The following is a 72089-nucleotide window of genomic DNA, read 5'->3' as shown; positions in this document are numbered from 1 at the left end:
CCTGAGGATTCTTGTCCATTCTACATAGCATCCAAACATGTCAATGCTGTGGGACTACAGGCGCCGCCACCACGCCCGGCTAATTTTTTGTATTTTTAGTAGAGACGGGGTTTCACTGTGTTAGCCAGGATGGTCTCGATCTCCTGACCTCGTGATCCGCCCGTCTCGGCCTCCCAAAGTGCTGGGATTACAGGCTTGAGCCACCGCGCCCGGCCTGTTAATCTTTTTTTTGAATTTCCCAAGTGAAAAACATACCAAAGAAACAAAATTCAATTTAGAACTAGCTGCAGAGGGCCATGGACGTGACTGGCTATGTTAAAACTCCAGCCCACCTCCACTGCATGCACGGGCCACCCAGCTGCCCCTCGTAGCACCCAGTTGTCCCAGTGACGGTGTTTCCATGGCTATCACTACCACTTCTCTGCCCCTGCAGCCTGTTAGACAAACACCCTTTGCTGTTTCTAAGAGTGCTTGCAGATCCACATAATTATCTTTTGTAGCTCCAATTCCCAACGATTTGGCCACTAGCTAAAACAGCCATTTACCTGTTTTCATAAATCTTTTTTTCAGTTTTATTATTTATAATGGTTTTTTGTATTGTTAGAGCCGCCACCTCTTCCTCCACAAGGCACATCCTTTTCCCATTAGCTTTTCTCTAAATCTCTCTTAAATCTCAGCTAACAAGATCTCCTATATATGACTAGCCATTCCTTTTCTTTGAATGTTCTTTAAGACAGACAAATCCCTATGATGACACACAGTTGGCTAAAAGTACATCATCAGGTGATCATACCACAGGTAGCAACTGTTAAGAAATACCACAGGTTAAAAGAAAAACCTGCTTTTCAGACCCAGTAAACTAAGAACTATCTTACAGTAGCACATAATTAGCAGATTTTAAGCCTCAGGTCATTGCTAGAGGACGTATTCCAAATCAGAGACCTTGGGGATCTCATCAGATCTGCAGGATATCTCAGTTGCTCCATTCTGCCTGGTGTATCCCTAAGAAAAAAAATGAAATCGAGTTTAGTTTTAGAACTAAAAGAGATTTGTATATTCACAATGCTTTCCCTGTGTCTAATAGCTTTAAGAAGTAAGTTTTTTTCAAACACTATTGTGGGTGTTCAACAAAGCTAAATATGTTTGTTGTTGTTTTTTTAAAAAGAAAATCAGATTTACTTTTAAAAAGTTACAACATGAAGTCTGTGGATTATCAGAGCACTTTTTAAAAATCAAAGCATTTCTTCTTTTTCTATATTTTAAGTATAAAAAAGTGAATGACTTTTAATTTGTGCCTTCAGCTACTCCTGTTGCATTAATTTAAACTGTATTAAAAAGTCATTTCTACTTTCCAGGTATTAGAAATTGTCATGCTCCTAATAAACAATTTTATATCATAGAAAATGTAATTTCCAAATTGCAATAAATAGCTTCTTTTCTCAGGTCCAGAGTTAAATACTGTTTATAAATTTGCATAAGCAGGACTTTTTTAGTCCTGTTGGATTGTTCCTTGACATAAATAACACTAGAGGATGAGCAATGAATTTTTCTGATTTATGCAACATTGTCCTAATATTTGTGGAGGATAAAAATACTTATATGAACCAGACACAGTGGCTTACACCCTAACCCCAGCACTTTGGGAGGCCTAGGCAGGCAGATCACTTGAGCCCAGGAGTGGAGACCAGCCAGGACAACATGGCGAAACCCCATGTCTACTAAAAACAAAAATTTGCCAGGCATGGTGGTGCGTGCCTGTAATTCCAGCTACTTGGGTGTCCGAGGCACGAGAATTGCTTGAACCCAGGAGGTGGAGGTTGCAGTGATCCGAGGTTGCACCACTCCAACTTGTATGACAGGGTGGGACTCTGTCTCAAAAAAAAAAAAAAAAAATTAGCAGGGAGTGGTGGCACATGCCTGTAGTCCCAGCTACTACTTGGGAGGTTGAGACCGAGGATTGCTTGAGCCCAGGAGGTCGAGGCTGCAGTGAGCCGTGATCTCACCACTGCACTCCAGCCTGGGCAACAGAGTGAGACCTTGTCTCCATGAGAAAAAAAAAAAAAAAAAGGTAAACATAGAATTACCATATAACCCAGAAATTCCATTCATAGGCGTATATGCAAAATAGTTGAAAACAGGTACTCAAATAAATACTTATACATGAATATTCATAGCAGAACAATTCACAATAGCCAAGAGGTAGAAACAAACTGAGTGTCCATATTATTTTATTTTTCTTGAGACAGTGTCTTGCTCTATCACAAACCTGGAGTGCAGTGTTGCAATCTCAGTTCACTTCAAACTCCACCTCTCAGGTTCAAGCGGTTCTCCTGCCTGAGCCTCCCAAGGAGCTGGGATTACAGACGTACACCACCATGCCCGGTTAATTTTTGTATTCTTAGTGGAGATGGGATTTCGCCATGTCGGCCAGACTGGTCTTGAACTCCTGACTTCATGTGATCCACCTGCCTCGGCCTCCCAAAGTGCTGGTATTACAGGTGTGAGTCACTGCACCTGGCCCAATGAAATATCATTTAGCCATAAAAAAGAATGAAGTGCTGATACCTACTACAACATGGATGAATCTTGAAAACATGTTTACTGAAGGAAGCCAGCCAACAAAGGCCACACATATTGTATGATTCTACTTATACGAAGTGTTCAGAAAAGGCAAATCTATAGAGACAGAAAGATTAGTGGTTGTAAGGGGCTGGGGGAAGGAGGAGGATGACTGCTAATGGTTTGGGGTTTGTTTTGGGGGTGATGAAAGTGTTTTACCACCTTGTACTACCCACAAATGTCCTTGCCTCTGTGCCCTAGAATTCTCTGAATCAATTCCAGCTTTCTGCTTCTGATTTGGACAAGTTCAAGTGAAAGTTCAGAAATCTTACAGGCAATCCCTATCTTTTATTGAGCCAGTTCAACCTATAATTGTCCTACGACTTAGAAATTTGAAGTCAAGTGTAGTTCTTTCTGAACCCAATGCTTGAATTATTAAACTGTATTCTCTTCGGTGTAAGCCATGGTCCTCTTTGAAGCTCAAAGGCTATGTACAAAAACAAACAAACTAAATACAGAAAGAATCCAGACTCAGTGGTTAGCAGTATAACCCCAGGTCCCTTCCCTCCTAGACACTAAACAGAGTCATGACGCAGATTACTATTCCTCAGAACACAATGGCTTAAGATGTTGAGACTTTGCTTTTTGTTTTGGTAGGTCTCAAAAGCTTCTTAATGCTCTGGGACCTTAACCCTAAGAAAAGCTAAGAAACTATTGCTACCTCTGCGGATGATCATCTTCATGATACTCATACTCTAATTGATCATGACACTATGTCCCAGATTTGTCCTTAGAATCCTTTTCATCATGCTATGTGCAGCCACTAATTATCAGTTGGATTTGCTACAAGAGAAGCCCATTCAGCACGGTTTGTTCAAATGAGGGAGGGGGCTAGGAGGCTGGGAGGAGGCAGGGGTAAGGGAAGGGACTCATTAACAAGAGGGGACCAGGCACAGAGGAGGAGGGAGTCCTACAGGCATAAAGAATGCTAAATTTGAAAAGAGCAAAGAGTTTTCGACACCATAAGAAAGAAAAGAAAAGAGTTTACCAAATCTGATGGTCTTTTTCTTTTCATAAATATACCAATACTATATGTGGCATACTTAAGAATATGTGCTCTTATAAGAAAAGAACACAATAGACTTGAAGTCTGGAGATGGAATGTTACTCCTGTTTTACTTCAACTAACCGCTCTGGTTGACTCGGTACTTTGCTTTGACGTTTTCTTTTATGTATTTGTTTTACTGTATATTTAAATATATACATGTGTATATGTGTGTGTGTATCTGTTCCTGCTAACAAAAGCAATTTATTCTTATTTTGAAATTTCAACTATTAGTAAGACATATAATGGAAAAAATAAATTAAAAATCCCCCATAATATCTCTCCTAGAGAAAAACCACTCAGTGATTTGGTGTCCATTCCTTCATTTTTTTTCTATTAACATTTAGTTTAGCCTTTTTAACAACTGCATAGTATTCTACTATCAGAATGCATCGTATTTAACCACTACTGATGGACTTTTGAGTTGGGGACAGTATTGTCTTATAAATAGTGCTTTAGAAAACATCCTAATACATATGTTTTTGTGCATTTGTACAAGTATTTCTGCAGAGAAAATTTCTATAAGTGAAATTGCAGGATTGGAGAGTATGCACACTTAAAGTTTTATTTTTTTAATTTATTATTATTATTTTTTTGAGACACGGTCTCCCTCTTTTGCCCAGGCTGGAGTGCAGTGGCACAATCTCAGCTCACTGCAACCTTTGCTTCCTGGGTTCAAGCAATTCTCCTGTCTCCGCCTCCGAGTAGCTGGAATTACAGGTGCCGCCACCACGCCTAGCTAATTTTTGTATTTTTAGTAGAGATGGGGTTTCACGATGTTGGCCAGACTGGTCTCAAACTCCTGACCTCAAGTGATCCACCCACCTTGGCCTCCCAAAGTGCGGGGATTACAGACATGAGCCACCGCGCCCGGCCTTAAAGTTTTAATAGATCTCCAAATACGTCGTATCAAGGTAGACTCTCAATAGCAGTATATTAGACTGCATATTTCTGGTTTGTTTTTTAAGGAACGTAAAAACAGTGAAAGTGTTTAAAGATTAGGTTCGTATATTCTTAGGCCACAGTACTTAGTAGGCAAAAAATAATCATGTGTCCAAGGGGAGTAATATCACAGCCATGGGTTGTCAGGACATCACAACCAGAAACACATCTCACAATGTACCTTCTTGTACATTTCATTGATTTCTGAGATTCCTCACCATTATTGGAATGGAAGAATAGGATCGTATTTATATGGTTTCACATTAAAAAGTGAGATAAAAGGAGGAAAGTAAAAATTATTTATGTTGTAATTTTTATTCCTTGCTTCATCTTCAGTTCTAATGCTCAATCTCAAGATCAGGACAGCACATTATTGGTAATAATGTAATATAAAAAATTGGGTACCTAAAAGTGACAACCTATTTTCTTCACCAAATATCAGTGTTTAAGAAAAACAACTAAATAACAAATTTGGGTAGAAAAACCCACGCCTCTTTAAAAATTACTTATTGTTTAGTTTAAACACTTACAACACTGCCTAGCTTTATGTGACTTTTGTATAAAATAGTGAGCAAGTGTGGTCTAGTGGACAATATACTAACTAATAGCTAATACTAATAACTAGTACTATTTTTGAGTACTAACACAGGCACTATGTTAAGTGTTTTACAAGAATTATCTCATTTAATCTTCATTATAACCATATGACATAAGAACTATTATTATCCCATTTACAGATACAGCATACAGTTTTTTCCTGATAAACATTTTAAGCACAGTTACAAATACAGACGCTTAAGACAGTGATTTATAATGCTGGAAAGTGCCTTAAAGCTCATCTTCCTCTTATAAATCATTTTTCCCTTGGAAGGTGATGCTGATTGATTACATCTTTACTTTTCCTACCTTGGGTATTGTGATGATTAAACATTACACAAAAATAGGACATGCAATTCGTTCTGGATTTACTTGACAATAAAGGGGAGAATGATGGATCCTCTCAGCTGGAATTGAGCAGGGCTCTGACCCAGCCTCAGAAGATGGAATCCTGCCCATAGGGTGGCCCTGTTTCACTTCCTTGCTAATGCCCAGGTGGGCACAACATGGCTCTACTCTTCAAAAGTTTTCTTAACACAGGAGAGGTCTCAAGCCAGCCCTAAACAAGCAATAGGATAGATCTTTGATGCTCGTCGATAAACCATCATGAGAACAATTTACCTCATTAATGAATTAGTGTTGGGAAATTTATGAGTTGTACCATAATGTGAAAGTGAGGGAGAAGAAAGCCTCAATGTACAGTAAACACAGAATTACATTTGGCAGACAGGGATCCATGTAGGAAAAGAAGCCTGTAAATCTTAGTAGGTACATGCTGGTCACAGCATGGGCAATAACTTTTGAGGTCTGTAGAAGGAAAAAATGGTATCACTAAGATAAAGGAAAAGAAGAGAGAAAATAATGTGAATGCACAAAGAGGGATTAACATTCATTCCACTTCAATACAAAAGCATATTGTGCTTGTATTGAAATATCAATTTTGAACAATACTTCATCTGCACCCCAGTCTATTTGTAATAAATATGTCCTCCTTGGAGCATAATGAAGGAGTCTCAGAAAGTTAGCAGTTAGAGGGAAGATGATAATCAATCAGCCTTGATGCAATTTGATCAAAAGTAAATGAAAGAGAGAGAGAGTAGGCGAGTGTTCTGAGCAGCAAACACTTAAGGAAAGAGCATTAGTTTTTACTGGTGTAACCTTTGGTATTTAATGAATTTACAAATGAGAATCTCATCTCTGCCTGCCATTCTTCCTTTATTTAAATATTGGTTGTTTATTAAACTCAATTCCTGAACAAAGTATTCAGGATCTAGTCATACTTTTATGTAAGAAAAGATTCTCCAAGAAAGACATATTTTAGAAATTGATTTCTGAACTTTAGCTTTCACACTATCATCCCTTTCAGGGCCAGAAAGCAATTAACTTTCTGTCAAACTGGGAAGTTAATCTGGAATGTTTTCAGGATGCTCAAGTTCTTTATACCTAAAGCAGATTCGCAGCTGTTCAGAGAACAACCTTTGAAGTTATCATGCTTTGCTAGCATCTCAAATGTTTTACTTTGATCTGCAGGTAGCATTTTTCCTTTAAAAAACCCTTTCTTGTGATTGTCATATTTCTTGTCACCAAGCATTTAAATTCTGCAATGTCTATATTCCTGTGAACCAAGGTTGACATATATGGGCAAATATTTTGCCAGTTGTGTTGTCTTTGGTAATATGGAAGTAGGAGAAACAATATCACTGAAGCTGTGTGTTTTCTTCTAAATTCTCATTAAAATTCATTTTGATTATATAGTAATTTTGTAATGAGTTTCATTCCTATCATTGCTACAGCATAGGTTTTTAGGAAGTTTTATATAAAAGTATTTGATAACTAATATATGTTTAACATTTAATGAAATATTTACTAATTATCTTGCATATTAAATGGTATTTATAAAATGTGATGGGGAAGGAAAAAAGGAAAAGTGAAAAGGAAACAAGCAAGGAAGGGAGAAAAGGAAGAAACTCTAACAAGAGAAGATGGAAATAAAAGAGAAAACAACTAAAATCAGGAAAGAAAATAAAAAGAAAGAAATCAAAGAAAAGGAGGAAGACAAGAAAAAAAGGTAAAATCAAAATGATTTTTTCTATAAATTTCATTATAGTTATTGCTATTAAAATATATTTCTATGTGTATAAATGTATATATACACATATATACATATACTTCTTTAAATAAATGTATTTATTTCCTGAGTACACATAATACTAAGAAAAAGTAGTCCCAAATGGTTTTCTTTCCTATTATTACATTTTAAGGGAAAGAAGATGTTAAAAGGAATATTTCCTAACTTTCTTGAATGCAAGGATAATGCAGCATGGTTATTATTTACAGTTTTTAAAAAGCATTGCTTCTATAAATTTTCCTACCCTGATATTTGTTGTTAAGGCATTCATATATTTGTTTATTTTAAAAGATAATTGAATAGCTTATGGGATACTTTACCTTCTACCAACGTAAGGTGCTAAAAATGTTGAATAAATGAATAAACTGTAAATTAGTGTCTATAAAAGTCATTTTGATCTTAAAGTCAAATTACTCTCTGAAAAAACTGGTATCTACTCTTCCAGAGGGAAATGAATACATGCAAGGTTAGAATTTATAACATTGCATTTCAAAAGCGTATTATAATCTAGCATCTCTAATCTTGATACAAACATTTTTAGCTTAGTTTTTATGTTTTGAACTCAGCTTTGATACCAGGACCACCTTGTGATTAGAAATCCTGTTTTGTCAGTTAGAACGTAGAAAGCTTCAGCTTATCTGGTCAATAGCTCTTTGCTCTAGTGTATATCTTGAGCATATGCATCAGCTACATTGTTTACAGGTAGATGTATGGTGTTTGACACAGCACATGGGGTACCTTTAAAACAATTATAGCACCAGGATTTGGATCTGAATTTAAGTTGCCTTGTCAAAGTTTCCTCCTTGTAACACGATAGCCTTTTAAATATTAGGCAGCTACCTGCAACACTGGGCATTCAGGCTAACCCATCAGGCTTAAGGCATCTTGCTCTTCTCGTTCTCTCTCTGTGTGTTGGTACATCATGTTAGGTTTATGCACCAGGCATAGATAGGGAGCAAGCCAATTGGCTACAGGGTATTGAAAGTCAATTGCTGAGAATGATAAAGACAAAAGCTTTCTCTGCAAAGAAGTGCTAAGAAGATTCTAAATGTATTCAAGGATCTCGAGAGAAACAGTCCCAGATAGCAATACTATTTATTCAGTCTTAGACTATGGCCGATACTATACACCTATCCAGCTCCTCTGCTCCTCAGAGCAGAAAACAGAAGATTTTGAAATGAGCAACACCCCGCTCCTGAATACAATGGTACCTTTCATCTATTTCTGGTGACTTTTATTTTCTTTTGTTGCTGGATCCCCTACATAATTGTAAGCATATCGCAGGCAAGCACAATGGTAAACAGTGGGTGGACGCTTCCTCCGCAGATGCAGACAATATCTGCCTGGCCGGCACTGCTTAATTCAGCCATTAACCCACTTTTATACGCTCTTTTGAAGTAAAGGTGCAGAAAAGCTCTTAAGAACTTAAAGGAGAAGACTCTTTTCAAATTTCGTTTTCTGGTTCAAGATGTTTTGGCGAGTCTATCTGAAAATGCTAAGGAAAAAAGCAAAAAGAAAGGCCTTCCAAAGAGTCATAAACAACTCCCGGGCCTCTTTTAGAGCAAGCAACATGCATAACCTTTGGCAACGTGCAACAATGCAACTTATAAAGCAACCCAGTCAGATAAAGAAATATAGGAGTATATTTCGAACAATTCTTCTGATAGGAAAGAGAGATCCATCTGGATTGTGGGAATTTGCAAATCGGAAGCAAGCAGCCCTTTCATGCCCCAGTGGTAGAGGGTCTGAGGATGAAGATGAGTGCACACGTCATAACCCACAGACTAGAAGTTCAAGGTTTGCTGCCTGACCTCTTGGAAGCAGCTACAATAGTTTCCTCTCTGGTGCTCCTGCCTTCACTAGTTACCCCATCCAATCCATCATCCACACAGCACAGAGTAATATCCTTAAGGCACAGTGATTAAACTATGCACCCCGATTGAAAGTTTCAGTGGTTGCCCGTTCCCCAGAGAGCAAATGGACACAAAGCTGTCTTCCACAGCCCCCTCACTTGCAATATGCTCTTGCTCACAATACTAGACAAAGTACTTGATATTTTCTGGACATGCCCTGTACTTCTTGATAAGTCTTCATCTTATTCTTTTCTCCTAGAATACCTATGCTCCACCAACTGCTCCCTATTCTCTTTTATTGAAATCTTGGCTGGGCACAGTGGCTCCCAGTGCTTTGGGAGGCTGAAATGGGAGAATTGCTTGAGCCTAGGAATTTGAGGCTACAGTCAGCTATGATTATGCCACTTCACTCCAACCTGAGCAACACAGCAAGACCCTGTCTCAAAAAGAAAAAAATAAAAAATCTTACCCATTGTTACGGGTTGAATTATGTTCTCCCAGAGATTTGTTGAAGTCTTAACCCCCAGTACCTGTGAATGTACTTATTTGGAAATCCGGTCTTCACAGATGCTTAAGATGAGGTCACTAGGGAGGGTTCTAATTCAATATGACTGGTGTTCTGATAAAAAGGGGGGAAATTTGGACACAGACACCAACACTCACAGAGGGAAGATGATGTAAAGCCAGCCATCAATGATGGAAGCAGACATTGGACTGATGCAGCAGCAAGTGAAGAAGCAATGAAGATTGACAGCCACCACCAGAAGCTAGGGAGTGGCAAGGAAGGATTCTGCCTCAGAAAGTATGGCCCTGCCAACACGTTGATTTTGGATTTATAGCCTCCAGAACTGTGAGACAATGTTACCAAACTGAACAGGGTCCACTTTCCTGGCACAGTAAAGCCAAACATCCACACTGAGGTTTTGTAGTGGGAGAAAGACAGGAATTTATTCAAGGCACCAAGAAGGAGAATCAGGCAGCTCATGCTTATGACCTGACCTCCTCAATGGCTTACAGGCAAGGGTTTTTAAAGGCAGGAATACATTTCAGGAAAGCAAAAGTTATAGGCAAACTTGTAAATCAACACATTGAGGTTATACATTGGTTTGGCCTAACAAGGTGGGACATCTTGAAGCAGGGGTGCTTACAGGTAATAGGTGGATTCAAAGACTGGTTATGGAAGCAAAGTTTTGTCTAAAAACTTGGGGTCAACAGAAAGGAATGTTTAGGTCTGGTCTGTGGGCATGACTTCCTCCAGGCCCCTCAGGAAGGAATTTAGAACAAAGAACAGTGGTCAGAGTTCAGTCCTCAGTTCCCCCTTATCTGAGATCTACAGGCCGACAGATCCACTTCATGGGGATCTGAGTTTCTGAAAAACAACTCAGGGACATATGTGAAGATGTTATCCTTAGTTTCCATAAGGAACAAAGCATCTCGGGACTACAACTTCTTTAGCTATTGTTTAAAGCTATTGTCAACTTCTCACTTATCAAGTTGTTCATTTACTTCTCAGGGCTAGCTAGATGCCTGCAATTTGCCTTGAAGGTACCCACAATTTTCCTTTATTTCCATGCTTAGAAAGGGGGTACCTGGCAGGCCTCTAAGAGGCATCCCTGCTCCATCTCAACAATAAGTTTCTGCTATTTTAAGTCACCCAATTTGTGGCATATAGGTTGTTACAACAGCCCTAGAAAACTAATACTCTATCCCTCAAGGACATACTGCACCTACTCTGTTAAGCCTTCCCTGTTCAATCTGTTTAAAGTAATCCCTTGTACCTCTTATGCTCCCCTACAGCTCTTAGAATATTTTAAGAGCATGTCTTTTTGTTTACATTTTTCCCATTAAATTGTGAGCTCTCAGATAGACCCTTTATCCAGTTAATCTTTTTGTCCCTCCAGAGCCAGAATGTACAGCTCTGCATTTAGAAAGCTTCCCATACATGCTTATTAAGTTAGGGGGAAGGGAATCTGTGTTTTTAAAGATACTAATGACAAATAACTTATAAGAAATGAATTTTAGATAACGTCTTGTTATCCTCTGTTAACTCATTAACCATTTCTGGAAGAATGCTTAGGAAAAAACACAACATAAAAATGGGAATGGATGGTAACAGTCAGTTTCCAATTTCCAATTTTCCAGTTACAATTTTTCACCTATAGGTAAATTAAAAATCCCAGTTTGATAATATGCCATACTGACATGGATTTAATAAAACTAGCATTCCCATACATTAGTACAGTGAGGATGTAAATTAGTACAATGTCTTTGGTGGGTGATTTGAAACACATCTACCAAAATTTTTAATGCACATACCTTTGGCCTAAAAATTATGCTTTTAGGAATTTATCTAATAGTAATATTCACATGTGTTCAAAGATATATGTACAACTCTATTAAAGGCTGTGCTGCTTAAAATAGCTAAATAATTTTTGTTTTTGTTTTTGTTTTTTTTGAGACAGAGTCTTGCTCTATCTCCCAGGCTGTAATGCAGTGGCGCAATCTCGGCTCACTACAACCTTCCCCTCCTGGGTTCAAGTGATTCTCCTGTCTCTGCCTCCTGAGTAGCTGGGACAACAGGTGCCCACCACCATGCCTGGCTAATTTTTGTATTTTTTAAGTAGAGATGGGGTTTCACCATGGTGGCCAGGGTGGCATCAAACTCCTGACCTCAAGTTATCCGCCCACCTTGGCCTCCCAAAGTGCTGGGATTACAGGCGTGAGCCACTGCACCCAGCCTAAAATAGCTAAATAATTTTGGAAAACATGTGTGTCAATGAACAGGGGACTAATTGAATTATGGTTCATCTATAAAATGGAATATTATGCAGTCAATAGAAAGAATGGAGTGAAACTACATGGATTCATAGGAAAAGAGCTCCAATATATATTATCAAGTGAAAGTAAATAAAAAATACAATGGAATATATAGGATACTTCTATTTGGGTGAAGAATGTATAACATAATATATAGCATACATATGCTTATACATATACGATTATTTTGAAATGATATGTAAGAAACCAATAACTGTAGTTATCCTTGGGAGGAAGATTGATAATTTTGGTTGGAAGGAAGATTACTTTTAATTCTATACACTTTGGTACTATTGGAAATTTTACCAGATACATGTATAATTATTTACAATTTTTAAAGTTAATACAAATTTATTAGCTGGGTGTGGTGACACATGCCTGGAGTCCTAGCTGCTCAGGAGGCTGAGATGGGAGGATCACTTGAACACAGGAGTTCAAGGCTACAGTGAACTATCATAGCATCACTGTACTCCAGCCTGGGTGACAGAATGAGACCCTGTCCCTAAATAAAAAATTTTTTTTAAAGTTAATAAAAATTTTTCTTGGAGAAAAGCTACAGTTACGTATATACATACGGATTCCTGGGCAAGATGGCTGAATAAGAACAGCTCCCATCTGCAGCTTCCAGCAAGACCAACACAGAAGGTGGGTGATTTCTGCATTTCCAACTGAGGTACCCAGTTCATCTCACTGGGACTGGTTAGACAGCGGGTGCAGCCCACGGAGGGTGGGCCGAAGCAGGGTGGGTCATTACCTTACCCAGGAAGCTGAAGGGGTCAGGGAACTCCCTCTCCTAGCCAAGGGAAGCTGTGAGGGACTGTCCAGTGAGGAACGGTGCTATCTGGCCCAGATACCACACTTTTCCCATGGTCTTCACAATGCACAGACCAGGAGATTCCCACAGGTGCCTATGGTTCAACATAAGGATTTGTGGAGCTCAACATAAGGATTTGTGGAAACTATTAATAGCTCTTAATAAGATCAAAATTTGGGAAAGAATAAAAAAGTATCTAGAAGGACACTCTAAAAACTTGTCTTTGGATATTGCAAAATTAAAAGAACAAATATTTAAAGCATCCCAGGCACACCTGACCTTAATGCCAGGAACTGTAGTGCTTGAAGGAGCTGCAGACAGATTAGCAGCTAGTAATCCATTAAAATGGACAAAAACATGTGGAAGCGCTGTGATTTCAATAACAATTGTGCTTTTAATCTGTGTTGTTTGTCTTTGTATAGTCTGCAGATGTGGATCCTGACTCCTGCAAGAAGTAGCTCACTATGACAAAGCTGCCTTTGCTTTTATCACTTTACAAATCAAAGAAGGGGGACATGTTGGGAACAGGCCTCCCAAAATCTGGCCACAAACTAGCCCCAAAACTGGCCATAAACAAAATCTCTGCAGCATTGTGACATGTTCATGATGGCCATGATGCCCATGCTGGAAGGTTGTGGGTTTACCAGAATGAGAGCAAGGAACACCTGGCCCACCCAGGGCAGAAAACCACTTAAAGGCATTCTTAAACCACAAACAATAGCATGAGTGATCTGTGCCTTAAGGACATGCTCCTGCTGCAGATAACTAGCCAAACACATCCCTTTATTTCGGCCCATCCCTTTGTTTTCCATAAGGAATACTTTTAGTTAATCTGTAATCTATAGAAACAATCTTATCACTGGCTTGCTGTTAATAAATACGTGGGTAAATCTCTGTTCCACGCTCGCAGCTCTGAAAGCTGTGAGACCCCTGATTTCCCACTCCACACCTCTATATTTCTGTGTGTGTGTCTTTAATACCTCTAGTGCTGCTGGGTTAGGGTCTCCCTGACTGAACTGGTCTCGGCCAAAACCAGTGCAAAAAGGCTGAAAATTCCAAAAACCAGAATGACTCTTCTCTTCCAAAGGATCACAACTCCTTGACAGCAAGGGAACAAAACTGGATGGAGAGTGAGTTTGACAAATCAATAGAAGTAGGCTTCAGAAGGTAGGTAATAACAAAGTCCTCTGAGCCAAAGGAGCATGTTCTAACCCAGTGCAAGGAAGCTAAGAACCTTGATAAAAAGTTACAGGAACTGCTAACTAGAATAATCAGTTTAGAGAAGAACATAAATGACTCAGTGGAGCTGAAAACCACAGCACAAAAACATCGTGAAGCCTACACAAGTATCAACAGCTGAATTGATCAAGCAGAAAAAGGATAGCAGAGATTGAAGATCAACTTAATGAAATAAAACAAGAATACAAGATTAGAGAAAAAAGAATGAAAAGGAATGAACAAAGCCTCCAAGAAACATGGGACTATATGAAAAGACCAAACCTACGTTTGATTTGTGTACATGAAAGTGACAGGGAGAATGGAACCAAGTTGGAAAACACAGTTCAGGGTATTATCCAGGAGAACTTCCCAACCTAGCAAGACAGGTCAACATTCCAATTCAGGAAATACAGAGAACACCACAAAGATACCCCTTGAGAAGAGCAACTGCAAGACACATAATCATCAGATTCAACAAGAAGCTAACTATCCTAAATATATATGCACCCAATACAGGAGCACCCAAATTCATAAAGCAAGTTCTTAAGAGACCTACAAAGATACTTAGACTCCCAAACAATAATAGTGGGAGACTTTAACGCCCCACTGTCAATATTAGACAGATCAAGGTGACAAAAAATTAACAAGGCTATCTAGGACTTGAACTAAGCTCTGGACCAAGTGGACCTAACATACATCTATAGAACTCTCCACCCCAAATCAACAGAATATACATACTTCTCAGCACCATGTTGCACTTATTCTAAAATTGACCACATAATTGGAAGTAAAACACTCCTCAGCAAATGCAAAAGAATGGAAATATTAACAGTCTTTCAGACTCCAGTGCAATCAAATTAGAACTCAGGATTCAGAAACTCACTCAAAACCACATAACTACAAGGAAACTGCAACCTACTACTGAATGACTCCTGGGTAAATAATGAAATTAAGGCAGAAATAAATAACTTTTTTGAGCAATAAGAACAAAGACACAACATACCAGAATCTCTGAGACACAGCTAAAGCAGTGTTTAGAGGAAAATTTATAGTACTAAATACAGGAGAAAGCAGGAAAGATCTCTAACTGATACCTTAACATCACAAATAAAATAATTAGAGAAGCAAGAGAAAACAACTTCAAAAGGTAGCAGAAGAGAAGAAATAACTAAGGTCAGAACTGAATTGAAGGAGATAGACCAAAAAACCCTTCAAAAAATTAATGAATCCAGAAGGTGGTTTTTTAAAAAAGATTAATAAAATAGACCACTAGCCAGACTAATAAAGAAGAAAAGAGAGTAGAATCAAATAGACACAATAAGAAATGATGAACAGGATATCACCACTGATCCCACAGAAATACAAACTACCCTCAGAGAATAGTACAAACACCTCTACGCAAATAAACTAGAAAATCTAGAAGAAATAGATAACTTCCTGGACACATACACCCTCCCAAGACTAAACCAGGAAGAAGTCGAATCCCTGAATAGACCAATAACAAGTTCTGAAATTGAGGCAGTAATTAATAGCCTACCAACCAAAAAAAGCTCAGGACCAGATGGATTCACAGCCAAATTCTACCAGAAGTATGCAGAGGAGCTGGTATCATTCCTTCTGAAATTATTCCCAACAATAGAAAAAGAGGGATTCCTCCCTAACTCATTTTATGAGGCAAGCATCATCCTGATACCAAAACCAGGCAGAGACACAACAAAAAAAGAAAATTTCAGGTCAAAATCCCTGATGAACATCAGTGTGAAAATCCTCAATAAAATACTGGCAAACCAAATCCAGTGGCACATTAAAAAGCTTGTTCACTATGATCAAGTCAGCTTCATCCCTGGAATGCAAGCCTGGTTCAAAATACACAAATCAATAAATGTAACCCATCACATAAACAGAACCAATAACAAAAACCACATGATTATCTCAATAGATGCAGAAAAGGCTTTTGATAAAATTCAACACCCATTCATGCTAAAAACACTCAATAAGCTTGGTATTGATGGAAGGTATCTCAAAATTATAAGAGCTATTTATGACAAAACCACAGCCAATATCATACTGAATAGGCAAAAGCTGGAAGCATTCCCTTTGAAAAGCAGCACAAGGATACCCTCTCTCACCACTCCTATTCAACATAGTATTGGAAGTTCTGGCTAGGGCAGTCGGGCAAGAGAAAGCAGTAAGTATTCAAACAGGAAGAGAGGAAGTCAAATTATCTCTGTTTGCAGATGACATGACTGTCTATTTAGAAAACCCCATCATCTCAGACCAAAGATTCCTTAAACTGATAAGCAACTTCAGCAAAGTCTGAGGATACAAAATCAATGTGCAAAAACCACAAGCATTCGTATACTCTAATAATAGACAGAGAGCTAAGTCATGAGTGAACTCCCATTCACAATTGCTACGAAGAGAATAAAATACTTAGGAATACAACTTACAAGAGATGTGAAGGACCTCTTCAAGGAGAACTGCAAACCACTGCTGAAGGAAATAAGAGAGGACACAAACAAATGGAAAAACATTCCATGCTTATGGATAGGAAGAATCAATATCGTGAAAATGGCCATACGGCCCAAAGTAACTTATAGATTCAATGCTATTCCCATTAAGCTACCATTGACTTTCAGCACAGAATTAGAAAAAACTACTTCAAATTTCATATGGAACCAAAAAAAGCCCATACAGCCAAGATAATCCTAAGCAAAAAGAACAAAGCTGGAGGTATCACGCTACCTGACTTTAAACTATACTACAAGGCTACAGTAACCAAAACATGATACTGGTACCAAAACAAATATATAGACCAATGGAACAGAACAGAGGCCTCAGAAATAACACCACACATCTACAGCTATCTGATCTTTGACAAATCTGACAAAAACAAGTAACGGGGAAAGGATTCCCTATTTAATAAATGGTGTTGGGAAAACTGACTAGCCATATGCAGAAAACTGAAATTGGATCTCTTCCTTACATGTTATACAAAAATTAAATCAAGATGGATTAAAGATTTATACATAAGGCCGGGCGCGGTGGCTCAAGCCTGTAATCCCAGCACTTTGGGAGGCCGAGATGGGCGGATCACGAGGTCAGGAGATCGAGACCATCCTGGCTAACACGGTGAAACCCTGTCTCTAGTAAGAAATACAAAAAATAGCCGGGCGAGGTGGCAGCGCCTGTAGTCCCAGCTACTCGGGAGGCTGAGGCCGGAGAATGGCGTGAACCCGGGAGACGGAGCTTGCAGTGAGCTGAGATCCGGCCACTGCACTCCAGCCTGGGTGACAGCGCGAGACTCCGTCTCAAAACAAACAAACAAACAAACAAACAAACAAAAAGATTTATACATAAGACCAAAACCATAAAAACCCATGAAGAAAACCTAGGCAATACCATTCAGGACATAGGCGTTGGCAATGAGGTCATGATTAAAACACCAAAAGCAATTGCAATAAAAGCCGAAATTGACAAATGGGATCTAATTAAACTAAAGAGCTTCTGCACAGCAAAAGCTGTGCAGAAAAACTATCATCAGAGTGAAGAGGCAACCTACAGAATGGGAGAAAATTTTTGCAATCTATACATCTGACAAAGGGCTAATATCCAGGATCTACAAAGAATTTAAACAAATTTATAAGAAAAAACAAACAACCCTATCAAAAAGTGGGCAAAGGATATGAACAGACACTTTTCAAAAGAAGACATTTATGTGGCCAACAAACATATGAAAAAAAGCTCATCATCACTGGTCATTAGAGAAATGCAAATCAAAACTACAATGAGATAACATTTCATGCCAATTAGAATGGTGATCATTAAAAAGTCAGGAAACAACAGATGCTGGCAAGGATGTGGAGAAATAGGAACTCTTTTACAATGTTTGTGGGAGTGTAAGTTACTTCAACCATTGTGGAAGACAGTGTGGCAATTCCTCAAAGATCTAGAACCAGAAACAGCATTTGACCCAGCAATCCCATTACTGGGTACATACCCAAAGAATTATAAATCATTCTACTATAAAGACATAGGCACACATATGTTTATTGGAGCACTATTCACAATAGCAAAGACTTGGAACCAACCCACATGCCTATCAATGATAGACTGGATAAAGAAAATGTGGCACATACACACTGTGGAATACTATGCAGCCATAAAAAAGATGTGTTCATGTCCTTTGCAGGGACATGGATGAAGCTAGAAACCATCATTCTTAGCAAACTAACACAGGAACAGAAAACCGCATGTTCTCATCCCCCCTGCAAATGTGCTTTGAACCACCTCCACCCCTGGGTTTGGGGACTCTCGGAGAGGAAAACTATCTGTGCACAAGTTAAATCTTCAGATTCCTGGATTCTTAAGGCAGGTAGGTGCCTGTGGCATTCACCGTGTTAATTTAATTTAATGTTAAACACTGAAATTTGAATGAAAATGAGTTGTTAAAAGGCAAAAGTATTTCATAAGTAGGAGCTGAACAATGAGAACATATGGGCACAGACAGGGAAACATCACACACCAGGGCCTGTTGGGGGATTGGGGGCTAGGGGAGGGGTACCATTAGGAGAAATACTTAATGTAGATGATGGGTTGATGGGTGCAGCAAACCACCATGACACATATAGACCTATGTAATAAACCTGCATGTTTTGCACATGTATCCCAGAACTTAAAATATAATGAAAAAAATATATATATGTGCATGAAATACAGCTTAGTGATATCTATGAGACTTATTTTGCTAGCTATAATAAATAATTCATCTAACATGATGTAATTAATTTTATTTTATACCTGGTAACATTTGTAATTTGCAAATGGATTTAAGCACCTGTTTTAGTATCAGACAGTTTTGAAATAGTTTACAATTGTATTACAAAAGCAATATATGATCACTGAAGAAAAATTAGAAAACAAAGACAAAAACAAATAAACATCCTTAATTTCTAACACCTAGAGATAATCACATCACAATTCAAAGAATATCTCTCCAGAGCCTTTTCCATACTAAAATATGTGCACATAAAAATGACATATGTACTTGAAAATTTTTTACTGATAATATATCATTAACAGATTGCCATGTTTATAAACAGAATTAGACTTTTAGAGCTAGAAGAAACCTTCAAATTAATTTAGAACAGGATAACCAAAAAATGGCCCTACATATCACCACTCCTCCCTTGAATGCCCTTGATATTACTGAGTCATCAGAACGTTTGCTTGTAAAGTTCAGACATAGCCTCAAAATCCTCCTCAACACAATCCTACAGAAAAACCACAACCAAAAGATTAATGTCATCAAATAAGTTGAAACTAATTGATCTTGACTAACTTAAACTAACAATGAGGAGTCAAATATTTCTGGACCATGGTCATACAATTAACAATATAAACTTTTGGCCCACAACGGCCCTTTGATATTTTAGGAATAACTTGGACATAGATCTCTAAACCCCGGTCCCAGTCTAGCTGGTTGAGCAAATGGTGACTTTCCAGAGCCTTTTCTGTAATGAGGATAATAAACATCCCCCCTGCAAATGTGCTTTGAAGTAACTTTTAAAAAGCTAAAATACTGTATTTTATATGTTTTTAAATATTATTTTATGGACTATACCTCAAAATATTAATGTTAAACACTGAAATTGGAATGAAAATGAGCTTTTAAAAGGCAAAAGTATGAAATAATAATAAAGTATAGCTAAATTTCTATATATTCTTTGTGCTTCTCCACATTTATACAATGTGGCCATTCTGTCTCCACTGTAACACACTTCCAAGGAACACAAGTATTTTTCTACTTGATATTTTGAATTTTTATTTTTTTTAAGACAGGGTCCCACTCTGTCTTCCAGGCGGGAAGTGCATTGGCGCGATCTCGGCTCACTGCAACCTCCCCATCCCAGGTTCAAGCGATTCTCCTGCCTCAGCCTCCTGAGTGGCTGGAATTACAGGCATGCACCACCATGCCCGGCTAATTTTTGTATTTTAAGTAGAGATGGGGTTTCACCATATTGATCAGGCTAGTCTTGAACTCCTGGCCTCATGTGATCTTCCCACCTCAGCCTCCCAAAGTGCTGGGATTACAGACATGAGCCACTGCAGCTGGCCTGTGGCCAGACCTAAATGACCCTTTCCAGACACTTGTTTGTAAAAACCATCCAGGATTCTGAGCTCACGTGAGGCTCATGGTGTGTAGTTTAGAAATCTGACATAGAGGAATGCCACCTCTACCCCTGGCTTTGGGGACTCTCGGAGAGGAAAACTATCTGTGCACAATTTAAATCTTCAGATTCCTGGATTCTTAAGGCAGGTAGGTGCCTGTGGCATTCACCATGCAGTATCTAGTGGTGTCTTCTAGACAATCCAGCTTGACTTATTGCACTAGCAATGAATTGTAGCCTGGAATGCACATCTTGGGACTGAATTCTACCACTGCTACCAATTCAAGATAATAAATACTGCCCAGTAGAGTCAACAATACATAACAAACATTTATTGAGCACTTATTTTGTGCCAAGCTTGTTTTGTGCCAACCTCTGTTTTAAGTTCTGAGGCTACAATGATTAGCCACAGTTCCCAGCCTGTGAAATGGGGAAGAGAGACATAAACGAGATCATTTTTTCTACTCTGGACTTTTTCTATGTTTCGTACTTATCCTGTGGCTAAGGAAATGAGGTAATATTTATAAATCAAATCTGATAATCTAAGTAATAATCTACTTACCCTTCATAATTTAACAAGTAAATTAGTCGGGTGTGGTGGCTCACGCCTGTAATCCTAGCACTTTTGGAGGCCAAGGCAGGTGGATCACCTGAGGTCAGGAGTTTGAGACCAGCCTTGCCAACGTGATGAAACCCCATCTCTACTAAAAACACAAAAAATTAGTCTGGCATGGTGGCAGACGCCTGTAATCCCAGCTACTCAGAAGGCTGAGGCAGGAGAATCACTTGAACCCCAGAGGCAGAGGTTGCAGTGAGCCAAGATCGCGCCACTGCACTCCAGCCTGGGCAACAAGAGCAAAGCTCCATCTCAAAAAAAAAAAAAAAAGAAAAAAGTAAATTAGAGTAAATTAGCAAGTTTTAAAACTTTTTTTGTTCTTGTTATACTCACAACATGTATTATTCATTTGTTATGTTATTTACTTATTATTTATTTTATTTATATGACCTAGCTAGATAAAATGTGGACCTGGTAACACTGGTTATTTCAGAGAAGAGGTATTGCCTGCAATGGGTCAGAATGGGCCAGAATGGAAAACTTTCATATTTATTTGCTTTTCTTGTTTGATTTTTAAATGAAAATATATTATTTTATAGTTGGGGGGAAGGTTGGGGTTTTTTGCAGGGGGCGCACAAGGTCCCACTCTCATCCAGGCCGGAGTGCAGTGGTGCAATCACGGCTCACTGCAGCCTTGATCTCCAGGCTCAAGTGACCCTCCCACTTCAGTCTCCTGAGTAGCTGGGATTAAAGCCTCATGCAACCATGCCTGGCTAATTTTTTAAATTTATTTTTGTCAAGACAAGGTCTCACTATGTTGCCCAGGGTGGTCTCAAACTCCTGTCCTCAAGTGATCCTCCCACCTTGGCATCCCAAAGTGCTGGGATTACAGGCGTGAGCTCCACACCCACCCTTTTTTTTTTTTTTTTATAGTTTTAAATAATAAAAGCATTATAGGTAATTTTCATTATTTCAAGAATAGTGGAGTATTTTCTTAAGATCTTTTAAAATCGTAAAACAAACTCTTTAAGAGATTTGGCTAATGCTGAAACTCATGAATTGGTTTTTTTCTTATAAATCAAAACAGGTCTCCCCCACTCCCAGCATGTAGCATAGTAAGCGTGTTTTGTGGTGATTTAGCTATTTCTACAATGCCAAATAGGTGTTAGAAAAACAAAAAGGCTCGACATATGTTTCTAACAATTTGTTAAAAGGGTTTTGTTGTACTGGACAGACCATCTTTAATCCTGCAGTTAGTTTGTGGAGCTCATCCTATTCCAGGCAACTTCTTGAGGTTCATCTGAGTCTATGTCATCTCTAAGGGGTACAAAACTAGATGAAAAGCCGCAGTTACATCTGATAGTGTCCTGATACACTGAGGACAAAAGCCCAATAGAATCATATAATTATTGTACCATGAGCAGCACTATCCTACCATACTCTCCTTTCATTCATGTTTTTACAGGCTAATACTGGGTACCTCAAACCCTCAATATAAATGGGATACCAGAACAACAGCAGCAATAAAAAATTAATAACAATGACAATAATGATAATACTGTATTCCTTACATGCAGAAAATATTGTGGATAACAGTAAAACAACTATAAGGTAGCTGGAAGAGGTAAAAAGATTCAGTGTGGAAAGAAAAAGTTAAAGGAATTTTTTTTAAGGTTTTAGCTTTGTGGGCCGGGCACGGTGGCTCACGCCTGTAATCCCAGCACTTTGGGAGGCTGAGACGGGCGGATCACGAGGTCAGGAGATCGAGACCATCCTGGCTAACACGGTGAAACCCCGTCTCTACTAAAAAATACAAAAAACTAGCCGGGCGAGGTGGCGGGCGCCTATAGTCCCAGCTACTCGGGAGGCTGAGGCAGGAGAATGGCGTGAACCCGGGAGGCGGAGCTTGCAGTGAGCTGAGATCCAGCCACTGCACTCCAGCCTGGGTGACAGAGCGAGACTCCGTCTCAAAAAAAAAGGTTTTAGCTTTGTAACTGAAACAATACTGATACACATTTATAATCCACAAGGCATCAGGCATCATCAGGCATCTAGATGGCTTACAGTATTTTTCCCCAGCTTTTCACTGAGTCTGTGTGTGTGTGTATTTTTTATTTTCATAAGATACACATAACATAAAATGTACCATTTTCACCATTTTTAAGTGTAGGATTCAGCGGCATTAAGTACCTTTACAATGTTGTGCAACCATCACAATTATTCATTTCCCAAACTTTTCCATTATTCCAAAGAGAAATGCTATACCCATAAATAATAACTTTCCATTCCCTTCTCTGCTCAGCCCCTGGTAATCACTATTCTACCTTCTGTCTCTATGACTTTGATTATTCTCAGTACCTCATGTCAGTGAAATCATACGATATTTGTCCTTCTGTGTCTGGTTGATTTCACTTAGCACGACATCTGCAAGGGTCATTCACGTAGCATTTTTAAGAACTTCATTCCTTTTAACTCTGAATAATATTCCATGGTACGTATATACCACATTTTGTTTATCCATTTGTCTGTTGATGGACATTTGGGCTGTTTCTACCTTTTGGCTATTATAACTAATGCTGCTATACATTTTTATTTTTATTTATATGTCTATTTATCTATTTTTAGAGACAGGGTCTCACTCTGTCACCCAGGCTAGAATGCAGTGGTGGGATCATAGCTTACTGCAACCTGGAACTCCCAGGTTCAAGGGTAATCTTTGGCCTCAGCCTCCCATGCAGCTGAGACCACAAGTGTGCACCATCACACCCAGCTAATTTTTAAATTTTTTGTAAAGACCCCCTGTGTTTCCCAGGGTGTCTTGAACTCCAAGGCTCAAGAGATCCTCCTGCCTTGGCCTCCCAAAATTCTGGGATTATGGCCTATAAATGTTTATAACACTGCTGGGTAGCTGTTTCCTGCTACTTCATTCTCAGGTTACAGGACTTTGATGAGCGCATACCTTAACTTCCTAGTGGTTTATTTTGTTTTTGCCAGGAGTGTTTGTAGGAGGGCACTAAAGAATCCACAAATTCAGAGACTTTGACTAATCATGTTAACGCCTAGTGAAAGACAGAACTCTCCTAGGCTGAAAGAACACTGTATTTATATATAACTTAATATGTATTATTAGTATATTTAAATAAAGAATGTGTCGAGAGTTGGAAGTGGCCTGTATAAAAGTGTAGAAAAAGTTGAAGTGGAAGATGCAATTTGAAGTTAGAGAACTGTGATACGCAGACTGTAAATTATAAGTCAGTGGAACAGACACATGCATTTTGGAGACAGACACAGAAAATGATTACAGCATGAAAATGCGTATTTAACTAAACAAACAAAAAGGCCAAATTATAAACTTTTTTTAACAAGTCTTTCCCAATAATCTGCTTGATGGTCATGCCTCATCATATGTTCTCTATCTCCCACCCAGAACTTTTTTGTTCAGAGTTTAATGTAATAATTAGCTGTACAATTATTTGTTTAATGTTTCTCTCCCTTAAACTCAATGAGGATAGGGATTATGTTTGTCTTTTGCATAGTGCCTGCTACATATAAACATGAGTCTCTTGTAAATTTGGTTGCTCTAATACATTCAGATCACAACCTCGAAATTATGTGCCAGAACCTGGAAAGTTAAAGCTGTCGACTCCAGCTAATCCACCAAAAGAAAATTGTGTTATAGTAAAGTCAATCAGGCAGCCTTCCCTTGTAAAGACTTTCCAGCACACTGGGCTTCTCTCAAACTCCAGTAGAATTCAGGATTGCTCAAAATAGGAAGATACAAAGATATGAAAGAAATTTTCATTGATATTCCAAAATGATCTCTGTAGAAATGTGCACAAGCACTTAATTTACTATAATGATTCCTTCTAGCAATATATTTCAAGATTTTAACCATTTTATCTTAAGTGGAAACTAAAATATAGATGGAATCATGCAAAACAAAAGTACAACATAGTTGGCAGGGCTCAGTGGCTCATGCCTATAATCCCAGCATTTTGGGAGGCCGAGGCGGGTGAGTCACCTGAGGTCAGGAATTCGACATCAGCCTGGCCAACACGGTGAAACCCAATCTCTACTAAAAATACAAAAAGTTAGCCAGGCGTGGTGGCACACACCTGTAATCCCAGTTACTCAGGAGGCTAAGGCACGAGAATGCTTGAACCCAGGAGGCAGAGGTTGCTGTGAGCCAAGACAGAGTCACTGCACTCCAGCCTGGGAAACAGAGTGAGACTCTGTCTCAAAAAAAAAAAAAAGTACAACATAGTTAATAGTTTTTTAAATGACTAATTTACCTTTTCACTCAGATTTTTCAACCAACTTAGAAACCATGATAATAGGGGTGAGAATTTTACCGAAAGAACAAACAGAGAACCCAAAGAACAAAGAGAATCCTTTGCCTGTTCTCAGAAAGTAGCAATGGCAGTTGGAGGAATAGAACTCATACGTCCTGAATTTCCAGTTTCAGGACTGGAATCCTCTCTTTCTTCCTCAAAGAGAGACTGTTTTGTGAACATGAAAGTGACCTGATTGAGCTATTTTCCAGTGCCAGCCATATTCCATATAGCAGAAATAAGCTTCGCTAAGCAACTCTCTGTATTAAGGTGCTGCTTCTCTCTTTTGGCCTCCCAGAAAACCCATATCCTAACGCCACTGTTCAAATAACCATCAGTTCAGATGCTGTCAATAACAGTACTGGAACTTCAGAGCTCTTTAATGAAGAGTTTTATGAGAATTAAAAGTACTTTAGAATGATTTTTATATATATGTATATGTATATGTGTATATATATATATGTAGAGTGGAGGAAGAAGCAGTTATGGTTTTCTACATAGTTAACATGAGCAAAATTCTCGCAGCATTCAATAAGTTGCTGTTGGTAATCTTAAATTTCTTTTCTTGAGGGACTGTGGAAAACCCCTGGCCAAGTGTAGCTTGAAAAAGGATGGCTATAATCTGAACTTTTCTTCTTGTAGGTCTAGCTAATGCTCTTTTGCATGTCCCACATGGTCCCACACCTGTATTTCATATTCTGATATCTGGGTTCCTATTTCCTTTACAGATTTTCTGAGGCTGCCTTGCATAACAGCAAACATTTACAAAAAGCTTACCTTGTACCAGACGCTGCTCTAAGCATTTATATGTCTCACAACAAACCTTATGAGACAGATACCATTATAATTGCATTACACAGATAAGGAAAATAAGGCACAGAGAGGTTAAGAAACTTTCCCAAAGTCACATAGTTAGTATGTGGCAGAAATTAGTGATTCAAACTCCATGTAGTTAACTACTATGCTATATTACTTTTCTAAGTACCAAGTACTTGATCACAGAATTCTTAAGGCTCACTCTCACCAGTATGCTCAGAAAAAGTCTATTTCTATTACCTTCCTTTTTTATTTCCTATGCTGTTTGGCACAGAAACTCCAAATTCGTTGGAGTTGGGAGAGAGCAATGAGAGATGGTAAGAAAGACTACACAGATACTATCTCGGATACTGCTTTGTGGATTATATCAAGATATATGTGATTTTGCACATACAAAGATGCTTGCAGTTGCCTTAAACCTACTATTTTTTTATGCCTGTAAATTTTAGGACATCCTGAGCTGACTGAAATTACAATTCTATTAAAGTGCCAGGAAATTAAAGCATGTAAAACATCATAAATATTCCCCCAATATAATAATTACACCATGCTCTTCCTTTAGCAAGTTACTCTTTATTTGAAAAAAAAAAAAAAATTCTCGGCCAGGCACAGTGGGTCATGCCTATAATCCCAGCATTTTGGGAGGCCAAGCCAGGTGGATCACCTGAGGTCAGGAGTTTGAGACCAGCCTGGCTAACATGGTGAAACCTCGTCTCTACTAAAAATAAAAAGATCAGCCAGGTGTGGTGGCATGCACTTGTAATCCCAGCTACTTGGAAGGCTGAGACAGGAGAATCACTTGAACCTGGGAGGTGGAGGTTGCAGTGAGCTGAGACCGTGCCACTGCACTCCAGCCTGGGCAACACAGCAAGACTCTGTCTCAAAAATAAATAAATAAATAAAATAAAAAATTATCTTTCATTGAAATTTAATGGATCATGCATTCCTAATCAGAAAAAAAATGAAATTACTTCCATTTTGAAAAATACGTATAGTAAATTCTGGAGAAAAAAAAAATGGTGTCATCTATTTCCTTATTTTTCCACAAATTAAAACCAGGTGATATACATATTTTTATATATATATATATATATATATATGTATGTATGTATATATACATATAGGATGCCATTTCTCAATGGAGAATAGATTCACTTTCCAGGATTAAAAAACAAACAAACCACACGCACACAACTCAACTAATGCAAAATTCATTGTATGAATGTTGACACTAGATTTCCTTGACACTAATTTTTCTTGCAACTATTAATATAACTATTAATAAAAAGATAATACATACTGACAAGACCTTACATTTCTTTTATTGAAAATATCACCGTTGATTAAAAATGTTGAAATTTTTTTCTTATGCAAACATATTGTATTGCTGTGCAAGATTGCCCTCTTGTGTTTTCTCTCGTTAAGTCATTATTTTTTATTGATTTAATATTAGCTTTTAACTTTTCCGCCTAAAATTAACTCATTACTAAACGAACTTCAAAGCCATTTATTCCAAACCACACAGATCAGAAGTTAATGTTAGTGTTATGGTTTGTGGTACATAGTGTACCTTTTTAAAGATGTGAACTAGTTTATAATAAACTACGGCCTAAGGGTAAGAAAAAGCAGAGTCAAACAGAAGTAAATACATAAAGAAAAAATTAGAATAATACCAAGGAATTCTAAAGCCCTGATACTAACTTCCTACATTAATGATACAGCCAATTAGTCCATTAGTATAGGTCTAGCTTAATATCCTTGTGGTCGATTTCTTCCTTTGCTTATTTAATTACTATAGGTACATAAAAACACTATAACATTCTTTATTATTTTGAAATTGCTTCCTTGTATATTAATTAGCAGTTTCCTTTTAAATATTGGCTAACTAAAACAAGTATTCTCATACGTTGTTAGTGGAAATGTAAATTTGGTACATGCTCTTTGTAAATTAAATCAGCGGCATACATTAAGAACCTTAAAAAAATAATTAGGGGCTGGGCATGGTAGCTCATGCCTGTAATCCCAGCACTTTGGGAGGCTGAAGCAGGTGGATCACTTGAGGCCAGGAGTTCAAGACCAGCCTGGCCAACATGGTGAAACCTCGTCTCTACTAAAAATACAAAAATTAGTCAGGTGTGGTAGCACGCGCCTATAATCCCAGCTACTCAGGAGGCAGAGCCAGGAGAATTGCTTGAACCCTGGAGGCAGAGGCTACAGTGAGCCAAGATCATACCACTATACTCCAGCCTGGGCAAGACAGCAAGACTCTGTCTCAAAAAAAAAAAAAATTAGGTTTGCTTCTAGGAACTATTATTATTATTATTATTGTTATTATTATTTTTGAGACAGAGTTTTGCTCTGTCACCCAGGCTGGAGTGCAGTGGCATGATCTCCGCTCATTGCAACCTCCACCTCCCGGGTTCAAGCAATTCTCCTGCCTCAGCCTCCCAAGCAGCTGGGACTACAGGCATGTGCCACCATGCCCAGCTAATTTTTTAATTTTAAGTAGAGATGGGGTTTCACCATGTTGGCCAGGATGGTCTCAATCTCTTGACCTCATGATCCACCCACCTCGGCCTCCCAAAGTGCTGGGATTACAAGGCATGAACCACCGCACCCAGCACTTCTAGGAGTTATCTTAAGAGCATAATCCTAAGCATCCAAGCAATTTTATGTCCAAACTGATCATCATAGCCTTATTTATAGTGCAAACATTAAATAAACATTATAGTGCTGCTTTCCCTTCCAACACTTTGTTATTTGGAGGAAGAACAAAATAGAGTTAGGCGATGAATGCCTCCACCATAACCTAGGCAAGGTCCTGTATTAGATTAGATTGGAATGCAATCATACAGTGAAATCTTTTGCAATGAATAGAATTTTAAGGTAATATTCAAAACAACACAAACTTTTAAAGTGCTATGATGTTAAGTTTAGAAAAATCAGGATATAAATGTATATGTATATGTGTATGCGTGTGTGTGTATCATAGTAATCTAAAAGCAATCCTCCTGAAACTATACACAAAGACTAAAATGTAATGCCTCAAAATATTACTAGTGGTTGTCCTTTGGTTGTGGCATTATGTTGGGTTTTTCTTCATTTTTCACTTGTCTATATTTTCCATGTTTTTATGTTGAACATGTATTACTGTTATAAGAGATGAAATCCCCATGTTCTTATATTGGCAGAATTGAGGTATTGCGCCTGTTTATACAGATCAGGAATTCTGCGGGCTGTACAAGCTCAGAAAACTTCTCTAAAGAAAACCAAAGCTTCAGGATGGGCCTGGCCAGGGCTCATGCCTATAATCCCAGCACTTTGGGAGTCCAAGGCAGTAGGATCAGGAGTTCAAGACCAGCCTGGGCAACATAGTGAGACCCTGTTTCTACAACGAATTACAAAATTAGCTCAGCATGGTGGTGCACACCTATGGTCCTAGCTACTTGAAAGGCTGAGGTAGAAGGATCACTTGAGCCTTGGAGATTGAGGCTGCAGTGAGCCATGATTGTGCCACTGCACTCTAGTCAGCATGAAATGGGTGACACAGTGAGACTATCTCAAAAAAAATAAAGAAGGAGGGAAGGAAGGCTACAAGGAAGGGGCCACATACAAGGGAGGGAGGGAGGAGGGAGGGGAGGGAGGAGGGAGGGAGGGGAGGGGAGGGGGAGGAAGGGGGGGATGGGAGGGAAGGAGGGAGGGAAGGGGGAGGAGTGGTGGAAGGTGTGTGGAGGTGAGGGAGGGAGGGAGGAAGAAAGAGGGAAAGGGAAGGCTAAGCTTCAGCAATTAGCTCAGATACAGCATCCAATTGAATGGCTATAGATAAGTGGGGTGCCCCTACCCCACTAAAAGAGTGGGGAAGGTCCTTTCTCCTGAAACTTTCCCTCCTAATACCTTATTATTTGGAGGAAGGGCAAAATAGAGTTAGGAGATGGATTCCTTCACCAAACAAGTAAAAGAGCAAACAAAGCAACCATTTATTAAGTATTAATGCATGCTAGGTTAGTTGAAAAGGGTCAGAAGCTAAATGTGATGAGAGGCTGAACAAAAAGAAGGATGATTACAGAACTTTAGCCATCTTGTAGGACCTCCTCAGCTTGCAATTTTGCAACAATCTTTCCCTTATTTCTCATCCCCACTGCCAATAGCAATCCCTTTTCCAGACTGCAGTAAGAATGATCTTTTCAAAGAGCAAATCTTCAACAGATTCCAAGGGTACCTTGGAATAAAATTTAACCCCCTTGGGGTGGCTGACAAGGCCCTTCATGATCTGGTTTCAGCTTTCTCATCTTACAGACACATTCTGATCTTCCCAGGCTTCATCTCTGGTGTTCCAGCTTGGAATGACCCGCCCTGTATTGTTTGTCTAGCTAACTTCTGCTTACCCTACACGTCTCAGGTTAAATATTGCCTTTATTGGGAAACCTTAGTTGCCCTTGCCATGTGCATCCATTGTAGTCACTATTTTCTCTATCATAGCCCTTTCTGAATGTTACTTAAATCTCCGGTTTAATTGTCCTTCTCCTCATCCTGACTAGGATCTGTGATGGCAAGTGCCGAGTCTGCCCTGTTCCTCATGCTACGTATAATGCCTAGCAGGGGAGCAGCTATTGTTCATTGAATGAATGAATAAGTGGGTGATTAAGTGAGTTAATCTGATCATATTTAATTTCTCAAAAACTTTCTTTGAATAGGTACTCTAATTGATGCAAGTACATATCAAACTAAAGAAGATATCCATTTTGGGATGGTAGTGGTCTTGGGGATGCTGTGAGTACTTCATTCAGCGCTGAAGTCCTAAATTCTGTTCCTTGTTCATGGGTGCATAGTAGTCCCCCTCTATCCACAGTTTCACTTTCCATGGTTTCAGTCAACCACAGTGTGAAAATATTAAGTGCAAAATTCCAGAAATAACCAGTTCATAAGTTTTAGGTTGCACACTGTTCTGAGTCACCTGATGAAATCTTACACCATCCCACTCTGTCCCACTCAGGATGTGAATCATCCCTTTGTCCAGCATATCCATGCTGTTTGTGCTACATGTCTGTTAGTCACTCAGTAGCCAGTTAGGTTATCAGATTGCGAAAAGAGTATATATAGCGCACTATCCATGGTTTCAGGCATCCCCTGGGGACTTTGGAACATACCCCTGCAGATAAGGGGGGGGCTACGACTTGTATTTGTGTTTATAGACTTTAAGGGATTTCCAAAATTAGTTTTTCAAGTCCCTGTGGGAAAAAGTAAACATCCTGATACATTGAGGGATTGTTTTTAATCCTTACAGACCTCTTCATGTAACAATAGGGGATATTCATTAAATGTTCATAAAAAATCTTTACAGACACCAGAAAACATTTGTATAATATTAAGGCTTTTAAAAGTACACAAATTTCATGTGCAGAAAAAGCTGATCTCTCCTATATAAAAAGAAGTGTACATATATTTACATAATAAAAAGATGGGAAGTACATAAAAGTATATATTGTAATTATTTCTGAGGGTCATCTTGTGTAAAATACTTTGCTTTTTTTTACTCTTTTTAGTTTTTCTCTGTATGAGCACGTATTACTTTTGTTAAAATACCAACAGTTATGTAAAAAAAATCTTTATAGTAAGATGAATTTCTTTAAATGTAGGCAGCAGTTTCAAAAAATGTTTTAAGACTAAAGAAGAGCCTAGAGGCAGTTAACCAATTGCATAGTTACTTGAAGTGAATTAGGGGAGAGGTTAACTTGGGCTGTACCATAGAATTAACTCTTGAAATAGGCCATAAGCAGTAGTTCAGACAGCTGGTCAGGGAATGTCCTGCACCACCTATCTCAATAGATCTAGGAAGTGACTTTCTCTTTGCTTAACAATAGGTCCAGTGATAAGCAAAACTGCCCTCCTTCAAAGCTCCCTGAAGTGCAAAAAGACTAAGGAAGATCAAAGGAACCATTAGCCACTCCCTGAACTTCAAAGGTTTCTCCTCTGGGAACTCTGAGAAGCAGCTGTGTGTTTGTACATTACATAGAAACTTCCATTACTGTGCATAAATATAACATGAGAAATATCTTGGTCACTTTATTCTTTCAGTTTCCTTACTATGGTTGCACTTTTGGGTTGACAGTTTTGTAAACACATGAAAATGAGGAATGCATCAAAATATATTAGGAATAGAGATCTACATACCCCAATAAGCATTGTGACACTATTCTACTCTTAGCATATCATTTTGTCCTTTCTAAGCCTTTTTTTTAAATGTCTTTATTGTTTCTATATTTTCTCACTCAGAGACAAAGTAATGAAATAAACATTTTGTTTCACATAACTTGTGTTTTAATGCAATATTCAGGCAAAGTTTACAAAATCATTTTCCTTTCCTGAACTGGCTTCACAGAGTCTGTCCCCACAATGATGGAAAATGTCCCTTCACTAAAACATGTGATGCAGGATGTAGTGAGCTAAAGCTAAAATAATTCAGTCAACCGCGTGTATGTAGACTGTTGTACTGTTATTGAACACATTGCCTCAAAGTGTTCATTTTAATAATAAAAAATACATCTGGGGCCAGGCGCAGTGGCTCATGCCTGTAATCCCAGCACTTTGGGAGGCCAAGAAGGGTGTATTGCTTGAACTCAGGAGTTCAAGACCAGCCTGGCCAACATGGTGAAGCTTTGTCTCTATCAAAAATGTAAAAACTTAGCCAGTTGTGGTGTCACACGCCTGTGGTCCCAGCTATGGAGGAGGCTGAGGTGGGAGAATCACCTGAGCCTGGGAGGTGAAGGTTGCAGTGAGCTGAGATGTGCCACTGCACTCTAGCCTAACTGATAGAGAAAAACCCTGTCTCAAATAATAATAATAATCATCATCATCCTCCTCCTCCTCCTCTGTGATTATTTTAAGTAAAATTACCTTAAGACCCAAGTATATCACATATGTGATGAGAAGTTCTATATAAGTAAATTTAGTTAAAGCTATATACACCAAGAGTGAGATCTACATTCTGAAAAGGTATAGAACAAGATCAATCTTTTATTCTTGTATTCAAAATAATGTATTATGTATATACCAATAAAAAGAGGAATAAGACGTAATTCCTACCCTTAAAAGACTTCCATTCTAGAAGAAGCAACAGACAAACAACGATCACAGAAGTCTGCAGCACTCACAGAGTAGGGAGAAGCCAGTTTTGCAAGAGGTGGGGAGGGGTGTGTGTGTGTGTGTGTGTGTGTGTGTGTGTGTGTGTGTGTGTCTGTCTGTCTGTCTCAGAGAGAGACAGAGAGAGAGAGAGAAGAGAGGGGAGAGGGGTGCATTACGAGGGGTGATGATTCCAGGGACCATCATGTGCTCATGTGCAGCATGAGCACAGACAGAGAGGCCAGAAATCATCTTGTACCTTTCAGCAACTGCAAGTTACGCAATTCAAAGGTCATTCATTTATATATACAATAATTATTAATTGAATATTTTGGGTTGAAGTTGTGAATGGCAAGAAGTAACTGCTGCTTCAAGGTAAGATTGCCAAAAGGGCTTTGTTTATGTAGTGAACGTAAGTGGTTGCTTTACCAGCATCCACTCCACATTCTTCTTCCTAACACAAACCCAATTTTGTTTAGTATACATCCCTTTTCCACACACCCACACACCTCCAAGGAAGCTCGCCTCACTCAGTCCCCTTCCAGTGATTGACTCAGAAATAGTGTGTGATATATTCTAACCAAGAATATAGCCAGAGAAGTTTGCTAGAGATTTCTGGAAAAGTAAATCTGTGAGGGTTACTGAAAGCATCTCCCTTCTTCTCATTGGGCATGAATAAAGAAGCACTTAGTCCCAAACACTTTGGGCAGCCATATTATAACAATGAAGGAAATCAGCATTAGGATGGAGCTGACTCTGTGAATGGAAGGAGAGAGACAGAAACTTGGGTTCACAATGATATCCTGAAACAACTAATCCTGAACCTCACTCTGCCTCTGACTGTCACATTTCCTTATTTTTTTAAAAGCCAGATTGAGCTTGTGGCCAAAGCACCCTCACCAAAGTTTAGATTTGATTATTAGGCTATGGGAGTCACTGAAGAGATTTAAGCCAGGGAGTGCCATAATACGTTTGTATTTTGTAAGGGTGGTAGTGGTAGAAATGTTGAGGATGGATGGGTGAGATGGGAGACCGGCTAACATTTACGGGGTCTTCCTATATGCTCTGTATTAAACACTTTTCCTATAATAATTCATTTTACCCTTCCAAAACCCTACAAGGCATGTAATAGTATCCATATCTGACATGAGGACTCTGAAGCCCGGACACATTAAGTTGTCAGCACCACACAGTCAGTAATTGGCAGAGCCAGGATCTGAACTCTAATTTTATTTAGATACTCCTTCATCCCCCAGCCATATACATCAGGAGAAGCTCACCTCATACTCTACCTCAAACAGGACTGATTGACATAAGAGTAAATCCAGCCCCTTTCCAGTGTCTGGCTCAGGAATAGGCCAGTGATCCAATTCTGGTCTGACTTCTGACCACCAATTCATAGGGTTATCATAAGAAGTAAATGAGCTATTATTTATAACATGCTTAATACACAGGAAGACCACAATAAATGGTAGCTATTGTTATTATTAAAAGCTTCTATTATCAAGAACAACTGAGAAAGAATGTCCAAAGGAGGGAAAGAGAGAGTGGAGAAGCCAAGGGAAGAGTTTCTGGAAGGGCATGGCAGGATGAAATGCCACGATAGAATAAAGTGATGTGAGAACTGGAAGAGTCTATTTAGGACATAACAGGTGATTTTTTGCCAGAGTGTTGTTTGAAGAAGGGCTGAGATTGAAGCCAACCCACCAATGAAGAGTGAAATTGCACCTGAGTAGAGACAGTGGATGGCTATTGCAGATTAGGAGTTTGTGGTGAAAAGGGGGCAGGAAAAGGATGGTAGCGGGAAAAGTCTCTAAAAGGGGCATGTTTATAAACTTTGAGGCAGTAGCTAGCAAACATAACATGGAAAATTCAGGAGAGAGAAACAATGATGGGACAGGTTCCAAAGCAGACTGAAAGAGACAGCATTAAGCCCACAGGTAGAGGGAGGTATTAGTCATGAAGAATTGACGCATCTTCCACCCTCTTCAGACGGAGGGGAGAGGAGGTAAGGGTAAGTTCAGATACAGATGAACTTATAGGCATGGCAGTAGAAGGTGCACCTATGAAATAGTTCACTTTTCTTAGTGAAATGGAGGCAGGGTTATGTGCTGAGGGTGTGAAGCAAGTAGTGGTTGAGGATAGTTGCTGTTGGATGAGGCTGGCATTGGAGACAGGTTAAAACAATTCTACACAGCTGAAGGCACAGCTAAATTGGAGACCAAAAATTTTCAGTGGCTCTAATATGTAGGAATATATGATTCTCTCCAACATGTGTCACCAGCCCAGGTGTATCTGTGAGAATCATCCTGACCATGTCTTCAGGCATGTTATGAAGAGTTAGTGTGAGGCTGAAAGTAATGGAAATGGGGACCATTTGACCATAACCAACCGTCTCTGGTTCTTTTTTTTTTTTTTTGAGACTGAGTCTATTCTGTTGCCCAGGTTGGAGGCGGGTGGCCGGATCTCAGCTCACTGCAAGCTCCGCCTCCCCGGTTCACGCCATTCTCCTGCCTTCAGCCTCCCCGAAAGTAGCTGGGACTACAGGCTACCTCAGCCACTTCTCGGGCCTCGCTAGTTTTTATATTTTTAGTAGAGACGGGCTCTAACTTTGTTACTAGGATGGTCTCTGATCTCCTGGACTCGGATCCTCGGGCCTCTCCTGCCTCAGCCTCCCAAAGTGCTGGGATTACAGGCTTGAGCCACCGCGCCCGGCCCTGTCTCTGGTTCTTCATAGTCCTCAGAGGCCTCAGTGCTACACACAAAATTGATGTCTACCTACAATTGGGACTGCCATCCACTACTGGCAAGGGGAAAGAAGGTTAAAGAACAGGCTGCCATTCCCCAAATTCGAAGGGAAGAATCAAACTGTTAGCCCTTTATCTGGACATCTCAGAGTGTTCTAAGATTACAGGTAGTACAACAATATACTAATATTCATCCTTAGGTTAAATTCTTCAGCTCTCAAGTTTGATGTATGTTTTCTTTCATTCAAGATGAAACAAAGTTAAGGACATTGATTTTCAGGGCTTTATGTATAATAGATAGGATTACTGGGATTAAGAACCACATGACATGTAAAATAAAACTACACAAATATTTAAATTATTTAGTATGTGTGCCTATGGCATATAACAATGCCATCCTGCTGTGTCAAGGGAACTTAAAGCATCTTTCCATTATTCATTCCCACAGTTACCTTTCAGGTAGGTACACAGCTAGGTTTTCTCTCTAAACCTAACCAATAAGAGAAAAATGCCTCACTGTTAGAAAGAATTAAAAAGAAATTGTTCTCCTTCCAAGCTGATTTCAAGATATTGCTTTAGGATGTTGTTTTAAAATTGCTGTTGGTTATTTTAATTGATTTAATGAGAAGTTTTTTTTCTTCTAAAAAATTAGGCATGTTCTCTTCTTCCTCAAAAGAGAACAGTAGTAAAAAAAAAAATTACTTGCTTCATAGGATATTACAAAACAATGAAAATATCAACTAACCACACAGAAGAGTATCACTGCCACACTTACCTTGCTCTCAGCCCTTTCTTTCCTACGAAATATTGCTCATGGAGGTAGTTGTTTTTTCAGTCTCATAATAGTAAATATGTCTAAAGCATTAGAGTGAACTAATCCTATTTCTATGCCTAATATAATGCTATCATCCTATCAAGTAAACATGAATCAAACATAAAAGATTTCATAAGTTATAAAGACAATTTAAGAGAAGTCATCAGATTTAGAAGGCCAACATTGTAGTTTTAATACTGGGAGATAAAGAAAAATCACTGGGGCTGAGACATTAGAATTACCCCACTAGTATTGAGAAGGTCAGAATTTACTTTGTCATTATAAACATTCTAGGTTACTGAATGAGAAACTGGTGTACTTCAGTCAAAAAGCTTAACAATTTCCCTTTTATGTGTTTGATATGTGAATACAAAGTGAATAACATTTACTTCCTGACCTCAAGAAGGTCCTTACAACTCTCAGCTTTCTGAAAACCACTTTGAGACAACATCTGGTCAGCACCTCAGTCTGACAGAGCTTAATGCCAGGTTGCAACACAGAAGGAACAGGAAGGCCTGCTGCCATTCATTCTCTACAGTGAAGGTACATGGTTTTTAGGAAGGGCTTACATTTCAAAGTGAATGACTGGGAGGTATTTTTCTAAGTAAAATTCACCCTTAAACATTTCTTATGGAATTATCTGGGGCCTCTTGGGCCAGCTTCTCCACCATGATTTGAACAGATCATTGTTTCACTGGCTGACTACCCAGGTTACACTTTGAAACTATGAAAAATATGTATCTTTAAACAATGTATGCACATTTGGAAACATGGTTTTGTTTTGTGCTTCTTAAGACAGAAATGAGATCACACTGTACTTATACATCTCATTTATATCCCCCACACATCAAGGTGTTTAGGTTTTTCAATGTATCTGTAGCAAGTTACACATTCTGAAAGTGGCCACAGCAGTATTTCTGGTCCCACATGCTCTTTGAGAACCTCGCCTCTCTCCACCAAGAGTAGAGTCTATTTCCCCTCCTCTCAAAACTGGATATAATTTTGTGTCTGCCTAGATATAATGCAGCAGAAGTGACACTACATAACTTTTTTTTTTTTTTTCTTGAGAGGGAGTCTCCCTGTGTTGCCCAGGCTGGAGGGCAGTGGAGCAATCTCAGCTTACTGCAACCTCCACCTCCCGGGTTCAAGTGATTCTCCTCAGCCTCCTGAGTAGCTGGGACTACAGGTGTGAGCTACCACGCCCAGCTAATTTTTGGTATTTTTTGGTAGAGATGACGTTTCACTGTGTTGGCCAGGCTGGTCTCGAACTCCTGGCCTCAAGAGATCCTCCTGCCATGGTCTCCCAAAATGCCGGGATTACAGGCGTGAGCCACCGCACCTGATTAGAGACTACATGACTTCTAAGGCTAGGTCATAAAGGGCAATATGCTTTTGACTGACTTTCTCGCACGATACTTGCCGTTGGAACCCAGCTACCAGGATGTGACAAAGCCCAAACCAATCAATGCTAAAAGACCACCGGGAGAGGTCTACATGGACTAAAACTGAGGCCTCCAGCCTTTAGCCTGCATCAACCACCAGCTGTGAAAGTGAAGTTTTCAAGTAATTCTACTCCTCAGCCTTGGAGTCTTCCAATTGAAGCTCTACGCATAATGGAGTAGAGAAAAGCCATCCCAGCTGTGCTCTGTCTGGATTTCAGAGCCACAGAATCTATGAGCATAATAGTTATTTTATACGTAGAGTTTAGATTATTGCAAAAAGTTGCAAACATGTTCCGTCATTGAATTATATACCGCAAACGTCCATCTGCGGCACACCAAACCAGCTGTATAAATCAGGTTTTTAACACAACCGAATTTGTTCAGTGTGCGGGTTACATACACTGTCTCAGCTCACACCTGCCGGGAGTCAACTGTGGACTAGAGCAGAAGGAGCCCAGTCACAAGCTCAAGTTCTATCCCCTTTGCACTCAATAGGCAGATCCCTTGGGAGGATCAGGCCACCTGTTTACCAGTGAATTCTTCCTAACCTATTTGTGTCACAAGTTTAAGATTGTGCTTCTTAGCCCTGGTCACAGTCTTTCACCATCTCGCTCTAACCCTTCCCCAGGTGTGCTCGCAATTGCCCAACACCTGTCAGTCACTTTTGCCTCCAATTTTATTGGGCGTGAGGAGCAGAGTAAGGAGAGAGAAGAGGGCTGATTCCCTTGCCGCTAAGTGGCAAGGGCCAGCTGAACTTAATTCAAACTGCAAACGACCACGTTTCGACAGCCATCCCCATATTTTCACAGCTCAAAGCTTCCTTTCCTTTTCGGTCGGCTTCCCTGATTTGCTCCATTTTTAATTGCTCCTCCCCCATCCTCCTTGCCCCTGGTCAGGGCAAACATTAAACGCTGTGCAGCTTTAAAAAGGCATTTTTAGGTGACTTGTAAACGGCTGGTTCCACAGGCCCCGAATTGGCGAGATTCGCTACAGCTCCCAGTGCACGGTAGACTTGAAGCAGGGAGCCCCTGCCCGGTCCATCCCTCCCCGGCCCCGCGTGGCAAGCACCACGGGTTGAGGCGCCCCAGAACCGAGGAGAAGGGTTTGGGAGGCTGTGACTCCAAAGCCCTCTGCAACTTCCCGGCCCCACAGCCCCACCACTACCACGCGGCCTTCCCCGCAGCCCGCAGGAGACACCTTCGTCCCCGCCCCTCCACAGGTCACCTCCCTCCACGCCCCTCTCTCTTGGCCGGGGCAGCCGGCAGGCAGGGAAGTGTCGTAAAGCCAGGCCCAGGAAACTTTACCCGGGGTAACAGCCGAGGCGCTTTACGGCGACGGCGGCTGAGTGAGAGCCTTGGCGGCTGTGGAGGCGGCCGCGGCTGCGAAGGAGGCGGCCGCAGTGGCTGAGGAAGAGGAGTGGCGGCAGCGGCGGCGGGGACCCGTGCGGGGTGAGCCGCGAGGAGGGGACGGGGAGGGGCCGCGAGTGACAGGGCTGGCGGGTGGGCCCGGGCGGACGGGGACGGTAGCCGGTTGAGCAGCTGGGCGGCGCTGAAGAGCGGGGGGGGGGGGGGCGCGGAATTGGGGGGGCAGCTCCGTGAGGGACGGTTTCTGTCTTTGTTCCCCCCACCTCGGCCGCCCCCCACCCGCCGCCCCCTCTTTTCCGCGCTCTTCGGCCGGGTTTCATGGCCTCCCCTCTCGGTCTGTGTCGCTTCTAGGATGGCGGAGGTACCGCCTGGGCCTAGCAGCCTCCTCCCACCACCAGCACCTCCGGCCCCGGCGGCGGCCGAGCCCCACTGTCCCTTCCCGGCGGGGGCCGCCCTCGCCTGCTGCAGCGAGGACGAGGAGGACGACGAGGAGCACGAAGGCGGCGGCGGCGGCAGGAGCCCGGCGGGCGGGGAGTCGACGACGGTGGCGACCAAGGGGCATCCGTGCCTCCGCTGCCCTCAGCCGCCGCAGGAGCAGCAGCAGCTCAACGGATTGATTAGCCCCGAACTGCGGCACCTCCGGGCGGCCGCCTCCCTCAAGAGCAAGGTCCTGAGCGTAGCCGAGGTGGCCGCGACCACGGCCACCCCTGACGGAGGCCCCAGAGCGACTGCAACAAAAGGAGCCGGGGTACACTCGGGGGAGAGGCCCCCTCACTCCCTCTCTAATAATGCAAGAACTGCGGTCCCCAGCCCGGCGGAGGCAGCGGCGGCGAGCGATCCCGCGGCGGCCCGCAATGGACTGGCCGAGGGCACCGAGCAGGAGGAAGAGGAGGAAGACGAGCAGGTGCGGCTGCTGTCTTCGTCCCTGACCGCCGACTGCAGCTTAAGAAGCCCTTCGGGCAGGGAGGTTGAGCCTGGAGAGGATCGGACGATACGATATGTCCGATATGAATCCGAGCTACAAATGCCCGATATCATGAGACTGATCACCAAAGATCTGTCCGAACCCTACTCCATTTATACCTATAGATATTTTATCCACAACTGGCCACAGCTGTGCTTCTTGGTAAGTGGATAGAATAAAAAGAGGGTGAACCCAGCAGTGATCCAGACTGTGCGAGGCAGGGAGCGAGGGCCCAGAGTGTGGCAGTGGATATCTCCTGCTGCTTATCATAGTACGTTATATGATGTCAAGTGCGTGTACACATTCCTAGTTATTTAATGAAACTGTTTTGAAGGTAAGACTTCATGATTCGGGTTAACGTGATACTAGTGTAACTGCAGCAAGCCTGTATGGTGGCGTGTTTCACTGGGGTGGGGGTCTTGTGTCTTGTTTACATTAGATTATAATCGTGTTTAACCGTCTTTAATTGCCCGCCCGCATCCTCAAACACTTCACAGTAATTTAATTTGAACATGGTTCTATTTGGATAGAGGCCTTTTAGTCTCTCAGTTACAACTACAATCGGGGAAGAGTGTATGCATAAACATGTTTTGGTGAACATGAATGTCAGCAAACTTGGTGTGGCCATATTGGAGAATTAAATCTTACAAGCATTTTCAGTAATTATGGAGATGTTTCCCTTTACTTCAACAGGACAATTAACAGTTGTAGCCAGCCTGCTTTCTGGTACTCCATTGCAGAAAGCGCTACTAACACTTCTGGTGGCTGAAAGACTCCTGAAACTTGAACAAAATACCCTTTTTTGGAATGTAGAAAACTTAAGTGTGAAATTGTTACCGATCTGATTTTATTTTTTTTAATTTAAGAAACTGGTTGAAGATGTGGCCAAACACTAGTAACACTGGCTTGTGTAAATTATAATTGACAATAATATTACACGTAGGTGAAAAACTTTTGGACAGTTTTAAAAAATTTACATAGTATTGGCAGTACCAGTAATTTCTTCACAATAATATTGGCCCATTTCAGTCTCTATGAACCCTTTAACTTAACTGTTGACTGCAGGTGTATGCTTTGTATCATGTGCTCACAAGCATATTGTTTCTAGATGACATCCATTTAAGGAATATTTTATAATATGTGAAGGGAAAAGCCACCGTTACTTAGTGTTTTAGCATTGGCTTAGTTTCACTTAGTAATTCCCTGCAAGATATTTTGACAATACTTCCCTGTCTTTTTGATTATCTAGCTTGGTGGTAATTTGAAAATGTAACCTGGGTATTGTAGATAATGGTAGTTCTATTTTCTGTCTTAACTTTGCTTAAACTTCAGTACATTTGTTTAAACTGTGGGTACTATTTTATATTCTTGAAAACTGCTCTTTCGGTATTCTAAGCATTGTATCAGAATAGTTCTAAGACATGTCTATGTCAGTGAATATGAGAAAATGATTTATAGCACTATTATAAATGTCATATCAAATGCCACTGTAATTGCTAAAAATTGTAGATTTAGTTGTAAGTTAACCCACAGAAGCAGATGATTGAGTCACATTTCAAATTGAAATAGATGTTTTTCTGTCAATTCCAGGAAATTGTTGTGTATATGATATTCAGTCAACTTTTGAGTCCTGATGTTTACCTAAGCCTTTCTCAACTTGTCTGCCATTTTAGACTCTGGTCAACAATATTAGTAAACTTTAGTTTTGATTTTATGTAGAACCCTTCCAATTCACCAGCTAATGTGTGTGTTAGCCTTTAGTAGCTCGTTTGTTTAATATTAAATTCTGAATATCTAGAAATTGCGATATGCACAAGTGGTTGACCTATAAGATTTACTAGTGCCAGTATGAATCAGGAGGTATTAAACAATAATAAAACAGTAGTTAAAAAACAACCAGGCCATTTAAAACTGAAACCTTTGTCTTGGCATACTTTTACATTTAAGTTTCCCATAGGAACTATTTTTAAAAAAATGCAAATGCGTAAATGTGTATGTTTATTTTAAATCATAACCTTTTAGAACTGAAAGGCATCCTAGAGATAATCCAGCCCAACTTAGGTTTTGTTCTGTTTTGGTTTTTGATTGAAAAAAAGAACCGAAGTGACTCAAAATGTTTCAGTCTCCAGATATTTACTGACAGAAGGGTAAAGCTAGAACCCAGTTCTCCTGGCCTCTCATTATGGTAACATAAGAACCTGAAAAATGACATACTCTTGATCCATTCAGTGAAGATTATTGTGTCAGCAAGTTATCTCCACCAAGTGACAGTTGCCCTTCCAAACATCAATCTCAAGAGATTAGAAACCTCCAAAATGTTGCTTTTTTCTATGGATAACCTGTAATGGGTCAATGGACTATATGGGGTTGAACCTTACAAAATTGCCAATACTTGATTGAGTAACAAAAATGGTAGCTTATTATGATTCTTCCTAATTGTGAAAGATGTAAAAAAAAAAAAAATACAAATGTGAGACACTTTCAGTTACTCTGTACTTAACCATTTTATCTTTACCTCTTTTCAACATTTTCAGTTGTTGGTACCTTTTTGAAGTTCTTAAACTTTGCTCAGCGATGTAACATAGTACTTCCGTTTATTTGTTCTAAATTTAATTTTTTGGCTTCCTCCAGTTTTCTATTTGTAGTGTTCTAGAATTTGGGAATCTCTCACTTCATATTTTTCATAGTTTTATAGGCTGACAACCCTTTGGCCTTGTAGTGTTAAGTCTTAATCTTGCCAGGGATTTTTCAGTTCCCATCCTTGAAAAAATACATTTAATAGCATGAATTCCAAATGTATGTGCAGAGCTTTTATTAGGAAAAATTGACAAGCAATTTAATGATTCCTGTAAATGTACCATATATTCGCGAGTGGTTTATCAGGAAAAAAATGCAGCATTGGTCTTCTTCACTACTAATATCATCTCTATGGTGTATGATATATTAGACTTTTTAGATGATACATACAGCTTGATTTTTGCTCCTACAGATTCTAAATTAGGAAGAAATCAGGTCTTAAGAATGAACTAATACAATATTTTGTTTGCTTATTCCATGCTCAAAGGACAAAGATTTGTTTGAAATTCCTGTTCAGATTGAAAGTAGTGTCCAGTTGTATTGTTTTAATTTTTCCTCATTTTTGGATAGTTTATAAGGTGTAGCTGTTCTGAGGTTTATATCATCGATCTAATACAGGTTTTCATTTCACATGAGCCTGACTTATGAGGTCAGGCCAAAATTTTTTCTGAGCCTTTTAAATATACCATTTGGTCTGTAATAATTTTATGTATGTGTATGTATTTATATGTATTTGTATATACACACATATATTTGAAGTGAGTTATTTTCAGATCAGAAAAAGCTTTCAGAGTTGTTCAAGGCAATTTTTATGCATACTTAAGGTCTTTGTTTAAAAAAATTTTTTAAAAGATTGATATATTGTGAGGGAAAAAAAATAGAAATAGCCATTTCAGAGGTTTATTGACCCAAAATAGTTTTGGAATGTGTGATAAACCAGAAATGAATTAGCGTGGGTTGTTGAATTTCATATTCCTTCAAAAGAATTTTTGACCTAGTTTAGGTTTGCATGAAATGGATTAGAATTTTCTTGCCTAAAAGATTTCTCCACAGTTAAAGGCTTAATCAATTTACAGAATGACAGACTAAAAAAGTCACAAATTTAAAATATGTATTAAGTATAAATTGGACATTATTAATTTTTTAACTCATTTCTGCTTTTGTTGAAATAGCTTCTTCTTGAAAACTAATTTATGGAAAACAGACTTCTTACTGACACATTATTTAAACAGTTGGAGATACTGCCGTATTTATAATTACCAGAAATACCATGTTACTAGAACTTTTTATCAGCATTGGAATTTTTGAAAAACATTTTTAATGGTAACACTAGAAATCTTAATGAAAATGGGGGATGATTAGAATTTAACATGTAGCTTTTAATACTCTGGAAAGCTGTACATTTTTATTAAAATAGAAATTTCTGTAAAATTAAAGCTTTTAACATAAAGCTTTGATTTTGAACTATAAGTATTCTGAGAGCTTTATGACAGTTAACCACACTGTCAGGAGTATCCTAAAAATGAGACTATGCTATATTTACATATATTAACAAAAAACCTTTTAGGTATGATCTAATCAATGCCTTATAAACTGTGCTTTTTCTGAAAATTGAAATTTTTTTTTTCTGATCACAATCTACCATTCAGGTGTAAATATGTATTATATGTAGCTTTTACTAAAACTTCATTAAATTTTTTTCTTTTTTTATTTTATTGAGATGGGGTCTCACTCTGTCACCTAGGCTGGAGTACATTGGCACGATCTCAGCTCACTGTAGCCTCTGCCTCCCCAGCTCAAGCCATCCTCCTATCTCAGCTTTCCAAGTAGCAGGAACTACAGGTACATGCCACCACACCCAGCTAATTTTTGTGTTTTTGGTGGAGACAGGGTTTTGCCATGTTGCCCAGGCTGATCTCAAACCCCTGAGCTCAAGCAATCTGCCCGCCCCGGTCTCCCAAAGTGCTGGATTTACAGGTGTGAGCCACTGTGCCTGGCCATTATTACTAAATTTAACTATTTAAAATTATATTCTGCTGATGGGCAAGTTTTACAATATTTTATGTCCTAATAATTTGTTTTTGCATATTTCCTCTTCCAGAAACTTAGGTCTTTGTTGCAAATAATTGTGATTATAAGCACCTCATACGTAATTTTATAAAGTACTTGAATGTTTACCTTGTGGAAATCTGGTCTTTTTTCCCTAGGCTTTAATAGTAAGCATAAATAATTCATGTTTTAAAGAATATTGAGAAATTTTAACACTAGAACATTTAAAGGAGTTAGGGGATTTAGATTTCTGAAACTTCTGTGACTGCTCTCTTGTAAGAGTTCCCGTTATCTCTTCCCCCCGTCAAAAATGCCTACCAATGGTTGGTTGTTGTTTTCTCTGGATCATTGTGCAGTATCTGATGGCAATGTATTCTTCATAACTGTTTGTTTATTTTTAAGGCCATGGTAGGGGAGGAGTGTGTAGGTGCCATCGTTTGCAAGTTGGATATGCACAAAAAGATGTTCCGCAGAGGTTATATAGCCATGTTAGCCGTGGATTCCAAATACAGGAGAAATGGCATTGGTAAGAAAAATATTATTTCATAGAATGCCTAAGCTAAGCTATTTTCATTTTTGTGTTTTGAAATGAAAGACTTAAATGTAAGTATGTAGAAATGAAAAAACTAAAGGAAGAAAAGGCGGTTTATAATTTTTAATTTCTAAATGGTATTTTTAAAAAGTTCTTAAAATGAATTTTTTCTTTGTTAATGTTTTGACAGTTTTTAACAAGTAGCCGATCATCAGTTTTTACCTCCAGATTTTTTTTTAATCACATTCAAAATGTTTTGCATTATACTAAGTAACACAAGAAATACTGCAATTTATAATTACATTATGATGGTCCTTCATCCCAGCCTTCAAGCACTTGTCTGTATTTGGGTTAAGTGGACCTCAATCAAGCCAAAATTATGGAAAAATTGTTACCATTACTGGTGTTAGTCATGAACCGTATATTGCAGTTCAGAAAAGATCAGGAGATGAGAATTGATTGTTTCTTATAATTCCCAAACTTAATTTTTTATCGGGTGTACTTTTCCTGACATGTTTAGTTAATCTTACACTCATGATTTATAATGATCCTTAGAATCATGTGGGGTGGTTTAAAAACATATTTAGACCCCTCACCCTGAGACTCTTGTTTGTCTTGTCAGAGGTGGGGCTGAAGCTTCCATGGGTGACTGTGATGTAAGCCTGATTAGGCACCACTCTTCTATCACCGGATTAGATAACTTTTGTCATTTAAATAACGCCATAAAACTCAATAGGCCTCTGGGTGCGGTGGCTAACGCCTGTAATCCCAGCACTTTGGGAGGCCAAGGCAGTTGGATCACTAGGTCAGGAGTTCAAGACCAGCCTGGGCAAGGTGGCAAAACCCTGTCTCTACTAAAAATACAAAAATTAGCCGGGCGCGGTGGTGGGCACTTGTAACCCCAGCTACCCAAAAGGCTGAGGCAGGAGAATCGCTTGAACCCAGGAGGCGGAGGTTGCAGTGAGTGTGCCACTGCACTCTAGCCTGGGTGACAGAGCAAGATTCCGTTTCAAAAAACCACTCTTCTAGTCTCTAGGACCTAGTAGCTCTATGTTCACAATGGAGGATTGGGTAGACAAGCATTTGTCTAAGCATGTCAAATTTTGTGATGTGCTTTAGCGAGTATTCATAAAAAAAGTTTAATACCTGTACCAGTATTTAATCATTAGCAGTTTTGTCACTTACGTTTTTTAAAAACTATTAAATGTTATTGTCCAACCTAAGACTCTCACACAGTCCTAGATATCATGAGAAGTAACTATAAATAGGTTTACTTAATATGTTAGGTTTAGCCGACTTTATTACAGTGTTACAGCTTTCCACTAAGATTTTTAATGAATTGGGCTTGTTTTATGGAGTAAGTTTGAGCCTTTGATGCATTAAAAAACACTGATAAGGACTCATGATAAATTATAGCCAATTGTTTGGCTAGTTTGGAGGGCAGAAACCAGTGGCTTTAGGGTTGCATCCTGACCTTCAGACATACTTTGTTTGGGCCATAAAATGTACGCATACTTGTATGCATGCTTTGAAAATTAAGAGTTTTTAATTCAATTTTATTATTTTTTGAGACAGTCTTGCTCTGTTGCCCAGGCTGGAGTGCAATGGCGTGATCCCGGCTCACTGCAACCTCTGCCCCCCAGATTCAAGCAATTCTTGTGCCTCAGCCTCCCAAGCACCTGGGACTACAGGCATACCCCACCACACCTGGGCTAATTTTTTGTATTTTTTGTTTTTTTGTTTTTTTGAGATAGAGTCTCACTCTGTCGCCCAGGTTGGAGTGCAGTGGCACTATCTCGGCTCACTGCGACCTCCGCCTCCTGTATTCAAGTGATTTTCCTGCCTCCGCCTCCCGAGTAGCTGGGATTATGGGCACCCGCCACCATGCCTGGCTAATTTGTTATTTTTTAGTAGAGACGGGATTTCATCATGTTGGCCAGGCTGGTCTTGAACTTCTGACCTCCGGTGATCCGCCCACCTGGGCTTCTCAAAGTGCTGGGATTATAGGCTGAGCCACCGCACCCAGCCAGTGTTTTGTATTTGTAATAGAGACGGGGTTTTGCCATGACCTCGGCCTCCAAAGTGCTGGGATTATAGGCGTGAGCCACCATGCCTGGCTAGTTTTTTGTATTTTTGATAGAGACGGGGTTTCACCATGTTGGCCAGGCTGGTCTTGAACTCTTGGCCTCAAGTGATCTGCCTGCCTTGGCTTCTCGAAGTGCTGGGGTTATAGGCGTGTACCACCGCGCCCAGCCTAAGAGTTTTTAAATAAAATTTGTCTGTCTGCTCTTAAAATCAGATTTGGCAAATTTTTTCCCTTTTAATATACCAGTTATATTTGACCCTAAACTAGGATACATTTTGCTAGACATTTACAGACACACCACTGACATCACTGGGAGTGCCAGACTTCATCGTGCTCACTATAAAGTTTATAGGAACCTACTGTGGGTAACAGCAGTTCTGATGAGGTTGTCTTGTGCCTTGTGTCCAGGGGAGTTTGGAAGATCTTTGGTGAGATCAGCTCGGGTTATGCAGTAAGTTCTGGCCAACTCACGGGGAGTTCCTGGGTTGTTCTGGCCATACCATATCTTGTCTTTTTCTCTTTCCCTGTCCTCCTACTTTCAAACACAATAGAACAAACTCCTGCTTGCGGCGAATAATTATGTCTGAGAAAAAGGAGTATATTGGGAGATAGGTCTTTCAAGAGGAAACGTACTGTTATGTATAGGTTCTATTGGCTTCTCTTAGCTTATAGCTAAAATTTTTCCCCCTTAATTTGAGATAATCTGTATCTGGATTCAAGATAGAAACTAGCATTTGACATTTCTGTGCTTATGAATATTATAATTTAGGTTATCTTTAAGAAATACATTTTTCCTTCATTAATACTCAGATCTATATTCTAGGTACTAACTTGGTTAAGAAAGCTATATATGCCATGGTTGAGGGAGACTGTGATGAGGTAAGTCTTTAAAAATGTTTAATACTTGTTTTCTGGGCATTATTCTTACTGGGTATTTTTTATAAATATTTTGTAATTTATTGCAGATTTCATTGCAGTTTTACTACACAAATGCAGCTTGTGGGGAAAATTATATTCCATTTAAAAACATGAATTTTTTACCTAGAACAAATTTTAAAATGGAGCTAAAATTTCTTCAAAATGAGTGGGTGGAATCTTAGACATTTTCAGTACACAATTTTGGTATTCAGAGGCTTTATCATTAGTTTTTTAAGGTAGCTCTTATTATAGACTCTGTTATAATTTGCTTACATATTGGCCTTAGTTTCTAACAGTGGGAAAACTATCAGTCTATATGGAGGACATTTCACGCTTGAAAATAATCTTTTCGGAATTAAATAATGACAATGTTGCTAGGGGGAAGACAACCACTTTTTAAGAGTAGCGCTAGCTGCGCATTAATGTAAGAGCATTTTCTCTCTTCAGCTTGTTTGTAAGGTCTGATGGCAGATACAATTTCTTTGTATCCTACTGCACTGTGTTTCTACATATAGTAGGTGCTTGATAAATATTGGTGATGATTAGGAATGTTAACATTTACTGTTGTACAGTGTGGAAGGGAACAAGTATAAACTAGAGAAGTATAGATGTCTTTAATATAGCAGTGGTGACTGAGGAGGAGCAAAGTTGTACTAGTACTTTTATGAGTAATAGAAGTAGCAATTGTTATTATTAGAGGTCACATGTGCCTTAGAGAATTCTCAAAATATGTGAAATTGGGTAACTTTTTTCAAAATATTGACCTTAATAATTTGTTTTAGTGACTTAAAAGAAGTGGATTTTTTTTGTACAAAATTTATACACAGCATATATGATATATGTGCATGTGTTTTTGTTAACAAAGTTCCTTCTGCCTTTCTCATGCTTTTCAAGTCTTTATCCATCTTTCCATTGATAGCTACTGTTTTTTTGTTGTCGTTTTTGTTTTTGTTTTGTAGAGATGGGAGTCTTGCTATGTTGTCCAGCTGGAGACCACTCCAGCTCCTGGCCTCAAGTGATCCTTCCACCTCAGCCTCTCAAAGTGTGATTATAGGCATGAGCCGCTGCTCCTGGCCTCTTGCTACTGTTAACTGTTTGAAATGCGTTCTCTCATTTTTTAAACGCACCTATATGCAAATATATAGTTTTTAAAAATACAAATGAAGTAATTCTTATTCAGTGATTATTAGCAATAATAATTGCTTTTTTCTTTTAACAACGTCTCATGAATACAATTCTGTATTAGAATACTGAGATTTGCTGCTGAGCATTCTCAGGCTTCTTGTTCACACTAGGCTCTATTCTGACGGATCCACTCTAAGTGGTGGTTATATGAGAAGGCCTCCAGACATAATAGGTGGCACAGTGAAGTCATCCTGGGATTTAAAAATATCTAATTTTACTCCAAAGAAATAATTCACAGGTGTCAAAGGATCTCACATTGTTCACAGCTTTTAATATTAAAATGCAGTAGCCAAAGTTTTACATGACTGGTAACTGAAATTTTGAGGAGAGAATTGGATCGGATATGTTCATGAGGTATAGGTCCATGTTTGGACCATAGCCACACTGCTTGTCAGCTCATCGAGAAAAGTCAGGTTTCACCAAAGTTGCTTAACAGCTGGGAGAAATCTTTGGGATAATAGATCATGTTTTGATCTTCCGCAGAGTAGAGAGATCCAGTGAACAGGGGTGTTAAGAGCAGAGAGTATTATGTTCCTATGATGAAACTTTTTCTGAGTTATCCTACTTGCTATCCTAAGTCACTCCTTTGAGGCAGGCTGTGTGCTTTTCTTTAACTGATCAAAGGTTTGGATAGTGTTGGCTTTTCTTTTTTTTTTTGAGACGGAGTCTCGCTCTGTCGCCCAGGCTGGAGTGCAGTGGCCGGATCTCGGCTCACTGCAAGCTCCGTCTCCCGGGTTTACGCCATTCTCCTGCCTCAGTCTCCCGAGTAGCTGGGACTACAGGCGCCCGCCACCTCGCCTGGCTAGTTTTTTGTATTTTTTAGTAGAGACGGGGTTTCACCGTGTTAGCCAGGATGGTCTCGATCTCCTGACCTCGTGATCCGCCCGTCTCGGCCTCCCAAAGTGCTGGGATTACAGGCTTGAGCCACCGCGCCCGGCCTAGTGTTGGCTTTTCATTGGAAGTTCTCAGGAATGATACGAACATTTGTATTGTTTTGGTCTCAAGGTTAAATTTTAAATTAATGATACATTTTATGGTATGCATTTCCAGCCTAAAAAGCTAATGCTGATTCATTCATTTTTTCTTTTGAAACAATGAATATTACTTAATCTTTAGGCTGACATCAATAGCTTCGTGAACTTTTTCCTTTTGTATAATTTTAAATGGATGGTTTTTGCAGTTTGTGAATACCTCTGTCTCTTGATTAGATAACTTTTTCTTGGTATAAAAAGTTTGCTTATCTGCGTCCAACGTTATTCAGATCGAATAATTTGCCATATGAACTCTTGTTTACTCTATAAGCTCTGGTAGCTATCTGGTTTTCCTTTCCATGTTAAAATACTTTAGTCTTTAAGACCCAATTCAAATACCAACAACTCCTTTAAGTTTTTCTTGATCTTTCTGGACAGAATCCATTGCACTTTTTTCTGTTATTTTTGTTACTCTTTTTGTAATATTTATTGCACTTAATTTCACTTGTTCAGTGCCTTAGCACAGTGTAGGACAGAGATGCCTTCTCTTGTTTGTTGCGGTATTCTTGGTGCTTAGTGTGACATTTGTGATAGAGTAACTGCTTCATAAATATTTTTTGAATGATTAGTTCTGTGCTTCCAGCATGATATTTGTACCCCTCTCTCTCTTGTTTAAGCACTTTTAAATTTTGACTTGTATTGCTGTTAACTTGTCTTTCTCTCTGCTTTCTGTAAGCTTTCTAAAAACACCAATTGTCTTATTTTTGTTCATAGTAGCATTTTTTTTTAAAAGGCATCTTCAGGGTTAACCAAGTTGTTAAAATGCCTTTGAAATGATAAATCTCCAAAAATATGGTGATTAATGAAAATGCAATTATGTGCTTTCACTTTCATTAATTTAGACCAACCTTCCTTTTAAAGGGTTTAGAAATTTTGACAAATTATCTGAAAATCTGTGAAAGACATTTGAGAAGGGTTTTAAATTAGATTTTCTACTACTTAGGTTATTCTGCTATTTTAAAAATTCTTACAAAGATAAAGGTTTTAAAATCTGTGAACCTTTTAATAGAGGTACATTTGACCAGGCACTGTGGCTCATGCCTGTAATCCCAGCACTTTGGGAGGCCCAAGGCTGGCGGATCAGTTGAGGTCAGGAGTTCGAGATCAGCCTGGCCAACATGGTGAAACCCCATCTCTACTAAAAATACAAAAATTCACTGGGCGTGGTGGCACACGCCTGTAGTCCCAGCTACTCAGGAGCCTGAGGCAGGAGAATCACTTGAACCCTAGAGGCGGAGGTTGCAGTGAGCCAAGATTGTACCCCTGCTCTCTAACCTGGGAGACAGAGATTTTGTCTCATAAAGAAAGAGATACATTTGGAAATCTCCATGAAACCTTACTGTGCTCTGTGGCCAAAAAAAAAAAAAAAAAAAGATACTTTTGGAAATCTCTGTGAAACCTTACTGTGCACATCAAACAATTTTCACTTTCTATTCTGTCTACAGAATTTTGTGACCTTGAGTCATGTTTATATTGTTCTTTGTTGTTACTAGTCATTTTAAGCTCAGAGTATTCAGCCAGAGTTATTAGTAATCCACAGAATTGAAAGGTAGATAATGTTTTTCTCCAAATAATGCTGCACTGTTCCTGGTCTAGTTGATGTTTTCATTTTGTCTTACTGTGATTTTCCCAACTTTTCATATCAGAATTAGGTATATGTTAAAGCAGTATAGCTAAAATTTTTTTTCATTTTCCATGTATTTGGAGCTGACACAAAAAATTATAGTATCAAAAGAGGAAACAAGTGGATTTGTTACTTCATGAGTAAGAAATACATTACCAGTGTCCTGATCTGGCTTAAATTTGTTTACACCCCCACATGCTCTGGCTGCCAGATGTGTAGCAGCTAGGACAAGTATCTTAGGTTCATGTTTCACAATAGAAGAAAGAATAAGGTAAATACATATAGAATGAATGAGTTTTCTGTGATGTAGGTTTTAAAGTAGGATCTGTGTACCTAAAATCAACCTATTTGCTGGCCATTTACATTTATGTACTTTTTTTCCCGAAGTAAATTAGAATTTGGGCAGGTGATTGATCAGTATATGATGAATAGTGCCTCGATGTTTAAGCCATTGATATCCTTAAAATCTTAATCTCTGAAAACTTCAAGTTGTTTTTTGTTTTTGTTTTTGTTTTTATTTTAAGAGTTTTAGGCTGGGCGCAATGGCTCATGCCTGTAATCCCAGCACTTTGGGAGGCCAAGGTGGGTGGATCACGAGGTCAGGAGTTCGAAACCAGCCTGGCCAATATGGTGAAACTCCGTTTCTACTAAAAAGATACAAAAATTAGCCAGGTGTGGTGGCGTGTGCCTGTAATCCCAGCTACTGGGGAGTCTGAGGCAGGAGAATTGCTTGAACCCAGGAGGCAGAGGTTGCAGTGAGCCGAGATCGTGCCACTGCGCTCCAGCCTGGGGGACAGAGCAAAACGCCGTCTCACCAAAAAGAAAAAAAAAGAGTTTTAGGTCGATTACTGTGATATGAATAGCCAGAGATAACTGATCAGAATACAGTGGAATTAGGATTTCTTAATGGAATTTAAATTTATAGTATCTTAAAATATTTTCAGTTGAAAACCATGTCATTTAATTTTTGCTTATTTACATTAAAGACATTTTTTCCATTGAAAAACCATAATGAACATTACAGAAAACTTGAGAAACAGAAGAAGAAAGTTCACTACCTACCCTTCTAGCACGTTGTATTAGTCTGTTTTCACCTTGCTGATAAAGACATACCTCAGACTGGGCAGTTTACAAAAGAAAGAATACCACATTGGATTGAAGCCTCACAATCCTGGCACAAGGCAAGGGAGGAACAAGTCACATCTTACGTGGATGGTGGCAGGCAAAGAGAAAAGAGCTTGTACAGGGGAATTCCGCTTTTTAAAACTATCAGATCTCGTGCGACTTAATTCACTCATGAGAACAGCACGGGAATGACTTGCCCCCATGATTCAGCTACATCCCACCGGGTCCTTCCCACAGCACATGGGAATTCAGGATGAGATTTGGGTGGAGACACAGCCAAACAGTATCACACATCCAATTTGGTGTTTTCTTTCCTTTCTTTTTTTGTTGCATACATTTTTTATTTTTACTAGACAGTTTCTTCTGTAAATAGCATGCTATGTAACTTGTTGCCGACTGTTTACAATCTGCTATTCAAACCCATGACTTTCCCTACAACCTGATTTGCTTGACCTACCTAATGCTATTTATTTCTAGCAATATAAAGGTAATGCAAAAGACATTTTGGTAATTTTTAGACAGATAATCTGGTAGCTGACTGTATTTTGTACAATTAAAAGAATAAAATAGATCACATTAGCACTAATGACTACATTAGATTATTAGGAGCCACAAGGAGATCTAAGTTATTTTTTGAAATAACTTATATTTTTCTAAGTTAGAAAAGTCCAACTTAGAAAAGGTACAGTCATTCTTTTTCCCCCATGATATAAAAGATTACATTTTAGCTTTTTAATTAGACTATATTTATTATGTTTATTAAGTATTTACTAATTATATATATGTATATATATAAAAAACATCTTTAGTTTCACTGGAAATATTTTGCTATGTGATAGAGGCTGCAAGGTAAAGAACAGAATACAGTGGGGTTAGCTAAACTGCAAGGATTTTGGGTGAGTAGTTTGGCCTAATAACTGAGTATGAGAAGCCTGGTTTCCGTATTTATCTTCTGTCACTTGGCAGTTGTATGATTGTAGGCAGGCTGTTTAACTTTTTCTGGTCTTTCTCTTTGTCTGTGCAACATGATGTTAATTCTGATCTTAAAGAGATGTTGTGAAGAGCAGTACTGTTTGTTGTTCATTCAGCAAATAGCAGTGGAAGGGCTTCTAGGTGCCAGACAGTGTGGTAGTGCTAAAGTTCTAGCAATGAACAAGCCTGCCCTCCAGGAGCTTCCAGCCTACAGTATTAAAAAATACTACCTTAAACAGTAATGTTTTGTAATGGTTTGGCTTATCCTGATAATGGTCTGTTACTGTCGCAAAGAGGATCAGTGGAATTTCACTGTAATTTTTTTTCGCTGTTAAGTAGAATTCAACTCTGTCAAGTTTCTTTAGGACCAAAATAACCTCGTTTTATGGTGAATTTCTAATATAAATCCAGATATTCTTTTAATATGTTTATAAGAATTTGAGAATTAAAAATTAGTTACTTTATCCTGGCATTTTTCTGTTGTGTCAAATAATTTTCTAAAGAAAGAATCACTTTGTTTAGAAAATATGAGTGTGCCAGGAGAATCTTTACATTTTAACTGAGTAAGACCTTGGTGTAATTTTTTCTCTATGTAATTGAGCCTCATTTCATTAATGTATTAGGATGCCAACAAACTTGAACTCAGTTCTTAACCACATCTCAAGTGTGTATTTGTGTAGTGGTGGTAGCCTCAGATGTGTTTGGAATATTTTAGATTGCTGAATATTAATGATGGTGGACTTAGAATCCCTTTCATCTTGTCTTAAGTAGGTTAGATTTCCTGGTCTCTGTGCTTTACTTTGGGAAATAATCAGGGGAGAGGTACAGTAGGGTAGTTACTATTAAACTTTAGTTCATAATTGGACTCTGTTTTGTCCTTGCTCTATTGGTGGCCTTGAGTTTTATTCATCTGTAAAATGGATAACCACATCAATTTCTTAAGGTTATTGTGAAAATAAAGCTACATAATGCATATAGAATGCTTTACATTGCACATAGTACAGCTCCAATAAATATTAGCTGTCATATTTTAAAATTGTCACTTTTTATTTGAAATCAATTCCAAGTTTTGAGTTGTTGTGACTTTAGTGTTTCTCATATTAAATTGCTTTGATTTAACGTTTTAGCTATAATTAGGTGCTGGACCTAATAACAGAATTGCAGGAATTACCCAAGAGAATTGTTAAAAACTAAAAACTTGTATTGACCAGACTGAGGTGTTACAGACTCTAGTATGACATACGTTACTAGAAATTTAATTTTGTGTGTGTGTATGTGTGAGTATTTTAATTTGTTTTTTGAGACAGTCTCGCTTTGTCGCCCAGGCTAGAGTGCAGTGGTGCACTCACAGCTCACTGCAGCCTCAACCCCTTGGGCTCAAATGATCCTCCCACCTCTGCCCGGCTAAGTAGCTGAGACTATAAGCACACACCACCAAACCTGGCTACCTTTTAAAGTTTTTGTAGAGATGGGTTTTCACCACGTTGCCTAGGCTGGTCTCAAACTCCTGGGCTCAAGTGATCCGCCTTGGCCTCCCAAAACATGAGCCACTGCACCTGGCCAAATTGTGATTTTTTAAGTGCAGAGAGAAATTGACGTTTACTTATCTTAAACCAGTTTATTTCCTGTACAACTTTTATTTTAGGTTTTCTTAGGAGCGTATTTATTTTCTTCATCCTGAACTAATTACTTCATTTTAGATCCTTTAAAGGTTTAGATTTAGCATTGGTCCCTGCTGTTGTTGGGTTTACCAGCTAGGAGAGATGACATACCACTCATCAAATGTTGAATAAGAATGTGTCATAGGAACAGTGCAGAATGCTGCTGGGTGATATAAAAGGAAAGGGGCACTGTCCCCAATCTGGAAGTGACAAGGTAGGGCCAAAAGAGAGGAGGATAGGAAGAGCATGCTTCCAGAGAGAGAACAGTTTATTTGAATGGTCTCAGGTGGGAGAGATCATGGTTGGTTCCAGAAACTGAAAATTCAGTGCCGAGCATGGAAAGCAAGAAAGAGACCTAAAGCAAAGCTGAGGGCAGTATATTGATGGACTTTTTATGTCTCTTGATATTGTTTTTAGATTGTGGACTTTCTCTTGAGGACAAGAGGGAATCAATAAACAGTTTTAAGTAGAGAATTAACAAGAGCATCACCCTAACTCTATAGAGAATGGGAGACCTCTTGAGTTAGGAGTTGATGGCGGCTTGTACTGTGGTGTATCGAGCATAGAAAAAAGAGGACTACTTAGAGATTTAAGAGGGAGAATTGACAATAATCAGTGCTTGGATGCATATAGGTGGTTGGAGAGGAGTGAGGTTCAAAAATGACTCTTGGGTTTCAGGTTTGAGGCACTGATGTGGTGGGATGGTGATCCTGTTTACTGAGATACAGAATTGTGGAGGAAGAGCAGATTATGAGTTCAATTTTGGATATAAGTTGAGGTACTGTTTAGACCAGTGGTTCTCAAAATGTCCCTTGACCAGCAGCAACATCATCATCTGGCAATTTTAAAATGTTGAAAATGCAGATTCTTGTGTCCTACTGCAAACCTACTCATAAACGCTGGGTGTGGGGCTCAGCAATCTATTTTAACAGGCCCTTTAGGTGATTATGAGACACTCTAACATTTTGAATACCTCTTGTCCGGATTCAGCAAACACTGTTGGTAAAAGGCCCATTAGTAATTATTTTAGGCTTTGTGGACCATAGGTCTTTGTGGCAACTGCTCAGCTCTGCCCTTGTATTGAGAAAACCGCCACAGACATCATGTAAACAAATAAACGTGGCTGTTTGACTAAAACTTTTATTTACAAAACAGACAGCAGGCGCATTTGGCCCAAAGTCTATAGTTTGCAGACTCTGGTCTAGACTCCAGACAAATATTGTAGTTATTACCAGGATAAATGACATATTAATGAAAATATGGAAGTTGGAAGTCAATATGAATAGCTGCTTATAATAATATAGCTTATCAGTTTAAGGAAATAAACCAGTACTTTTGATTGTTGATTTTATTTTCATCCTTAGTCATTTTACCTTTCCCCACAGGGAAATAATTAATCTTCGTTTTAGTATAAAACATACTCTCATTGCTAAAAATTTCAAACATCACAAAAATCAGTAGAACAGAAGATACATCTCCAGTGGTCCTCCAAGCCCTTGACCCAAATATAATATTACAATTTTGATGACTATTTTTGAGTTCTTTCTGTATATTATTTATTGTTTTCACTATCAATTTTTAAAATAACATATGATTTTTGAAAAATTGTTTACTTGGTAAGTGATTTTTCAAATTATGTAATTATAACTTAGTTTTTTTCTCATTTCTTTGAAGGTTGTTTTGGAAACCGAAATAACAAATAAGTCTGCTTTGAAACTTTATGAAAATCTTGGTTTTGTTCGAGATAAGAGGCTGTTCAGATACTATTTAAATGGAGTTGATGCACTGCGACTTAAACTGTGGCTGCGTTGAGAAACCGACATCGAGAAACAACTTTCAACCACACAGAATCGACCTTTGCATGCAATGCAATTTGTACAGAATTGCTTTGCAGGTGGATTTAGTAATTTCCATGCAGCTCTTATCTGTCAGTGTCTCATTGAGTGTCGCACAATATTTGTTGCACTTTGGCATGGCGCATTTGTTCTGAATTAAAAGATTGTTTTAAACTTCAGGAGTTCTTTTGGTACCAACAAGATGTGCCAGTTGATAGCCAAGATTTATGTGTTCATTTGCAAAGTCTGCTGACAATGTTATTTACACAGTGATCATTTTTTCACAGAACCAGTAAGTGGAACATAATTTTTGTTCCTTAAAAAAGCCAATGTGGATTGTAAAAGTCTCTAAGTATACTAACATTTCACACAAAACCTGCCCTAGTTTTCTGAAGGGGGTGAGGGAGAAGATGCTTCAGTTTTAGGTTTAATTTTTTCAATATTAAATTTTCCATTCTTGAATATTGGTACCTCAGTGATTAGTGAATGAAAAAAATGTAGGGTGGGGTATGTCTTACAATGAGTAAAGGTAACAATTAAATTTTGTCTGCCAGTGCCTGTGTAGATAGGTATATTTGTCTTCATCTCTAGTTTTTGAATGCATGCTATCTTTTCCCTTTCTTTAAGGCCTTTGCAAGCAAACTTTTGTTTTTATTTAAATTCTAAATTTGATAATAAATTATTTCAGATTTTTATAATTTGGATACTTTTTTTCAGGTGAATAACAGAATGGTTTACTTTAGAAGTCCCTTTTTCCTTACAGTAACAAGTTGAATCTACTTGGAAAATTGAGAAATGGCTCAAAAGAGATAAGAAAAGTTGATGGAGCCGGGAATTGCTGGGTTTTAGATGCACTTTTTCTTTTGAGAGTAAGGGAAGTTTTGGAAAAGAATAGAAAATTAGTGTAAATTGATATGATTTTATTTAATCAAAATTACTGCTACGCTGGGAAGAACAGCTTTTACAAAGTAGCTGAATTTGTTTTTCCCACTTGATTTGGATTCACATTGCTTTCATTTCTTAAAATGCTTCCCTTTAGGTTCTTGGTCTTGGAAATAAATTTCAAGGTGCATTGTATCCATTTTAAGCTGCTTTATTTTTTTTTTCACTTGTATGAGCAAATTCTTAGGGGAGCTTTGCTTTTCTTCTGCCAGAAAAACAAAAGGGGGAAATGAAAATCTTTTTTGGAATGAGTTCTGTGGGTTTTCTTAACCGCCACCATGTTTATTAGTTACATTGTGTTTTGGCCAATCAGTGCAATGTAACAAATTTTAAAGTTAATTGCTTTCAATTGAGTCAGTAAACCTGTGATAGATAATTTATTTAACTGGAAAACCTAGGTACCCTTAAGAAAAAAGATTCATTCTCTGTGAAAACTGTAGGAATCTGTTGTTGTTGTTTTCATTTGAATATACTCTACTTCTGCTCTAGTATTTGGTTTGGAATATATTTTGTGGCTCTAATTACTGTATTTTTAAAAACCCTACCTCCATTAACAGTTGGTAAAGGCCCCTTTTCAGGAAAGTTTGTTGCTTTTTTTTTTTTTTTTTTAAAGGAAAGCTGCTCTTTGCTCAGTATAGTGTTTTGAAGGTGAACATAGTAACAAATACTTTAAAAATAAAGATACACAATTTATATTTGAAAATAAAAACTTTCTGCTGGTGGGATTATTTATAGTTCTTTATTTTTAAAGACAATGTTTTCCATTTTATATTGCTCGTGAAAGTTTAATGGGCAGGATACTGGTTATAATAAAAATATGGTAACCACACAGTACTCAGCTTTTCAGTATGTTTTTGGTCAAACTTCATTTAGGCACTAGCATTTAGAAGAATACCAACTATAGTGATGCTTTTATTTAATATGAAGGAAATTGAACTAAAACATATTTATGTCATCAAATTTTATTTCACTCCTTTATATTTGACTTGCTGGTTGATGCATAATGGTTGATGAACATATATTTGCTTGAATCATAATGGGGATGGTTGTAAAGTAGATAGATGGTAGGTCATTGGTTCAACCATTTTAGTGTTTTTGCCAGATTGCAATGAAACCATCATACTGACCTTTTCCTTTGAAATTGCCGAATTGACTGAACTGATTGGGTGTTTGTAAACATGACGTTAACTGTGTGACTAAAAAGTCAGATGGTTGCCATATTGTTTGGTGTATGTTAAATGTCAGTGTATGCCTTATGTCTTTAATTGGGTATGCAAAAATTTTTTTACTTAAGTAGATTAAAATTTTTAACCTCTAGCATGAAAACCCAACACCAACACTGAAAGACTCCATTCAGGTTGAAGTAGCCTCAAACAGTAATTTACTTTTTGATAATAGGCTGTTATTTTTCTTAAATAAGCTTAAAATAATTCTATTTGAAATCGATAGCATGGGTTCACTTGGCTAAAACTGAGCAAAATAGGTGCAACTTTCTTTTAATGGGGTGCTGCCTCTTTAGGACTGACTGTACTATCCACTGACACTGGTTTGGCAGTTGGTACTGCTGAACATTTTTATACATGCTACCATGAAGCTATATATGTTAGTATTGAAGAAGCTAACGGGTATACTATCATTTTTGATGTGTGGGCTGATTATAATTTCCTGTACATTGGGATGAAACTACTTTAGCAAAGTCCACAGATCAGAAACCATACAGTAGTTTTTGAAGTTGAAACCAGCAAAATAAGAAAAAATAAAAAGTCAATTTTAATATTTTCTGCCTCTTTCCCAAATTACCCTTCCCACTTGCTCGACAAATCTATGTAAAGCAGTTTGTTTTTCATGTTTTAACTTTACCTTGCCCTGTGTTATGGTACTGGCTGACATGTCTAAGACTGGATGTGTATATTTATTATGGTGTCTAAAAATCATGAAGTTCATCACTTTTCAGGAGTATAGATAAAATCAAATTGGTAGTGCATCAGAGTTACTTTTCAGTGCACCATGACATCACTAAAATGAGTGCTGTAATGTTACAGGGCTTTCAGGTTTGTAAAAACATAACCATAAATTATATTGACGTCAGATATGAGTTGAGTATCTATAAAATATCACGTGTATCTCAAAATATTGGACTGCTGTTTGACTGGATATTGCTGCATAATTTTCTTCTATTGTCCCATATCCTTTTGGAGAGAGATTTAATGGGATTTGAAATGTGCAAGCTGTCTAAATAAGATGCAGTCAAATAAAGTATGGTTAAGTTGTGTTTGCATTTTTCTTTTAGATACAGCTGTGTGCATTTTATGATTGGGTTGTTTTGCTTTTACCCACTAAGTAAAACAGCAACAAGCAATATATTATTTCCCACTTCCTGCCTTTCATCTAAGAGTTACGGGGAGGACGTATTACATAATTGTCATCACTGTTGACAAAGTAAATTTGAAAATAATGTGAACTTGATTTTCCTAAAAGTATTCAGTTAGTCAACTCATATGTCAGATATCAGTACATTTTCCATGTGTTGAGTCAAAAGTTTATCTTTTTAGTCTGTTTCATAGCAGTTTATTTCTAAGACAGTTTTTATTTTACTTTTTTGTCTGTACACTGCCACTCTAATGTTCCCCCCGCCCCACCCTTGGTAAGACACCAAAGTAAAATAGAGCAATATCTAAAGAGCCTTTGCCCCTGTCTTGTGAGGAGCTTTAAATAGCTGTGAATACTTCTATATGTCAAGATTTTCAGATTTAAGTGGAAGGATGAAATGATCTGTTTTAATCATTTAACTGCTAAATTACTTTTATCATGCATGCCAAATCTTTACATTATTCTTTATAGTAATGCTGTAAAAGTATCTGAGTTTGTTTTATTTGGGCCTTATGTGGAACCCTAAATACTTCATAAATTCAGTCTAAAGTCTAAAAACCAGAAGGTTGATACCATTTTTTCACACCAGTGAACATATCATTATTAACCTGTAGCCCAGAAGTGTTAGATTTATTTTTTGAGACAGAGTCTCACTCTGTCGCCCAGACTGGAGTGTGGTGGCACAATCTTGGCTCACTGTAACCTCTGCCCCCTGGGTTCAAGCAATTCTTGTTCCTCAGCCTCCCGAGTAGCTGGGACTACAGGCGCATGCCACCACGCTCAGCCAATTTCTTATATTCTTAGTAGAAACGGGGTTTCACCATATTGACCAGGCTGGTCTCGAACTCCTGACCTCAAGTAACCTGCCTATCTCGGCTTCCCAAAGTGTTGGAATTACAGGTGTGAGCCACCATGCCCAGCCTATGATACTCTTTTTATAAGCAACTTTTAAAAAGTTTTTAGAATCTCATAAGCATATAGCATGGTTACACTTTCTTCAGATCACCGCTGTCTAGTCACAGTTCATATGAGGATAGATGTGTCCTTTTCACTCCCCAGTATGGTAGTTACTAGTCACATGTAGCTACTGAGCCCCTGAAGTATGGCTGGGATGATTGAGCTGAATTTGTAATTTTAATTAAAGTTAGCCACATGTGGCTTGTGGCTACTGTATTGGACAGCAGAGCTTTAGATAATTTAGGCAGTAATAACAGGAAGTGAGTGTTTGTATACGTTGAAATGTAAAACGGAAGGATCACAATTAGGCCAGATATGGTGGCTCAGGCCTGTTATCCCAGCATTTTGGGAGGCTGAGATGTTAGTTTGTGACCAGCCAGGACAGCATAGCAAGACTGTCTCTGAAAAATCTTTTAAAATAACAACTAAAAATTACCTCTGAGAAAAAGTATAGCTGAACTGTTTATACTGACAATATATTTCATTAATACAGTGTTTGACCACTCTCCACCCCACCAACGACTGCCCTCGTTATGTAGCCTTTCTGAGAAAAGCAGCCCTTTCAGATTTTATTGTTGTAAGTTCCTTGGGTTGCAGAGATGCAGATTCAAGTGCCAAAAGTTGTTTCTGATGAGACTCATCTTTTTAGCCTTAAAATGTTTGTATAGTTGGCCCTAATAGTTTCTCATTTTAGATGAATTTAAAATCATTTCACTTCTAAATGAGATTGGTCATCTCATGAGTGGTGAAGTTGGAACATGGAGGTCTGTCATATTTTTAACCTCCAAGATCCACTTAAGGGATGAGGCCAAAGGCCAGTGTTATTTCTAGAAGAACCAGATTAATTTTGCTGTCTTCCATCACCACGGTGTGTTCCTTGACCCTCGCTGGTCATCTGGTAAGTGTAATTCATCAAAAGAGCAGGAATAGGGATAGTAAACACCTGGATACAAAGACAGTGCCAGGCTTGGTACAACCTGTTAACACTTGAGGAAAGAGCTCAAAACACACATTACTTTGGGAGCAAGTCAATGTTTAATCTCAATATGAAACAGACTTAGAAATAACAAAGACCACTGAAGTGCCAAATCAATCTACTAATACTACTATTTATGCAATATGGGGGTTATAATGAAATAGTTTTAGTGTAATTACGTAAGGTTTTTATAATGCTAAGAAATAAGCTTATATTTAGATATGGATTTTTATGACTACCTCTTTGCTGTATGAATATCTTAATTTTCTAATACCTCAGTTTCATGAGAACTGTATGTACATTTTTGTAAATAAAATAATTTACCATATGCTAGGAGAAGGACCTGCTTTTAAAGAAATTGTGTAAAGACATTTGTTACTGGATGTGTTACATAGTAAATCAATTTGAAATTTCTTAAAAACGTTTATAAGACTTTTCTGGTCTCCTTGACCGAGGGATTTTAGTAAAAGTATTTAGTGAGATTTGTATTCCAGGAAGTGTGTGCCATCACTTGTTCATTTGCAACTGCAAAGATTTGTATGTCTCCTATGTTTTCCTTTCATGCCAAAGAAACTCACCCTTTTTAAAAGCCAGCAGGTTGCACAAACCAAAAACAAAATATTTTGCCCCTTAAATAGGCATTTTAAGAAGTTTTATTTCCTGGTATTTAAATATTGTATCGCGGGGAATCTAGTTGTAATAATTTGTAAAAATGCATGTATTTTTAGGAATGCACTAATTCCATTAAGGGAAGTATTGACATTTTTAAGGAACTGTGCTGCATTAAAATCCACAGTTGCATGAAACTTTCAAAAGTTTAAGATATAAAGTAATTGCTAAAATTTGTGAACTGCTCAGAGGATTCAATGCCCTAACATGCAGGGGATTGATCACTGTGATATTTAAGCCAAGATTTCTCATGATTGTATATGGTTATTGATCATTTTTAAGGGGCTGAACCTGCTGCCTTTATACTTTTGACACCTCCTTCCCTCCCTCCCTCCCAACTGTGGCTGTAAACAGTGACTCTGCACAGTCAGCGTTATACTTGATTTCTTTGTGAATGCAAATAAAATAAAATTTGTAAGTCCAAGTATTGACTTAACTAGGTAAATGTAAACTGATTTCAAATTTGTCTTTGGCCAAGTCTGCTTAATAACTTATGATAATTTGGAAATGAAGGATATCGATATGGATGCGGGCATTGTGTTTAAGTCATTGTGGGATATTTTCTTCGTATTAGGAACTAATAATGAACGTTCAAAGTTTATTTTTATCCTGATGATAGTGGGCAAGTTTCTTAATTTCTCTGGGCTTTTAGTGATAACTACCTGATGAGCTAATTGTGAAGAATAAGTGAGATAATTTATGTACATAAATTACCTTAACAATGCCTAGTAGCCTAGTACATTGTAAGCAAATGGTAGCTATTAATAGTATATATAATATAATTTGCATATAATTTTGTATTTTGCATATTGAGGTTTTTGGTTTTTATTTTTTGTTTTTTGTTTTATGAGACGGAGCCTCTCTCTTTTGCCCAAGCTGGGGTGCAGTGGTGCGGTCCTGGCTCACTGCAACCTCCGCCTCCCAGGTTCAAGCGATTCTCCTGCCTCAGTCTCCCAAGTAGCTGGGACTGCAGGCACGTGCTACCACGCCCAGCTAATTTTTTGTATTTTTAGTAGAGACGGGGTTTCACCATGTTAGCTAAGCTGCTCTCGATCTCCTGACCTTGTGATCCACCAGCCTCGGCCTCCCAAAGTGCTGGGATTACAGGCGTGAGTCACCCCGCCTGGCTGGCTATTGAGTTTTATAGTGTTATTTAAATGACAAAAGTTATCTAAATATTATGTTAGATCTTGCAAGAGTAGCCCAGACTGTAGCAAATGAAGAGAAAAATCTTTTTTCATTTCTAATACGGAGAATATTAAAATAGGTAGATAGAATAGTATAATGAACTCTCCATATACTTATAAATCAGGCCCAATGCCATGGCTAATCTGGTCCTGTTCATCTCTACCCACCCCATACTATTTTAAAACTAATCCCAGAGATTATATTTTATCCATAAGTATTTCAGTACTCATCTCAAATGGTAAGTCTCATTTTTAAAAAACATAAACCATGATACCATCTCACACTAATCCTTAATCATCATATAACCAGTTAATGTTCCAATTTCTAGGAAATTATTTTTAATAACATTGGGATATATTATGGAGAGTAAATATGAATACAGAGGAGTTACTCTTATGTATATAAGATAATTAAAGGAAATTATTAAGTGGAAGAGGTGAGGTTGAGAATAGGGGCTGTGTCTTGCATATCCCAAGTGCCTAATGTTTTCCTATGGATATAATAAGGCATTTATTGGTAGAAAAATGGAGCTGATAAATATGGTGAAATTACCAACATTGACTAAAGAATGACTTTTAGGAAAGGGTTTTGAAATATAATCAGCAAGGCATGGCAGAAAAGATAATTGGGTGAGTGGAAGAGAAAAAGGTGGTAATATGTGCACAAAGTTTTAATAGAGATGATTAATCTAGTGAAGACAGTTTAGGTGAAAACCTGAGATGCAGCAAAGATAAACACCCTATCATCAAATACTCCAATTATCATGGTCAGAAAGTAATCAGTGGAGGATAATTCACAATAAATTTACTACAACCATTATCTGAATTTAAAAAGAAATCCGAAACCATATGGCTGACTAGAGTTGCCAGAAATGAATAAAATTAAGAGATGATTTTATGAGTTCGTTGTACTGCAACTGCACTAAATATATTGAGTTTGAGCCACAGAGTCATTCTCAAACGAGTGAGCCCAGTTTTCTTTTTGTGTATAAGAGCACCCAACCGGAATGCAGAACACCTTTGTACCACCTAATAGAAAGAGTTCACTGTGGTCTGGTCTGCTTTTATAGGAACCTTGCAGCTATTGGGATATTAGCCCCTCAGTTTGGGGTGGCGAGACCTCTGATTAAGTTTCTCTATTACCAGGAGGGCAGTTGAGTAATAGTAACAAATAGCACACAGATTACCTTCTTACAGTTTTCAAGGTACTTCCACCTACTTTTTTTTTACTCAGTCTTTATATGGATCTTTAGAGATGGAGAGATATTTTCATTTTGCAGATTAAAAAACAATACTCAAGGTGTTTAAATGACACCTTTAAGGTCACACATCAGTGATGTGACCTGAACCCAGCCCTCCTGAGTCTCCTAGATCTAGTTTTCTTGCTACCACACATAGTGCTTGATGAAACTCAAAGAAGATAGAGCCCAATATGTTTTGTTGGGTAAATTATAACATTAATGAATCCTATAAAGTTAGTTAAATATGGTTTTATTCAGCATAAAATTTAAATGCTCTCAAAATGTTTAATATGTCTAATTTGTAAAATCCATTAAAGGTTTTAGGATTAAGTGATTTTTCTTAACATATTGGTTTCCAATGATTAGGTCTATAATGTCTTTCAAGGAGACTGGGATTTGTTTCTTTTTGAGAACAAACTTTATATATATATTGTCTTGTTCTAGAAAGTTGAAATGAATAATCTTTATTAATTCACTTATATTTAATTTTAAATTTATAAATATTATACTCTAGCATGTAACATCATTTTTCAGGTAACATTTTACTTGGTCAAATTTCAAGTAAGCCCATGGAAACAAGTTTATAAGGGAAAGAAAGGAGTTACATGGTGGGAGTGGGGGGAACCTGTCTTGATTATTCATCACATTTGAAGTCTAATTAAAATATATAACAATACTTAACACTATGCAAAATCAGTTCATATTAATATCTTCTTTCTAATATGCCTATAAACATGAAAACAGGAAATGTGTTTGTGTATATGTGTGTATATATATATTTTAAATTTTTTGTTTGTTCTTTTTAGAGATGGAGTCTCATTCTGTCACCCAAGCTGGAGTGCAGTGACGTGATCTCAGCTCACTGCCACCTCCGCCTCCTGGGTTCAAGCGATTCTCTTGCCTCAGTCTCCCAAGTAGCTGAACTACAGGCTTGCGCCACTATGCCCACCCAATTTTTGTGTTTTTAGTAAAGACGGGCTTTTGTCATGTTGGCCGGGCTGGTCTCCAACTCCTGACCTCAAGTGATTCGCCTCCCTCGGCCTCCCAAGGTGCTGGGATTTCTAATCCCACGGTGGCCTGAGCCACCCTGCCCAGCTGTATGTATATATTTTTTAATGGACCCTTTTCCTGTTGGTGAAAACTTGCTTAACATATCAACTGGTATGATACAATGTTAAATGATTGGGTTGGTCTTCTGTAATTATAGTTGACTTCAATTAGAGTAGGCATATGCAAAGCCTGTGCCACTTAACCACTGGATAGGCAGGGATCTCAAGCATACTATGAGAGAAAAACTTTGTTATTTCCCTACTCATAAAAATGAGTGTCAGATCAATATTTGTCTTTTAGGGTAGTGATGTAGATTCGCTGGAGTATAACTCCATGAGAGTAGGGAAATTGTTCATGGCTGTGTTCACTATCTAGAACAGTGCCTGGAATGTATTAGGCATAAAATAAGTACACTGGTTTTATGCAGCCAAAATCATTTTATGATGCAGCACGCTCTTAAGGTGCACAACAGAAAGAAGTTCTTAGACTTAAAATCCTCCAAGGTATCAAAGGTGTTAACTGGCAATCTCCATATTACCCTCCCTTTCTTCCTCCTTCTTTCCCTGTGTTATTCATGAACGTATACTACTTCTGCTAATGTTCTTTACCTTTACATCATCAGATCATCAGAGATTATTTTCTGCCATGAGGCAGTTCTGTTCAGTTATTTATTAAACAATTATTGAGTCCCTGCTCTGGACCAGGCATCTGTGCTAGGCACTAAGAAAACAGAACCCGCTGAATGGCTGTTGTGGGGCTCACAGATCTACCTGAAGTTTGATGTGATATGCAGAGGTGATCACTAAATTGTTTTTTAGGATCCTAGAGATGTTGACATGACAGAAACTTGGGAGAATTACTAAGAAAGATATTTTTCTTTCTGAATACTTTTCTGACATTTAAAAAAAATTTTGTGACATTTTTAAAAGAAACAAGCAAAGACCCACTGTATTTGTTGTGAATATAAATATTTTAAGAATCATGTCAGACATTTAATTGCTCAGACACATAAAATCCAAATACAGTCAAATAACCCTGATTTATAAAAATTAGACCTAAGAATTTGAATAAAGTTTTACAGAAATTGAGATGTTTAATTTATATATTTTATCCCAAACAAAATCATTTTTTATGAACCTAATGCAGCCGGACACTTTATTTTACAGTTTATTTGTACATATCTTTATGTGGTATAACTTCAGTACTTTAAAACTAACAGTGCTTTTAAAAGTTTACAGTGTCCATCCTCAAGTTTTACTAATCTGTAAACTAAATTTTCCCATTCCTTGACCACTCGATACTCCACTTCTGTCTCCCCGACTCAAGGAACCTTGCCAAGTTAGCTATAAAGTTAATTTATTGGCAAAGCCAAGAACATGAACGCATCTTTTCAGTCAGAGCAGCCTACTGATAGCAGGGAGAATCCAGGCCAAAAAGCAGAGACATTTTAAAATGTAGGCAAAGAGAATCCACTAGCTCGGGCTAAGAGTTTGGTTATGTAAACAGGCAGAAAAAGGTGAAGAAATAGTTGCAGAAATTTTGCGAATTGAAGTAGGGACTTCTGAATCTTCATCTAGAATGATTTTATTTTTACAAAAAGCAGTTTTTAAATGTTATAGGTACCTTTTTTGCTAAGTTTAGTTTGCCTTTACCAAGGGAGGATTATGGTTGGGGTCTATATGTGTGTGTGCTTGACTTTTAATTGCAAAATATTGAATTCTCATTGAACAGTTATGTAACTGTGCAAGCCTCAACTTTTTTTCTTTTCTTTCCCCGGCCTCCCTGCCACCCGCACTCAAGGATTGAACTAAATTAACTTACTATGTGCCAAACGTTACACCTGGCACTGTAGAAGGAAACAGACACCTCCACTCTTGTAGCCTCAAATAGTCTCTGAGGTCCAAGATAGCAGAAGTTTAGGGAAGCAAAGATGAAGTGCTAATTGAAGACCTGTGAGGCCCCAGAGAGAACTGTATTCTTGAGCAGACAGCAGTCCCCGAATTCTCTTGGGAACACTTAAATAGGTATTCAGATGTGCAGTGAGTCAGAACTATGGAAGGCAAATTTTGAAAGATGAGTTAGAAAGCAGGGGATAGTTCATCTTCCTAGTAAGCAGTTTAAAACTTCTTAACCCATAATAAAAGTAATGCGAATGTGATTGGATCTTTTCAGCGGCCTAATTCTCTCTTTTCAGGTCATAGTATTTTGTAGCATGTCTCTGTCCCTTCTCTTAAAAAAGTTCTAAAGGCATTGGTGAGTGCCATGGATTTTACGTGTGTGTGTGCGCACGCGTGTGTGTGTGTGATCCCCTTGAAATAGTCTGTTTCCCCTTCAGGAATGAAGGCCTTAAATCTGCCCGCTGCTGGGATGGGAGTGCTACTGGCAGACAATGCTCAGGCATCAGCGCCTTTAGGAAGTACACCAGCCAATGACAGCTGCTTTGCTCAGTGTTATGCCCTTAGTCAAGGCCTGGTTGATGTGGATGTATAAAGGTTCGGCTCCCCCAGAATTCTTTTTTTTTCCTTTTATTTTCTTTTATTATTTTTTTAAATTTAAAAGCATTTTATTTAGTTAGTTATTAGTAATTGAACGTTTTGTATTTATTACGTGTTTTTCCTGTGTTAATGGTCTGTTTCTGTCTATCACCCATTTGCTTGGGGTCTTGGAGTTTTCTTTTTATATATATATATATTTTTTTTTATTATACTTAAAGTTCTAGGGTACATGTGCACAACGTGCAGGTTTGTTACACATGCATACATGTGCCATGTTGGTGTGCTGCATTCATTAACTCGTCATTTACATTAGGTATATCTCCTAATGCTATCCCTTCCCCCTCTCCCCTCCCCACAATAGGACCCGGTGTGTGATATTCCCCTTCCTGTGTCTGAGTGATCTCATTGTTCAATTCCCACCTATGAGTGAGAACATGCGGTATTTGGTTTTCTGTTCTTGTGATAGTTTGCTGGGAATGATGGTTTCCAGCTGCATCCATGTCCCTACAAAGGACACAAACTCATCCTTTTTTATGGCTGCATAGTATTCCATGGTGTATATGTGCCACATTTTCTTAATCCAGTCTGTCATTGATGGACATTTGGGTTGATTCCAAGTCTTTGCTATTGTGAATAGTGCTGCAGTAAACATACGTGTGCATGTGTCTTTATAGCAGCATGACTTATAATCCTTGAGGTATATCAGTTAGAATATCAATCATTAAAAAATCAGGAAACAACAGGTGCTGGAGAGGATGTGGAGAAATAGGAACACTTTTACACTGTTGGTGGGACTGTAAACTAGTTCAACCATTGTGGAAAACAGTGTGGCGATTCCTCAAGGATCTAGAACTAGAAATACCATTTGACCCAGCCATCCCATTACTGGGGATATTCCCCCAGAATTCTGAAGCGCCATCCAGTGCCAGAACTCCCCAAGGGATTGGCTGAGCCTTCACTGAGACTACATCTCAGCTCAGCTTCCCTTTCTTCTCTATGCTGTTTCCTATGAGTACTTCCTTACAAAGCTAAGTGCATGCTGATCTTCATCTCAGAGTCAACTTCCCAAGGAGCCCCACTTGCACCATATAGCGTACCCAGAAGAGATAAGGGATTTGTAGAGAGGAGGAGGCCATTTTCACGAATAGCTATCTTTGCATCTCTTCCCATCAGAGACTGATGGGATATAGGAGGACTGTGGCAGGTAAACTAGAGCTGCCATAGGAAACTAGTGTTGAACAATACTATTACCTAACCCATAGATCTCATTAAAATTTGTCCTAACAATACCTTTTGTAGGTCCAAAATCCAATCTATGGTCATAGGTTACATTAAAATGTCATTTCTCTTTAGTCTCCCTCATTTTTTCCTTATCTTTTATGACATTGACAGTTTTTAAAATTTGCTGTGTAAAACATTCTTCAATTTGAAATGCAAATCAAAACCACAATGAGATACCATCTCACACTAGTCAGAATGGCTGTTATTCAAAAGTCAAAAAACAACAGATGCTGGTGAGGCTGTGGAAAAAAGGGAACACTTATACATTGTTGGTGGGAATGTAAATTATTAGTTCAGCCACTTGGAATGCAGTTTGGAGAGTTCTTAAAACAGATCAAGCGTGGTGACTCACACCTGTAATCCCAGCATTTTGGGAGGCAGAGATAAGAGGATCACTTGAGGCCAGGAGTTCAAGACCAGCCTAACCTAAGCAACAAAGTGAGACCCCCACATCACTTTACAAAAAAAAAAAAAAAAAATTAACTAGGCATGGTGGCATGCACCTGTAGTCCCCACTACTTGGGAGGCTGAGGTGGGAGGATTGCTTGAGGTCAAGGCTGCAGTGAACCATGATTGCACCACTACACTCCAGCCTGGGCAATAAGACCCTGTCTCAAACAACAACAACAAACAAACAAGCAAACAAAACAAAACTACTGTTCGACTCAGCAATCTCATTACTGGGTATATACCCAAAGGAGTATAAATCCTTCTACCATAAAGAAACTTGCATGCATATGTTCATTGCAGCAGTATTCACAATTGCAAAGACATGGAATCAACTTAGGAGCCTATCAATGGTGGACTGAACAAAGAAAATGTGGTAGACATACACCACAAAATACTATGCTGACATAAAAAAGAGCAAAGTCATGTCCTTTGCAGCAACATGAATCTAGCTGGAGGCCATTATTTTAAGCGAATTAATGCAGGAACAGAAAAGCAAATACTGCATGTTTTTATTTACAAG

At 38.6% G+C, this 72089-nt stretch overlaps 1 protein-coding gene across 1 annotated transcript; it reads left to right on the top strand.

The window, feature by feature from the left end:
• The first annotated feature begins 39328 nt into the window (after window positions 1-39328).
• On the top strand, window positions 39329-61174 carry NAA30 (N(alpha)-acetyltransferase 30, NatC catalytic subunit). The gene is made up of 5 exons (XM_009211598.2): window positions 39329-39476; window positions 39744-40518; window positions 45385-45508; window positions 48424-48479; window positions 57791-61174. Exons 2-5 carry the CDS (start codon window positions 39745-39747, stop codon window positions 57926-57928), a joined length of 1092 nt encoding a protein of 363 aa, XP_009209862.1. The 5' UTR covers window positions 39329-39476; window position 39744; the 3' UTR covers window positions 57929-61174.
• The last annotated feature ends 10915 nt before the right edge of the window (window positions 61175-72089 follow it).

Source organism: Papio anubis, chromosome 7 (assembly GCF_008728515.1).
Source record: "Papio anubis isolate 15944 chromosome 7, Panubis1.0, whole genome shotgun sequence".
Lineage (NCBI taxonomy): Eukaryota > Metazoa > Chordata > Mammalia > Primates > Cercopithecidae > Papio > Papio anubis.
This window is presented reverse-complemented; position numbering and strand designations above follow the sequence as displayed.

What these genes read in the sequence shown, in the direction of transcription:
- NAA30 (XM_009211598.2), top strand. Translation starts at nt 39,745, where the DNA reads ATGGCGGAGGTACCGCCTGGGCCTAGCAGCCTCCTCCCACCACCAGCA. An exon ending in GGCCACAGCTGTGCTTCTTG is followed by an intron (nt 40,519 to 45,384) that starts GTAAGTGGATAG and finishes TTTATTTTTAAG; the next exon opens with GCCATGGTAGGGGAGGAGTG. An exon ending in TTGAGGGAGACTGTGATGAG is followed by an intron (nt 48,480 to 57,790) that starts GTAAGTCTTTAA and finishes ATTTCTTTGAAG; the next exon opens with GTTGTTTTGGAAACCGAAAT.